Source organism: Nymphalis io, chromosome 7 (genome assembly GCF_905147045.1).
Source record: "Nymphalis io chromosome 7, ilAglIoxx1.1, whole genome shotgun sequence".
NCBI classification, from domain to species: Eukaryota; Metazoa; Arthropoda; class Insecta; order Lepidoptera; family Nymphalidae; genus Nymphalis; species Nymphalis io.
This window is the reverse complement of record NC_065894.1, coordinates 10,529,023-10,593,196: the sequence shown is the minus strand read 5'-3', so window position 1 is coordinate 10,593,196 and position 64,174 is coordinate 10,529,023. Positions and strand designations below refer to the sequence as shown.

General features: G+C 32.0%; 4 protein-coding genes across 7 annotated transcripts; 2 read left to right on the top strand and 2 right to left on the bottom strand.

Moving 5' to 3' along the window:
* Window positions 1-4,799: 4,799 nt before the first annotated feature.
* On the top strand, window positions 4,800-35,970 carry LOC126769520 (uncharacterized). 3 transcript variants are annotated; one of them, XM_050488380.1, is made up of 5 exons: window positions 4,800-4,887; window positions 25,257-25,356; window positions 30,746-30,913; window positions 33,883-34,012; window positions 34,663-35,970. In XM_050488380.1, exons 1-5 carry the CDS (start codon window positions 4,859-4,861, stop codon window positions 34,758-34,760), a joined length of 525 nt encoding a protein of 174 aa, XP_050344337.1. In that variant the 5' UTR covers window positions 4,800-4,858; the 3' UTR covers window positions 34,761-35,970. The 3 variants fall into 3 exon arrangements, with proteins under 3 accessions (XP_050344337.1, XP_050344335.1, XP_050344336.1); XM_050488378.1 differs by lacking the exon at window positions 4,800-4,887 and adding an exon at window positions 10,956-11,179; XM_050488379.1 differs by lacking the exon at window positions 4,800-4,887 and adding an exon at window positions 12,947-13,097.
* A 370-nt stretch (window positions 35,971-36,340) lies between these two features.
* On the bottom strand, window positions 36,341-42,112 carry LOC126769521 (uncharacterized). 2 transcript variants are annotated; one of them, XM_050488382.1, is made up of 5 exons: window positions 41,926-42,112; window positions 40,973-41,067; window positions 38,372-38,545; window positions 37,375-37,525; window positions 36,341-36,525 (listed from the first exon to the last, which is right to left on the bottom strand). In XM_050488382.1, the coding sequence occupies exons 1-5, from the start codon at window positions 41,933-41,935 to the stop codon at window positions 36,401-36,403; spliced, it is 555 nt and encodes a 184-aa protein (XP_050344339.1). In that variant the 5' UTR covers window positions 41,936-42,112; the 3' UTR covers window positions 36,341-36,400. The 2 variants fall into 2 exon arrangements, with proteins under 2 accessions (XP_050344339.1, XP_050344338.1); XM_050488381.1 differs by lacking the exon at window positions 41,926-42,112 and adding an exon at window positions 41,723-41,889.
* A 1,941-nt stretch (window positions 42,113-44,053) lies between these two features.
* On the bottom strand, window positions 44,054-46,618 carry LOC126769768 (tetra-peptide repeat homeobox protein 1-like). Its single transcript, XM_050488686.1, has 2 exons — window positions 46,580-46,618; window positions 44,054-44,776 (listed from the first exon to the last, which is right to left on the bottom strand). Exons 1-2 carry the CDS (start codon window positions 46,616-46,618, stop codon window positions 44,054-44,056), a joined length of 762 nt encoding a protein of 253 aa, XP_050344643.1.
* Window positions 46,619-60,212: 13,594 nt separating this feature from the next.
* On the top strand, window positions 60,213-63,475 carry LOC126769561 (tetra-peptide repeat homeobox protein 1-like). Its single transcript, XM_050488432.1, has 4 exons — window positions 60,213-60,261; window positions 62,308-62,643; window positions 62,723-62,872; window positions 63,248-63,475. The coding sequence occupies exons 1-4, from the start codon at window positions 60,250-60,252 to the stop codon at window positions 63,458-63,460; spliced, it is 711 nt and encodes a 236-aa protein (XP_050344389.1). The 5' UTR covers window positions 60,213-60,249; the 3' UTR covers window positions 63,461-63,475.
* The last annotated feature ends 699 nt before the right edge of the window (window positions 63,476-64,174 follow it).

Sequence of the window (64,174 nt, the reverse complement as noted above, 5' to 3'; positions counted from 1 at the left end):
AAATAAATTGTTATTTGATAAATATAACCAATACGCAAAACGTTAGAACAAGAGTTTTGTTTGCCTGTCGGGGTGCTCAGACATCGAGACAACAGAAAAGGCTGAATTTAATGTGTTTTTTTTTTTAATTATTATTGCTGCAATATCTTGTCCATTGACGTTAGTACAAATATGAATACTGGTTTAAAAGCGGCATCCCGAATCGCAAAAACATTCGATTATTTTGATATTCGAAAATACCTAAGGCAGCATATGATTCAAAAAGGTACTCAGAATGACTCAAGCTCACGCGTAAAATCCACCTTCATTATTAATTGGTTTGTAAACTTTTCTTAAAGACAAATTAAGGGTTGGATATAGGGTCGTTGACTTTGTTCGATTGGGCGTTAACGCTACATAAATGGATGGCTTAGTTCTGAACTAATTGAAGCGCAAGAAAAAATATATAATTAATACATATATCACGTAAAGTTTTAGGACTTAACGCACATTCAAAAAAAATATTTATAATGTCTGTCCCGCCTGTCCCCCTGTATTTGCAGAGAAAAGTGTTGCAGGTGTGCTTAGCGCATCTCAGCGATTAAGCGACCGATGAGAAGCTGGAGGTTGTCATGGTGTTGTATTATTCAATATTCTGACGTGAATAAAAATTGTTATAGGTGCAAAATGCTTTTATAAAAGCTAAAATATTATATTATTAAACATATAGCTCTTGATCTCATTGCTTGAAAATTAAGTTTAATAATTCAAAAAGTTTTCATAAGTGTAATAGTATGATATAAAAACTTTTTTATTCGTATATAAAAATATGTATTAAAATTGTGCCTACGATTAAAAATAGCAATGTGGTACAATTTTAATTTAGCAATTTTATTTCAACATGAAATGCACAAAAAAGTTTTTGCGCATTTCATGTCTAGATTGTAAGAGTCTAGTCTAAGATATCATTAAAATGAAAAACAGATTAGTATTTGACCGAGATCAATGTACAAACAATACAAAGAAGAATTTATTTATAAAAAAAATAATTGAAATGATAATAATAACTTAAAATTGAAACATATATTATTGGTTTAAATAAAATAAATAAAAAAAAAACAAGATTATCTTGACGATACTTGTCTCTTAATATAAAAAAAAACAATCGACGTTTGCCTTAAATGTGACCTGCTGGGTCATTTGTTGTCCGTTTTAGTGCGTAAGTATTACGCGAATGGTCACCAGTTATTTAATATCTAAACAATAAACGATAATGCCTTGTATTGTTCGAAATTAAAGTCATAATGAGCTAGTGTTATTAAAAACACAAAAGTCATAATGAATACTCATTATGACTTTTGTGTTTTTTAATATGTTAACGGTGCGTTCAATGCAAAATCATTTTGACTAGATAGTTTAGTCTGACGTATGAAATATTTGCCTTCTTTGTTACGTAAAAAAATGTTAACGATGAATTTAATTGTTAACGTTATTCGGTAAGAACAAACTCAAAACTCACCGACGACAACGACCGTGAAATTTCAAAAAGTGGTACGTGACATAAATATAACATTTATCGGATATAGACATAAGCATCAAAGTCGCTAGCGTATCATCGTTAGTCGGTTTTTGACATTTCACGAGTGGTATACGAAGTGAGTTCATATAAATTAACACGGCTTTTATCTACCGCAATTTAGCTAATTTTTTATTGCTGTATTTGAAAGTAGTTTCGAAATCACCTTAGATCTCATTTTTGAAGCTTAAATCGAACGGAAGTCATCACTAGCCCTTTTGTCCATCTTCCTTACTATAAACATAAAAAACTGATGGCCTTCTGAGCGATTTCAGCCACGACGCAGGACAAATTATAGTGTTCGAGTTTCCTCTGCGGCTTCGCTCGTGTTACCTGCTCTGTATTGGAGCTACTGCTGAAGCATTTCTCATTTCGTCCATCCTTCTCAGGTCTGTATGTATTCATTTCCTATTAATAAGCGTATTAAATTGTTTTTTATTAGAAAATCGACTACAAAAATTTGCCTTAATAGGCTAAGTAGCGTACATTCAGGTATATATAGATGTTAAAAATATATTTAATGTTCCAATTAAATGATAAAGGTGAACTTGTAGCAATACTGAAATTAAAGCAATAGGTATAATTAAGATTTATAAGCAAAATGTTATTTGAAAAAAACATGTACATGAAAAAAAAATAGTATTTAAAAGCAAATCCTTTTGAAATTGGTTAAAAAGACGGCAAAGCACCTGCAACTCCTGCAACCTCGCCGGTGTCGCAGATATCCATGGGCGGTGGTAGTCACGTCACTTTCAATCAGGTGAGCCTCCTGCCCGTTGCCCCGTCTAACATAAAAAGGTAACCAACGAACGTACTTTTTTAGAATATAAAAATTCAATTTAATCGACAAAACATTCAGAATTTTATAAATCACGTACTAACCAGATATTTTTATTTCGGTCCATTTATAAGTAAATATTTTGATAAGCAATGAAATTATATTAAATATAAATTTATCCTTGACGTGACTTAATTCGTTAAATTTTATTTATATTATTTCTAATAATAATACAAAATTCTATTATTACAATTGATTCACGAAGCCTGCCATAATTTGCATAGCAACGAGTAACTTATTAATAACGAGTTAATTAATGTTTTATTAATTGACTTCGAAATGAGAAGAAGTTGCTACGTTTAGTACATGTCTTTTTATGTACTTTTATGTTCACTAATTAATAATAATTCTATTTTATAATTATTAAAAGAACATCTAGATCGATTTGGACGATTTAAAATTTATTCTATTGAGTTTAGACCCATGTGGTTCCGAATATTATTCTTTGATGTATAATAATAATGCCCTCCAGACTGATTTCGGCCACGGCGGCCAATCTCAAGAGAGATTAGCCAACTACGCAGGAGATATTATAGTGCACAAGTGTGTGCGCAAACACAAGTGCACTCTCTATTCCTTAACACTCATAATCCGATGGGACGGCAATCCGACACGACCGGAAAGAGTTCAGGCGCAGGACCAACGGCTTTCCGAGGCACGCGAGTGTACATACTTCCAACTACTTTCCAACTACTTTTACTGGTGGTAGGGCTTTGTGCAAGCTCGCCTGGGTAGGTACCACCCACTCATCAGATATTCTACCGCAAAACAGCAATACTTGATATTGTTGGGTTCCGGTTTGAAGGGTGAGTGAGCCAGTGTAATTATAGGCACAAGGGACATAAAATCTTAGTTCCCAAGGTTGGTGGCGCATTGGCTATGTAAGCGATGGTTGATATTTCTTACAATGCCAATGTCTAAGGGCGTTTGGTGACCACTTACCATCAGGTGGCCCATATGCTCGTCTGCCTTCCTATTCTATATAAAAAAAAAAACTTTCAGACTCCGGGATACTACTGAGAATTTTCTGACAGAAAAGCCCAATAACTTTTTATTGGCCCGACCTGGGAATTGAACCCAGAACCTCTGGGTCTGCGGCCTTACATCAAGCCACTAGACCAACGAGGCTTTGATGTATAATTTAGTATAGTTTTGCTTATTAGATTGTCATCAATGTATTATAAAAGATTTTGTTTTATTTCATTACTCAACAAACAAAACATTCATACAAAGATCCCATTTCACTTCACTAAAATATAAATTTCCAAACCTTAGCTTACGGTACAAAGAAAACTCACAAAGACAACAAAAAGACTCAGTCGTATTGGCTGTGCGTTGATAATATAATCAGTCACAACAAACGATCAATTGAGTACTCACTTTATTTTATAATAATACAGATTATATACTAAGACTCAAATCATTTATTAGATAGATTAGATGGTATAGATATGAGATGTTTGTATCATTCTTCATCGCAGTTTTAATGTAAAAGGTGACAGATGAAAAAGATTGGCTTAAAAAAAAATATTACATGATTAATATAGATTTATATAAAGGGGATTGTTATAAGGTACACAATTGTTAAGCTAATGTTATGCTATAGTAAGGAAACAAAGCATCTAAACAGTAAACATGGCGGTCTTCTCACGGTTGGCTTGTTGCAAACCGCCTTTTATATCAAGACATACTCTTATTAGGAGCGCATATTTATGAGAGCTCTGATAGTGTGACACCGTAAGAACCGGTGTGACAAATGTCAAATGATTAATGGAAACATTATTTTAGCTATTTTATCTTTTAACCTAATTATAATACTGTTAGGTCTAGGTCAAAGGTCTTAAGATGTAGCTTTTGAGGTCATTTTGGTTTGATTTTGATTGGTGGATGAAAGAGAATATATAATGTATTCTAATGTATCCATTATGTATAAGGTTAAAGTAACACGCTCATTTTTTATGTTTAAGAATTTCTACTCAAACAGTTGTCATGAAATTTTGCAAATAATTACTGTTTTTTTTAATAGCACAGATAAGCGGCTGGACAAATTACTCATCCTTTAAACTGGAACACAATAATACTAAGTATTATATAGCGGTAGATATGTATGGCATGTGAGGAGTGGGTGGTACCTACCTGGGCTTATACAAAGTCCTACCCGTAAATATAGTATAGTGACTAAATCAGTATAATTATCAAAGTGTTTTTAATTCAGCAAAAATACATAATATGTTTAGAAGGAATATACCAGAAACTATTACATAAGAGGTAAAAGAATGCAAATGATATAAAATAAACATTTAATTACTATCGCGCATATCTGTACAATTGTATGTTTATGAAAATTCGATTAAGTAGCGATTACTAAAACGGTTGTAGCAGCTCTATATCAAACTATTATTTCAACCCGTTGTATAGACGCAGGCTCAGTGACCATAAAATCGCGTCGCGGTACGGACGTCAAAATGTCCGCCACAGTGGAGACTAGTTTGAAGTAAGTTGGCGAAAGTTTACGATGTCACTTGACACCTTTCGGTCGCCTTTTTTTTTGATGTTCTTCTCAATCTCGTGTTATTTTAGTGCACTGTCAAGGTTATTCGTGGTTTTTTTATAAGGAATTTTTTTTATGGTGAATTAAATTTTTTATGACTTAATTTTGAATACTGTTGGAAATGGGTCTTATCAGTTATATTATTTGTAAAAAAATATTTTTTATTAGAATATTAGTTTATTTAAATATTGTCTTGTTCAATCATTGTTTTGATCTTTCGTGTGGCATCTTAATAATAATAAAAAAATCTATTATCAAGCTAGTAGAACAACTTTCATCTTTAAGACTTAAAAAGAATAACTTACTAAGCATATTTAATTATATTAATACTAAGCATATTTTTATGCGTTTAGTATGTATTTAAGAAAATATTGAATAGAATGACAATTTCAGTTATGTTCACTTTAAGTGAAATTGAAAATAAAAATACTATTGTTATCACGTATATAATATGTATATATGCAAGTTATTGACTATTTAAATAAATATAATTCGGTATTTTAGATTAGTAAATTATACGCCTCGTGATACGGAAATTAATTTCATGTATCGAATTCATACTTCATGTGATATATTCAAATTTTGTTAGTTTAATATTTTAATCAACATTTCTTTTTATAAAATAAACCTTATCTAATAGTAAAATTAAGAATGTATACAATTAACAGTAAAAAAATAGTTATATTAAAAAACATCAATGATGGTGCAAATTTCGTCTTAACTGTTTTAGCAGTAAGGTATTTGACCTTCAAAACTCGTTTGAAGATGTAGTTTTTTATTCATACGGTGTCTCCTCAGGGTCAAAGAAAGTAAGTAAGAAATCCTAACACCGATTTTTATGTTACCATCGAACAGATATGTGCGTGCCTTCCTTTAGAAACAATTTTTTTTTAATTGTACGTTCAAGAACGAAACGATTACGGTAATATTTGTAATGCTTAATATTTAACTATATAACATCCTCAAATAAAAATGTTTTAGTTCATGTATTGTAATATATTTTATCTAATTAATATTTTATAAAAAATATACGACGATTATATTAACTTTATTCTTTATGTATATAATAGTAGATGTTTACTCCGTTACTATTAGACTTTTCTAGACCTACATGTCACAGTATAATATTTAGCCCAACAGTAGAACACACTTTCACAAGGTGCTTACATCGTATAAATAGCACTATAATAAATACTAAAACGGAAATCGAACTCCACTTTAATACAGAAACGGGTTACTATTACGCTTCATGGCGTTGAAAGACATAAAGCCTCTTGTACTCATATAATCATAATGCTAAATTAAAATATATAAAATTGAATATCAAAATAATTAAAATTATTTGTAATTTCTCGACATTTTCATTCTTTCATTATTGTAAATTGCAGTTAAAACCTTTTTTTAAACGTATTTTTATAATCTGTGAAATTTTCGCGCTAAATTACGCAATTCCGTGTTCACCTGCACATTGAATGTTCTTATTGAAGGCGGAGGTCAAAGGTTTCATTATAAAATGTTTATACGGATCTGTTTATAATCGGCACGATTATTTCCACTATGATGAAATAATAATCAAATGCTTAATAGATACATACTCAACAAATAATGCGATTAATATATTTTTTTACCAATCCTCTTTATACTTTATTCTCTTTATATTATTGGTTTTCTTTTTATAATATAATCGTGATGTTTTATTTTATCAGTTGTTTTTTAATTCTTGATTACGAATAATTCTTGTCTTATTACTTTTAGTCTATCATTATTTCTTTTATATATTTTTTGCTATTTATGTATGTATGCTAATGTATTTTTTCTATTATAAAATTTAAATTTAGCAATATGTATTGTCTTTAGTTACATATTAAACTTTCATTTAGCAATCCTGTGTAAATAAGCATTAACTAATATTGATGCGCTCTTTCCTGAATGTCGGCCACGGCATCCAATTTAAAGAACTAAATATTATAAAGCACAAGTGCACAAGCCCAGGTTCTGGCAGAGAGTGCCTAGGTATAATAAACAGAAAAAGATCAGGTGCCCTTACGTGATTTCCAAGGCACGGTAATGTAACTATATACTAGTAAAATAAATTGCCCCTCTCGAAATTGGACCCTGGACCTTAGAATGTGCAACCTTATTAACTATCCACTAGACTAATGAATTAAGTAAATAAAACATCTAATATTATATACTTAACTCTCATATAAAGTAAAATAAATATATCGTTCCTGAGCTAATGTCATATTGCAATATTTACAGCTTAATCAAACACGATTAAACAAATTATACGTAGTATATAACTCATATAGTTATGTTAAGTATGTATGTATTTTATTAGAAATACTAAAAATGTGTAGGATGTACCAGTGTATGTAGCCTATCTCCAAACGTGAATTGTCATGAGGTCGTGAGTTACGTAATCATTCGTATATTAGTTCCACTGTACCATTTAATTATTAGAGAAGTGTATTGTTATTTAATCAATCCATTCTCTGAGATATTTATGTAAACTCTGATATGTGATATGTGTTTAACTTCAAGTCAGATGTAAGAATTGTGGAAATATAATTGTTTTGTGTAGCGAGTTGAATGTTTTAAGAAAACGAACTAAGGTGAAGTGGGTTTCATATTCAGCAAAATGATTTTAAAAATAAATGTTTTTACTGTGATACTACATATATGTATATAACAGGTGGTAGGGCATAAAGCCCGCCCGGGTAGGGATCACCCACTTATCAGATACTCTTAAGCAGAAATACTCAGTATTGTTGTGTTTCGGTTTGTAGGCAGAGTGAGCTAGCGTAACTACAGGCACAAGGGACATAACATCTTAGTTCCCAAGGCTGGTGGGAAAACATGATTTGTTGTTATGCATTCTAATTCTTTAACATCATAATTAATTGTTTATAATTAATTTTATTATTTTTATACAGAATTTTCTTATTTTGGTATAAGCTTATTATACCTGGCCTCCAAAAAAATCGACCCACCTACATTTTTTGTAAAAAAGCTATCGTATGGTTTTAAACTACCACATATTTATATTTTTAAGATTGATAATGAAAAAATGCAATTGTAGGATTGTACAAAAACAGAAATAGTGCGCAAAAAATAGGTTTTTAGGTAAATATGTGACACAAAATTTTACGCAATTTTATTTTTTTGTGTACAAAACGATTATGCTGTTTGTTTTTAAATTTGGGTGCCTAAATCTTACTTTAATAGGGAGTGTTTCCTCCTCTTGACCTAATCACTGCCTGCATACGCCTATTAAGTGACCTGATTAGCTTTTTAATGTCTTCGTGTGGGGTCCGTTGCCATTCTTCAGTTAGGGCAGCTTCCAGTTGATTCAGGGTTTCTGGAATTTGATTTCGTGCTCGAACCGTACGTTTTAGCTGGTCCCAGAGGTGCTCTATCGGGTTTAAGTCCGGACTATTGGCTGGCCACTGCATAACTGGAATTTCGACTTCCCTGAGATAGTCTTTAACAATTCTAGCGACGTGAGCTCGTGCGTTGTCGTGCATAAGTTGGAAATTATCCCCAATATATCCAGCGTAAGGCATCACATGAGGCTCCAGAATGTCCGTTATGTAAGTTTCAGCATTAACAGCACGATTACGGAAAAAAACCAGCTCTGTGCGTCCCGTCAAAGAAATACCTCCCCAAAACATTGTAGAGCCTCCACCAAATCGGACTGTTTCTCGAATGCAACACTGAGAGTAGCGTTCTCCTGGCCTTCGCATGACGTTAAAACACAAAATTTTACGCAATTCGTCTAGAGCCTACTAGAGACATTCGGCTTTCATCACTGAACAATACTGTCTCCCATTGGTCCAGTGTCCAATCGACGTGCTGCCTAGCAAATTGTAGTCTTGCTTGTCGATGGGATGCTGTGAGTTTTGGTCCTGTTGCTGGCTTGTGAGGGGTTAAGTTTTGCTCTCGAAGTCTTCTTCTTACAGTATTTTCACTCACAGATACTCCACGACTTTCTCGGAGTCTACCTTGAACGTCAACAGCCGAAAGATGTCGGTTTCTTAAAGAGGTCAAACCAATAAAACGGTCATCGGTCGGGTTCGTGACACGCCCCCTGCCAGATCCTGGTCTCCGGCGATACTCCCCAGTCACCAAGTAGCGTTTGTACACTCTTCGCACCGCTGAACGACTTAATTTTAGTGTTCTAGCCACATTTCGCTGACTTAACCCCTCATGAATAAGAGCTACGACTTGAGCAGCTTCTGCTTCAGTAGTATCCATTTTTTATGTTTAAACTTATTAAAATTATTGTTTCAACAAAGTTTCATACACTTAATCAATAATAAACATCGAACCGAGATGACTCCGCGTTAAGAACTGGAAATAAACTAACCATGCACTTTGTGCACAAAGTAATGTTTTCTTATAATACAATAGTATTGATAAGAAAACATTCCATTTTTTTGGCGGCCAGTGTATATAAGCGTATAGAAATATTATGCATGTGGACACAGCTCTTCGAGGATTAAATATGTCAGCCCATGAAGAAATAAAAGTTTTATGTATTAGAGAGAAGCCATCTGCGCAGGGCATATTATAATGCACAAGTGTGTGCGCAAACACTAGTGGACTCTCTATTCCTTCGCGCTAACGTCACGTCCATTATACACATCAATTATTCAACTATCCGACATCAATAATTTGGATTGCTTTACATTAATGTTCCGGTTTAAAAGAAGAGTAAGCAAGAGCTATTAAAGGGACAAGGGATAGTCCATCATATCTCCTGTGGTTGACGCCCTGGTGACTGTACGAGGTTGTTTAAATCTTACAGTCCCTATGTGTAAGGTGACTACCCACTATCGGGAACTTTTAAATCGTGATTTTTTAAAATTGAATTTTTTATTTCTTATTATAAGAGACATAAAATCTTAGATCCGGCAATTCGGCGAATTGCAATAACATTTTTTTTATATTTCTTATTGTCCGGTCTTGCTAACCTGCTATGTAGTTCTAAATTAAAAAAAAGTGATAATAAATTGAAATGGCCGAAATCGCGGAACAAGCTAGTTAAAGGCCAGCGTTGTTACATATAACGTACATCGTATTGTTAAGAGTCGCCGTCATCTCATTATACTATTATACGAATCGTGTTTCGCTTCATTATAGCCTGACGTGCGGAACTAACCGTATAATTCTAATCTCCATACACTATATGTAACTATACATATAACATTACAAATGTTTATTCGCTATATACCGGTTAGATGGTAATGCACACAGATGTACTATCTATATATCTAATTACATAATATATAAAATATATTATCATACAACGTATTATATAAGACAGAATTAATATTATGTTTTAGTCAATACTTCACCCACACGTTACGCATAGAAGCACTTTAATAGAATAACTAATACAAAGATTATTAGTACTAACAAACGTTGCACAGAGGAAGGAAGCATTGTGTAATGCATGATGCTATGTCTTCTTCTTTCGAATGTCAAATTACTGATGACAGAACGAGAGATAATAATGTTACTATATTCCGTCATACAAAGTAAACCATTGTTATTTAAGTAACAGTCTGTGAATGTCCCACTGCTGGGCTAAGGCCTCGTCTCCCTTTTTGAGGAGAAGGAGAAAGAAACTTATTCCACCACGCTGCTCCATTGCGGGTTGGTGGAGTACACATGTGTTAGAATTTCAGTGAAATTAGACACATGCAGGTTTCCTCACGATGTTTTCCTTCACCTTCAAGCACGAGATAAATTATAATCACAAATTAAGCAATTGAAAATTAGTGGTACTAGCCCGGGTTTGAACCCACGATCATCGGTTAAGATTCATGCGTTCTAACCGCTGGGCCATCTCGGCTTTTTGTTGTTGTTATTGTTATTTAAATCAGTATATAATATAATTATCCACACTTGATTCATATTCATGGTCATCATTCCACTCACGACTTTCATTGGAAAATTTTTAGAAAGATAGTTTCCTTACATCTGCTTAGTGATGGAAGCTTGTGTGTGATGTTAACGCGTGTATCCAACATATCGGATATTGAATACTAAGATATGCATTGAATATTGAAAATACATTAATAATATTATTTTAGTATAAAATATAAGTAAAGTATAAAATGCAGGCTTTGAATTTAGCGATGAAATATTTTTGTCTTTCGTGCGACAGTAATGGAGCGCGTCGATATATAACAAAATTACCACCAAATATTAGGAGAAATGGAAATCCGTACGTATTCATTTGTTATTCTTAAAAACACATAGTACTAGATAATATAATAACAGGAAGTATATTTATGTTCATACTTCATATGTATATTTTACTGGTGGTAGAGCTTTGTGCCAGCTCGTCTGGGTAGGTACCAACCACTCATCAGATATTCTACCGTAAAACTGTAGTACTTGGTATTGTTGTGTTCCGGTTTCAAGGGTGAGCGAGCCAGTGTAATTACAGGCACGAGGGACAAAGCATATTAGTTCCCAAGGTTGGTGGCGCATTGGTGATGTAAGCGATGGTTGAAATTTCTTACAATGCCAATGTCTATGGGCGTTGGTGACCACTTCAGGTGGCCCATATCTCGTAAAAACATGCAACACATACGAGCACAAAAAACCTTAAAAGGAAAATGACGAGTCCGTTAACGATCTCCGATGGTATATAGATATAATTTGAATATGGATATATAAGCAACATAATGTTATGAAAGTTGAAAACATTTTACATTTTTTAAATAAATTAATTCATTAAATCATATAACATTTATTTTGCTAGAAGCGTTTGTTTTTAATTTATTTTGCTGTTTCATTCGTATTTAAATTGTTGTTTAAGCAATATTCTATTAAATTATTAGAAAATTGAATTTGAAAACGATTTTTTAAAAATAATAAATTATTTTCTCAAATCTGTTTTTGGCAACTTCGCACTTATTTATATAACTATGTCGCTAGCAGTAACTGAAACTGGAGACTTTAAATAGATTTTATTTCTCGTTTAAAATAGTTTTTAGCGGTAAAATGACTATATATACCGGACAAATCCAGGCTTAACTAAGCCCTGCCACCAGGAAACAAAACAAAGCAAAACACAAAACCATGCTCTTGTGTTATCTTGATAGAGCCCTAACAACGGTCAATATAAGCAAATTAATGTTTAGTTTAACAAACAAAGGAAATGGTTCATTTAAGTGTGTCAAATACAAATTAATATAACGATGTGGGTACAAGTAGGGTTTGCCAGCACAAATATTTTAATTTTATAAAAACCTTACAATTTTAAAAACATAATATAGTAGAAAATAATTGTGAAGAGATTTTTTATGATTGCGTGCAATTTCTTTATACATAAAATTAACTAATAATTCTGTTTTTCTCTCATATTCAAAAAGAAAATCATGCTAGACGAGATGAAGGACCTGGATAAAACCTTTGTTTTCGCATCGCTTGGTGACCCGTATTACATTGAGCTATTAAGGTTAAAAACTCCCGCGATCATTTACATATATTTGTAAACATTGATAGTCTGCGCACGTCTTAACAAAAGACAGTTAATGGGTTTATTTAGAATTCGGTTTGCTTTTCGCTTGCATTTTTGGTAAATAGTATAAACAAGAATATGAAATACACGCTTGTGACGTCAGTATTCGAAATTAAAAGTGGGTGCAACTGCTACATCAAATCCCTTTTTTGGGATAAGTCAATCTTTATGCACGAATAATTTAAAACAGCAAATGTATTTTCTATATATGATTATTTTTCATGTTATGTGTACAATAAAAAAAATACTAACAAACAGACTCGCGGTTACTCAAGTCATATTATACTAAAACCTTCTCGAAACGCGTTGCTAAATCTAAATCTTTTGGTATATTGGTTTTGGAGTGGTTTTAGTTAGACATAACAAACAAAAGTCTCCGCATTATTTGTATATATGTCGCAGAATCGCAGACGCCATAATTCAAGTACAACGCCGTCTATAAGCGGTTCTCGGAAACGTCAAGTAGTAGGCTTGAGTAAAGTCGATACAGGAATTCAGAGTGCCCACTTGACAGTTAATGAATAATGAGTTGTTAATGATTTGACATCGGACACATGAGGTCTGCTGAACGCTCTCGTGCAAGGGACTTGGGAAAGGGACTTCGGGGCGAACGGTAATTAAATTTTAAATTATAAAAGTATTGTGAAATAGTATGATTTTGTAAAAAAAATATATGACGGACAACCAAGGAGACCTCCCCTTGGTTGTCCGTCAATGTGGTCCATTAGTTTTTGTACATAGACGATCCGGTTGGCGTGGTTGGTAAATACTTGCCTTTCATGCCGAAGGTTGTGGGTTCGATTTCCACCCAGGATAGACATTTGTGTGCATGAACATCTGTTTGTCCTGAGCCTGGGTGTAATTATCTATAATAAGTATGTATTTACAAAAGAAAAATAGTATATGTAGTATTATATGTTGTTTGGTTTCCATAGTACAAGCTCTGCTTAGTTTGGGATCAGATGGCCCAGGATATTATTAATATTATTATTACATTTCGAACCAATTATTTCGAACAGGGATTTCACCTATTGGTCCAGTAATGATTAAGTCCAAATGGCCTTAACCTTATGTAACATAATACAATAAGCTTTTTATTCCAGGAAAATATAAGTTTTGAATGTGCCAACACAGGCAAATTGACCCATTTTTTTTTTTCAAAAAAAAAAACGTCTGTTCTAATTTTACAGCAAAAGTAAATTCAATTAAAGTAAAAGTTTTATAGTGATAATATTTAATTAGAATATCAAGTAATGTTTGTACTGATTTTTAATAATAGCATGGATATATAAAAATCAATTCGTTAATTCATTACAAGTATTTATATTAGTAAATATAAGGTTGTCCCAGTTAATGAATAGGGCAGAAAATGACGGTCACGAGAAAGTAGGCGCACTACGCGCGTGTTGAATTTTAAATCAATTATATTTAAGTAAATTAAACGTTTATTGAAATACAATAGTCAATATTAGAATTGATTTTGGCTACATTAAGTTTTTCTCACTAATAAACAGCTTTGTATATATATTGTATATATAAGTAGTTTTCGCCCGTGGCTTCGCCCGCGTGGCAATTTTTAGGTATAAAATAGGTTATGTTCTTGGGATTCAAACTTGTGGTTTCAAAGTAACTCTGTATGTAGGAATTACTTTTGCATTTATGATCTTAGTATAATGTGTTCTTTTATAATTATTATTTCTCATACGAGATTCGGTTTAATACCGATGTATTGTTACTTACTACGTCGTTGTTTAGTAATATTGTAAATGTGAAAGTGACTTTGTTTGTTAAGTCGCTTTCACACTGACGCAGCTGATCATCCTCCACATTGCCATTTGCCACACACAAAAACAGGAAACACATTCTGAAAAAAAATGCACTCAAAAGTTTTTTTTTTATTACTTTACCAAATGACACTTTCTTAATAAAAATACTTGATTGTAAATACAAATAACAAAATCGCTATACGAGTTCCCATATATAGGAGTTTCTTAATTCTTAACTAAATTCCTAAGACAATTCCTCACGGATGCCAGTATTTTAATAACAAATGGAGCAATCTGGAAGTATATAATAATGGTTGAGTTTGAGGTTTTAACTTAAAAAAATTATCGAATTGAGAAGTTCCTTTTTTGCCGTTGACGTGAAATGCTTCCCTTTTTAAGTAACAGTAATATAAATGAAACAATTTAAAATCAACGGACCAACAAACATTATATAAAAATATTTATCTCACTATCTCCCAAAGTGGTTAAGATTCTTAGATTTTTAATGATTACTTCAATAATTCATTGGTTTAATCAAGTACGCATACAATAAAATGAATGCATATGATTTATCTCATATAAAAACGCAATATTTTAAAATGAACTATGCGTTTATCTATCTAAAAGGAAGATACTTTCTAACAAATGAAAATATAATTATTAATGATTCCGGTTTCACTAACGTTATAATTTATCGGCGTCAAACGTCGTTAGTGACATGATTTCGACGCATCCGCTCCCTGATTACGTTCCACGAAAAGTTAAGAATTCCTCCATGAATAACTTAATTGTCCTCTATATAGTTAGTTATTATATTTTTAATACATGGTTATGAGCAGTGACTCATCGAGTAACGGTAATCCGCGTACGCAATCTTCAAACGATTACCGGCATTAAGTTCAAACGTCTATTAAGAGGTTATTTGTTGTCTTCTTAATTAGAATATTCAGCCAGTGATGACGGAAAGAGATAAAAAATTATTTAAGTAAATAGCGTTATGAAAAGTTTAGGGTTTAAGATTAAAGTTAACTAGATTCTGGCGGGGAGCTCGTCCGTTTGTAAGGGGAGAGGTGTTAGGTGCTCTATGTCCTTTTTGGACCTCTTACAAAGTGTTCGCCTAATTTCATAATGAACGGTTGAATAGTTGAGACTTGAAAGCGTAACAAATAAACTATTTCACTGATGCATTTAGAATATAAGTGATACTTACAATATACCTACATTAATTGTTACTTATCTTGAAATAGTTGTAAAAAAGGTAATTTATTTAGCAATTAAGTTAAACAAGGGCACGGAAGCTTAGTCTGATCAGATTTAGTAAAAAATAATAGTAAACTAAACACTTTACTTAACTAAGTAGTTAAGGCCTGTAAATGTAAAACTGGTGGGCTACGGTCTCTCTATATGATAAGGCGTGGAGCTTATTCCACTATGCTGCTTTAATGTGAATTAGTGGATACACCTGTGACAAATTTTCATCCGTCTAATGCGGAATTCTTCACGATACGATACTACCATTCACCGCACGATTTGAATTATAAGCACAAATTAGGCACATTAATATTCAGATGTGTTAGAGAATTCGAACTCAAAACCTTTGGTTAAAGTCTACGTGTTCAAACCTTTTGCCCATCTCCGCTTTTTTAATATTAATCATACTTATTAGTTAAGAAATAAATTGACGCAATTTCCACCAAAGCATCAAGCAAGAGTTATAAGTGGGTTACGTTATGTAAGACATAACCAGTACTTCACTACCGTGAGGTTAGACTTAATTTATATTACTTCCTCGTTGGTTCAGTGGCTACCTTAACACGCTGAAGATTTCAAGGTCCTGGGTACAAATCTGAATCGCGTGATTCGAACCCGAATATTCCGGGAACAACCCGAAAAAAAAACTAATTTCATGTGCCAAATATGTTATGTTATAATTCATCTTCTTACGCTCGGTGGTGAACACCTCTACCAAACCACATTGGTGCAGCGTGGAGGAATAAGCGCCAAATCTTCTCACGAGAAGAGGTTTGGCCATCAGTGGTACATTATTAGGCTTTAATTTTGTATTAACTTTAAGATCGGACATAATATAAATAGTATAATTTTTTTTAATGTAGTTATGCTGTAACAGCACAGATTATTTCGTTAGTGTCACGTAGAATACACACGATGGAGATTGTTCAGTTATCTTTTTCTCCGTATTTTATGATATATACATACATCAAGATATTACAAATAATTATTACGTAATGTTTTATCATTAACACTGTGTGTAGTGTAACGGCTTTACTTATAAAAGTTGTTTAGCTGCTATTGAGTTAATCAAAGATTTTTTTTTATATAAGTGGGGCAAACTAGCACTAGGATTACCTGATGGAAAGTGAGTACCACCGTCCATGGACATTTGCAATAACAGAGGGCTTACAGATGCGTTGCCGGCCTTTCGCTCTTTCTGACATTATTGATTTGAAATTCTAAAGAAGAAGACACGGCATTGTTTAGCAACTTATAACTCACTGACCTTTTTAAATAATATAAGTTTTTTTTATATCTTCAGAAACAAGAAAATCAGACTTGATCAATTTTGATTATTTTTTCCTGTACCTGGATTACAGCTATAGTGGATTGTGGCTCTGTGATCGTGTACCACAATTTGTTTAACAAATAATTTTCATATATAACCCGTATGAATTCGAGGTGCGTAGCTGACTAATATAAATTTCAGTTCGATAATAAAATAAAAAACAAAAAATGTAAATTTTTGACAATTAATAAGAAAGAATAATGCTTTTGTATTGATTTATAATTATTGACATTGACTTAGAAAGATAACCAGACGGAGTTCTCAGTCAAAAGTAACAAGCAAAAGTTAGCAAAAAGCAGTAACACTAGGTATTGCAAAACTAACAATTTTTGTTTAGAAGTATATATAAAATCGCTTCAATCTAGGAGCTTAATGACATACATACGTACAAAAGGATTATATATATTTAAAGATAATATGAGCAAATATAGATGATTTAGAAAAAGCGTATATTTTGTCATTGTTCCACAAAAGAGTTACTAACCCTGTGTAATCGGGTAATAAAGATTACAAGTTTATGCTTGTTGACATTATGTTCCTACATCACAATTTCTGGAAACATTATCACAACATTTAAATACAAACAAAGAAACATTAGTAAACATATATTAACTGTCAGAATTTTAACTTCTTATTATTATAAGTATATATTTTTAATCTGTTCCTTAATCTAATGTGTATTCTTATTGTATACGTGTATTTAAAGATTGACATTGAAAATTAACAACGTAAAATTAATCTTTCTGTTTAACGTTTTGAAATATTTAAGTTGAAGGCTGTTAAATAAGTGCCTTCCGTGTGAAGAAAACGTTTTGTTAAAATTCGATTTCGACAATCCCAAGTGAATTACTAAATAATTTGCTATGAACGACCATAGATAATGTTTTTTAATCTTTTCAATTCTTAAGTTTGTCTATAATGATTTTGTGTTATTTTAAATTTCACAAGTAAGTATATTTATGATAACATTTAATTTTCCTTTAAAATAACGTTGACCAAAACTTTAAAAAAATCCTTTAAACGTTTTTTATAAATTATACTTAGTATAATATAAGTACTTACTGATAAAAATGATTTTTATATTACCTAATAGATACTGACCGCATTTTAATTAGAATTATACGCTTGATTAAAAAAAGTTATTTGTTTTGTTTTTAATAATTTTCTAATATGGACTCTGTGGTATAATATTTTTACTTGTTAATATTCACTTAATAAAAATCGAAAATTTTATTCAAGAAGGCTCTTTATTACAAGGTCGTTGACATTTTATAAGATTATAGTAAATTTAGAACCGGTATGAAACTCTATTACTCTTTCTCAACAATTAAATTACATAAATTCAAATTTGTTTATTAACAATAGAAGCAATAAACTTAATTAAATACAATTTAAGGATGGAATCTTATTTCAAAATACCATATGTCCTTTTGTTTGGTGCTAACAACCGGAAATGAGCGTAAAGACAGTGCAATTTGCTTATTATAGATTATTAAGTAGGTAAAATGGTCACGCAACAACATATTGTGATGGACAACAACTTGATAAGATGTGTTGCAATATTTATTGTATGTCGTTTTTCACAGCACGCACTTCTACTCTATTGTTTTTTTAGTCACACGTATCATTTTATGCAACTATGCAACAGATAAATAAATATACAGCCAGTTTATTTTTTCTTTTTAAGAAGTAATGCTAGTGCTTATGAAACATTTATTAAAAGATTGTATATATTTCTCCTATTTTTTTAAAATTGGTAGACAGACGGGCAAATTACACTGGCTCACCAGTGTAATTAGAGGCACAAGGGACATAACAACTTAATTACCAAGATTGGTGGCGCATTGGCGCAATTGCTTTATATGTTTTAGTATTTATTATATTTATTATGTAATTATATAATTATGTTTGTAAACATTTCTATCAAATAGCAAATCTTATAAACAAATTGATTTAGCATAACATGAGCATACCAAATAACCCGTTTATTTCTCACATAAAAACATAATGTACACAAGATTAAATCTTCATTTTAATTAATTCTAGGATTAAAAAAACGCATAATAATTATTATTATTCATCATTATCAGCATCATCATTTCCTTAATTGTAATTTATTATTATTATACTATAATACTTCGCATCTCACTTTACAAAATCCTAAAAACCGACCTACGGTGATACGATTTACTGATGCGTGTATGTATCATTTCAATATTTAAAATTTTAAAGTATCATATTCAATGTATGTATGTTCACTTTCTGACATTTCACTATCGTGCTCTCAGTTGAGTTTCTAGTTTGTTCTAAGTTACGTTTTTTTTTTATTATTAATTGTAATTCAATTCCTGTTCATGTGCGTCCGCGCCTTGTTTTATCTGTGGTTACTTAAGTGTAAGTGTTGGTTCGGATTTTAAAATTTAAAAATCAAATAACTATAATATCGTACTCATGTACATCAGACCTTATGTTTGTATTTAATTATATTTGATATAATTATATATTCTTATTTCTGCAAAATCTACAGGTTAAAAATGTTTATTATTAACTCCATAACAGTAGAGGTAATTTCGAATTAGATTCGCGTTATATGTTGTTCATACTAATAGGAATGTCGGGTGATGCAACCGTGTTATTGCATTCCGCTATTCGACTCTAATAAAAAGATTTATTACGGAATAAAACCTTAGTAACTTGGCTAACCCAGAAAAGTAAAGACTAATCTTTACTTCAAAGGCACTTGCATTTTCTCATAATTATGTATTTGCCGCCCGGCTTAATGCCTAGGCCTATAAGGCCTATGGGCTCCACCTAGCAAACATAATGTAATTTTATTCTGACTGCTTTGGAATGAGGGTCCTCAAATATCAAAGTCCCTAGAGGCCTTGGATCTCTAAGTCCGAGCTTGTATTTGTAATTCTGTCGTGTAATAGTAGTAAATAACCGTTTCATCAGATTAAAAGTGAGAGAACGAAAAGTTTTTCTTGTTATGATTGTTTGCAATTCGCTAGTCTTGAAATTCGTTGACGGGACTCATTCGTCATCATATAATTTAGTTAATTAAATAAAAAACCAATTAAAAATGCTTATAATGTTGTTGACAACGGTTCGCAATGCTTCATTAGCAATTACACAAAAATTTGTCATCGACACTTCGACGTGTTGACATAAATGCAGTTTTCTTATGTGGAGACACTATTTAAGAGCGCGCCTAAGGCACAAATACAGATATCCGAATTTAATTAATGCGTCCCTTACACGTTCCTTTGTACGCAATCAAGTGCAGTATTGTATTTATAAATTAGAAAATATCCATGCTAAATCAAGAAAAAATAAGCAATTATTCTTTATCTTATTTATTTATTTGCTCTTAAGAGTCTTTTTTAATGGCTGGCAAACTTTTTTTATTAAATTATTATCAGAAACCAGCCTGACAAGCGCGGCCTCGTGTTTCGCCCTACGTGTAAGTCCCCCCTCCGGTATTTTATGGTTACGGAGAACATGATATATTCAAGCTTGCTTCTCAAAATTGGTCTAGTGGTTTAGCCTTAAACGCGTAACGAACAGACAAACTGATAGAGTTACTTTCGAATTTCGAATACAAGCATATAGTTATAGTATTATACATAACCTCAAACAATTATTAAAACCCAGTTAAAAATCCTAACAAAAAAAAAACAACGTTTACTTATAAATTCTGATAATTTTTGCTGTAATAAGTTAAGTCACGCTTTAAATCGTGTAATATCAAGTAAGGCGATAATTGATAAATCTTTAGTGGTTAACAAATCGTTCGTAACTTCCTCACAAAGTTAGTCGGTGGTTATGTCAGTTACGTTAACGAGTTTAGATAATTATTGTCAACATACGTTAGACAATCATGATGTAAATTATATTGAGAGTAGAGATACGCGGTTAGGGAGATCTGAATATTATTTTTTTTAATTCTTTTTTTTACGGGTTTTTATCCTTGTGGCATGTCAAACGCATCGTATCTTGAGCTATCTTACATATCAAATTTTATCTTATAGGTTTTATAATTATGTTACATAATGACAAACAGACATCATACTGCATATTGCTTTGGCCACTGTAAACGTGGGATCTGATAAAGCACTTTGCCTAACTCCGACAATTAATCGACATAGCTGAAATCTATTTATCAATGCTTCCCTAGGGTCTCTACATTTATTACATTCTAATAGAACCTGATATATATCATCTATCTTACAACAAACAATTACATCCGAATAAATAGTACTCTTGATTTTATCACCTGAAATTTATACAAACTCCTTATTAAGAAATGGTAAACAATTGAAAAAAAACAACTAAATACTACTTTCGTAGTCATGTTTTTGTTTAATGCGAACCATAAAATTAAACCATAAAGTTAAAATGTGATATATATTTAATCATATTTATAAATTTCCCTTTAAAATAACACAAATATAATATTTATTTCAAATATTTTATTTATTTATTATGAATAAGATATGAAGTTGTTTATTTAAAATAATATGTTGTTATTTTCACTCGAAACAATAAAGATTTTGTTTACTGTAAGAATTAATTATCTGTGACTAACTGTTTTGACCTTAGGTGCAAAAGCGCGCTTGAATTTGTCATGTTTTTTGATAGCTCATGTTATTCTGTTTTGTTTTATTTCTTTGTCATTTCTTTATTTAGAGTACTTATTAACATAAACTTTGTTATGCGTTTATTGTCTTTCATTATTGTATCATTGCTAAATAGGGCACAATTTACTAATACTTTCAATTAATTATTCAATCCATCATTTTATAACAAGAATATTGGGCTTCTTACTTGGTTACATACCAATTTTTACAATTCTAACGTTCAACGAATTTCCAGACAAACTTTCGTCTCCTATCGGGTTAAATATTAGGGGATGATATTTCAAAATACTCATTGTTTACCAACATTAAAAAATAATACTTTTATGCATGCTAGACCCACCAACACAAGCTAAGCGACAGTTCTAAAATTTTCGTCGATAGAATAGAAATATAAAAAAGTAAAAAAATAATTTTTACCTTATAATTCTCACGTTTTTTGTTATAAGACACAAAGTATGATATCACTATAGGATAATTTTTAAAGCCGCAAAATATTATAAAAATGCAGTTGTCATTATTTGTCTGAGTATCGCTAATATCGAATCGATAGCGGTTTATATTTTATAAGCCCAATTAGTAGTTATTATGTATTCAAATATATTATATGTTAGTATTGTATCTGTAAAATTGAACTTTCGAGATAGCTGTGATCTTTGTATTTAAACTTTTGTTGATTTTATTAAACAAAATATTGAAATGAAATCAAATATTACAACATGTGTAAAATATTTGCACTTAAACATAACTTAAACATGTTATGTTATGTTAATTTTGGGAGACATTGGATTTGTTCTGATAAGATTCAACTAATGGGCCATCTCGGCTTTAAAATTGGCCCGGCAAGTGTTCAAAATACCACACTTGGGCTTTGTGCAAGCCCGTCTGTGTAGGTACCATCTACTCATCAGATATTCTACCACCAAACGGCAATACTTATTAATGTCGTGTTCTGGGTGTGTGAGCCTGTACGGCACAAGGGGAAAAAAAGTTTAACGCGGTAGGATTATAAATAACTTGCACGAAAACAAACCCGTGTTTGTGGTTACGGTCTCCATGTCCCATCGAACCATTTCTATAATTTCTATCGTATTGTTTGATAACGCTATCAGACGGAAGGATACATCCTCATTCCCTTGTTCTTGGAACAGTTACCGATAACCTCGGTCCATATTGAAATTGTGGATGTTAAAATTATCTCATCTTAATACATGTTTTGCTCATTTATACTAATTTATTAACCGACTTCAACAAAACTACTTTTAAAAATATTTATGTTCGTGTATACTTTAAGACTCGACCTTTATTAAGATTCTATAAATAATGTTATTACTAATTTTTGAAATGTGAAATTTTGTATTTGGACTTTTGTATCTTAATTTCACTCGAACGAATTTAAATGAAAATATCGATTTTCATTTAAATTCGTTCAAATATTACCAATTTGTATCACATAACAAATTATATTTATAGTTTACAATATATTTATTTTGACTAATAAATAAGGAGACTTTTTTTATCAACTACTAAACTAACATATATATAATTGATTCTAGAAAATGGAATGCGATTCCGAGAAGGTTATATCAGTAGTTTCGTTTAACGGTTTCATCCGCTTCAAATTTAGACTATTGGCATAACAAGTGTCAATTTCAATTACTTGATTTAATTATAGCGCGACAATGTTATCACCATCAAATTACGTTGAGCGAATTGAGTTTTGAATCTGTGGTAGATTTTTCGACAAGCGATAACCACGCATGGTTAAAAAATTACATAATATATATAGATTAATGATTTCGAATTCTATATACAAAGCTTTATATATAAAAATTTCATTAATACTATAATATTATATTTCGTAAAATATACAATAAATAATTATGAATAACCTTCATTTAATCATTTATATTGATATCGTCCGCAATAAACTGGATTAAATAAAAGTTATATAAAAATATGTGACCATATATATATAGTCACATATTAATGTTGCTGGTTATTAGTTAAACGATGTTGTGTCTTTTTCTTTCGAATTTTTATCCAATAATAACGGAAAGAAAGATCCAATGATAAAAATAAATACCCGCCAAACACCGTTTAAGTAACGCTGATAATTTGAAGCATTGTTTTACTTTTAACAATAAAAAATAATATAAAAAATAGTAAGTCGACAATCAAATATATAAACATAAACAGTATCCTTTAAATTGTTTATCGTATTATTTTTATTTATACATATTGTTATATAATTACGATGATATGGAAAATATAACATTATTTATTGAAATAAAGTTATGTAAATGAAACAGTGCGTGCATTTTTCATTGCGACTTTTTATTTTGTATACACTACTACAAACGCAAAAACTTCTTCAATCTGATTTACCTGGGAGCCAATTCTACTTAACATATTGTCACTTTCTGTCACGCTATCGAATCGAATCGAAATCGTTGTCGTTTAACCGTTTTCCTATTCTAACACAACGATTACTTAGCGGTTCGTTCGAAGTTGGATCGGGAATGTATTTTAACCGCTATAAATTAGTAGAATTTGTCCCCAGTATCACATATGTTTGTCAAGAGTAACTTCAAAGATTCGCTGAAGCGGATAGGATTTCAGCTATTACTTAGGAATGCATGACGCAAGCTGTCAACTCACTTTTACTCGTGTGGTCTATTTATTTATAAGATCATGTTGAACGAGATATCATCGCTAATTCGTATCAATAATTGAGGAGTATGAAATATAGAGATTTTATATAACGCAACGGTACGTATCCGGGAATTTCCCTTCAAATAGAAGAAAATATATGGTGATATTAATGGCAAATTAAAGTTTGTATAGGAGAGCCTTTATATTTGTGATAATGGTCACGAAACTTCACGTTTGATTACATTTAAAAATTTGACGTACAAATTTGAGCGCTAAAAAAAAAGGTAATAACAAAATAGTTTGTATTTAAATTTTCCTTATTTTTGGAGTAATAGTGCAAAAACTCATCCAAAATATTACAAAATATTACCAGGTCCTTTGCCTTACTGGTGGCAAAAGGGCTGGTTCATTTTTCGCCCAGAGAATCAGAATTACGATTCAAAGGGGAAATTATGCTAGCATTTTTGCCACCATTCCACGCGGTTCACGATTTGTACAGTAACTATTTTAAATTTTTATTTGTATTTATTTAAGACTTTAATGTATATAAATGTTGTTAATTATTATTATGTTGCCAGTACAAAAGCTTATTATGACATGTTTCTTACACATAAATTAATAAATTGCTGACCGGGTTAAGCATTACAATTTGCGCGGAAATCACTTTAAAATATTTTAATGGTCCTATGCCAGAAAACGTTCATCTTGTTAAGATTAAAAAGAAACAATGAAAGAAGACATGTCTTTATTATAATATGCATTATAACAGACACTGTCTGAAATTGGTCGCATTACTTATTTCAAAATACGCCGTATAGTTCGCCTTTTAATTAAATAATCGATCGATGACCTTGAACAAATGCTTATCAATAAACGATTTTCATGAAATCGATATGGTTACGCCAATTTCCTCTTACTTTGAGTGCAGTTTATTTAACAAACCAAATATTATACTAGTCGCTATTATATACTCGTTGATTGTCTGATAAGTACATAGTAATAAAAGTATTATATTCACATACACATGGTAACACACACAAACACATGAACATGGTAACACACACAGGATAACAGTTATAAAAATAAATTTAGGACAATAAAAGTAACAAAACCTTTTTTTATTTATTTTCCAGAGACAAGATTTGCTCCTACGTCGAAATTCCTATATTAACAAGATGCTGCTTCTGTCTGCCTTTGAGGAAAGGCCTAATCGCCTTTGCATACATCAATTTGGTAAGAAAATATTTTTCATGTTTATTGTTATTACCTATTATCGTTATATATTTCTATTAAATCTCCACAGACTAAGCGTGTCTTTATGTACGTAATAAAATAAGAGTTTTTCTTTGCTTACATCTATTTAAAAAAAATGTAAAAATACTGACATTGCAAGCATTAACTATTCTACATTAATAATCATTAAACATTATAAATAGTTTAAAAGATTGATGCTAATCGGTATTTAACTTCCTAGCAATAAAAAAGTAAAAATGCAAAGTTCAAGCTTTAAAAATACATATACAGCTATAAGTTGCCATAGATATAATAATTTTGGGCGTCACGGTAGTATGCGCACGCTATCCCGTAACGCCCACCATCCCGTAACGCCCGCCGAAGAGAGGGAGTGCCACTGTTATTTTAGTGGGTATTCCAGCGCACTAGGCGCTCGATGTTTTAGGCACTGGCAAGTCCCTTACACCCTCCCACTTTATGGGGGAAACGTGTAATGCGTTTTTTCAGCGAGATAAAAGGACATGAAAAATAAACTTATTTTAATGGATGATAAAAAGTGTTAAAATAGTTTTAGATGATTTTCATGTCTGGTATATAATAATTCAATTGTAAATAATTGTTATAAATAGTATGTTTTGCGGTTTCTTTCAATAGAGTCAACATTCCGTACTGTGGCGTCACGTTTAGTTGACGTTATAAATATAATTATAATTTGATATGATGATCATATAAAAAAACATGAAAGTGTTACGCAAAGACTTAATTAAAAATCGTTCCACCTCGCGTGATTTTAAATAAACATCATCAGTATGAGAAACTCAGGAGCTCATAACATATTATGTACATTTAATGTTTGATAATTATTTAAAAACCTTTCTTGAAATGCGTGTAATAAATACGTTATTATTCGTCTGACCGCTATCGGTCTTGTGGTTATCCCGAGGTCTTGAGCTTAAGCCTCGGATAGGGCCAGTAAAAAAGTAGGTTTTTTGTAACGAGAAATTCTTAATAGCAGTCCAGGGTCTAAAAATTAACAATGTTTACACTCCCGTGCCTCGGAGAGCACGTAAAGCGATTGGTCCTGCGGCTGGTTATTTTCCGGCAGATTATGAAATGAGGAAATAAAGTTTTCTTAGTGTTGGCTCACCTATGTAAGCGCGTAAAATTGTCCAGTGTATTCCCTCCTGCGTAAACGCAATAACATCCTGTGAATGTCTCACTGCTGGGCTAATGCCTCCTCTCCCTTTTTGAGGAGAAGGTTTGGAGCTTATTCCACCACGCTGCTTCAATGCGAGTTGGTGGAATACACATTTGGCATAATTTTAGTGAAATTCGTCACATGCAGATGTCCTCGCGATGTTTTCTTTCACCATCAAGCACGAGATGAATTATAAACACAAATTAAGCAAATGAAAACTCAGTGGTGCAAACCCGGGTTTGAACCCACGATCATCGGTGAAAATTCACGCGTTCTCACCACCACTGGGCCATCTCGGTACTTTATAAAATAATAACAAATTGTAATACTGGTTTTTGTTTGAATGTACTTCAGACACAAAATTGATAAAATTCTTGCAAATCCTAACATTGACAATGTAAGAAATGATAAAAACAATGACCTGACCACAAGGTGACCCGACTGCATGTAAATAATGAAATAACATAATGAATGCGGACATAACAAATCGCCCAACAATAACATCAACATGATGAGTATATAAAGATAGTCTCTATGAATAAATAAAGCAATTTTTATGTACAAGATTATATAGATGATAAAAATTGTGGCGTTAGTATTCGTTGATGTTTATGTGGGATATATATACACATAAATATTGTACATATAAATAGTGATTATTTCATGTATATAATATTGTAATTGATCGTAAAATGTAACTAAAGACTCTGTTGTCTGGATTTTACTGTCAGTTCTTCCCGAAAGAATCTACATTGGATCCGGTAGTAGCCATCCCTGGTTGACGATTCAAAGTTTGTAAGCTATTTGAGAAAAGTATGTTAAAAAAATTAAATTAACTGTGTTTGACAGCTTTTAATTGACCCAATCCTCCTCACCTTTCGAGGAGGTTTAGAACATGATCCACCACGATGTACCAATGAGGGTTGATGGATTTTTAAGTACGTGACTCTCAAGCTAATCTTTTTTTAATTAGTAACAAATACTGACAATATTGTACAAGGCCTGTTTGATTTTGGAATGTATAATATATCACACAACATTCTCTTCCAGACCTTAGGTTGCAGGAAAGAACTAAATAGATTGTATCTTCACTTTTCATCAGGTACGAAAACAGTCAAGCTTGTGTATTAAAAAAAATATGAATCTAATGTATTACGGGATTTCGAAAATAATAAAATATATATTTATTTAAGTGGTTTGAAAAAACCAAAACTAAGTGGAGTTTTTTAGTGACAAGACGGAAAAATAACCTTGAAAATTTTTTAGTGGTTTTCAACACGCTACTCGTGTGCGTTTCTTGAAAGAAAACTTTTTAAACCATGATTTGTACATAATGACTTTGGCTTCTGCAGCCTTATAATTTGGCCACTTGAACAACGAGAAGGTTGCATATGCAATAAATATTTCTTCATACGAATTCGTTATATTGACACAAACAAATGACAAATTTGACCAATCATCATAAATTGTCAAAATGCTTAACACGATGAAGCTGATGGTGTATTTTATTTTTAACTCATTGTAGTCAAAAAGTCTGTAACAAAATATAAACCTTGTCGATTTAATTGAAAAGTGCAAGGTTATGTTTTTGTGGCGATATTATCTGGATCGCCGGATTTTATAGCGGACAAATTTTATGTACTGTAATCAAATAATTCAATTCACTCAATTTAACATCGAAATCACGACTATGATTTCAAAAACGATGACTAGAATTTCGTACACAATTTACAATAAAATTGTTATGTACATAATGTATCATATTATCAAATTCATATTTAGAACCTGATACGTGAAATTGAAAAACACAAACTGTTTATATGAAATTTGTAATTGTTATTGTAAATTTTTTTAATCACGCAAACATCTTAAAAGCAGAAAACTATATTATGTAGAAATTAAAAAGATCTGTCATATCTCCCTTACCCAAAATACAAATAATGTAAAAATATATTAAATAATATAATATTTTTTTCAAGGCTAATAACTATAATTAATATCATGTTTTCTATAATCTGCATAATATTTTGTAAACGATTAACAAAATTAAATTTATGTAGGTAATGTTACTTGAGTATGTATTTATAACGTTTGCTTGATTTTTTTATTCAAATGTCACATCGCATTTTATGGTAACTTTACATTTAATTTAATCCAGGCGATTCCAAAGTGGTTATAAGACTACTTGAATAAAATATCTTGATTTATATTTGAAGTTAACATGTATAAACTTAAGAGATGTCTTTAATCAAAGAATACTCGACTAAATGACGTATTTAGAATTTAATGACATTACTTATAAGCGTTGTTTAGCGGGTAATTTGTTAAACAATAATGTGTTTACTGGTGGTAGAGCTTTGTGCAAGCTCGTCTGGGTAGGTACCACCCACTCATCAGATATTCTACCGCAAAACAGCAGTACTTGGTATTGTTGTGTTCCGGTTTGAAGGGTGAGTGAGCCAGTATAATTACAGGCACAAGGGACATAAAATCTTAGTTCCCAAGGTTGGTGGCGCATTGGATATGTAAGCGATGGTTGACATTTCTTACAATGCCAATGTCTAAGAGCGTTGGTGACCACTTACCATCAGGTGGCCCATATGCTCGTCCGCCTTCCTATTCTATAAAAAAAAAAAAGTCTTCTTCATTCCCATGTCAAATCAATAATGACAGAAAGAGCGAAATAAGTCTATAACTAAACAGCTCTTAAGCAACGTTTTTAAGTGTCTTTTAATGTTCCCTAGTATCAATTTTATAGTTGGTGTCGTAGTCAATAGATATAACGCAGATTTATGAACGTTTATTACAAGTATGATGCGTATGTATTTAGTATCCGCCTGACGATCTCTATGGAAGTATCGACCTTGGAAATGGAACGGCATTCATTCTTGGCATGGAAATTTGGAACCATGATCTTTACGCACTTGGACAATTTAGTTTAAATAAATAGTGAGTTTTTAAGCAATAAGAATTTCTTTTTTTCACTGTTGTCTACCATTTCAAAGTGGAATATATAAGTAGCTCCATATCAGGGTCATCAAAATTACTCCTAAACTTTATAATAATTTCAATCTTTGCCAGATTGAAGTAGTAAGTTTACGGTACCGTTTTGAAGTAAAGTCACAATAAATAACTAGTAAGCTACGAAATAATTTGGAAAGTTTCAATTTTGTAGTTTATTTCACAAAATATGAATATATTAGGGTATACTGCTTTTATGAATGAAAGTCAAACATTAATTTGCGAACAATGGGACTGATTAATTGGGCCTGACCCGATTTTGCTGGTGGTGAGAGCTTTGTGCAAGCTCGTCTGGGTAGGTACCACCCACTCATCAGATATTCTACCGTAAAACAGCAGTACTTGTTATTGTTGTGTTCCGGTTTGAAGGGACAGGCACAAGGGACATAAAATCTTAGTTCCCAAGTTTGGTGGCGCATTGGCTATGTAAGCGATGGTTGACATTTCTTACAATGCCAATGTCTAAGGGCGTTTGGTGACCAATTAACATCAGGTGGCCCTTTTGCTCGTCCGCCTTCCTATACTATAAAAAAAAAAAACAAACATTTCGGGACAATCCCGATTGACCGCGACTATTTGACTTTACTGGTGGCTTTGTGCAAGCTCGTCTGGGTATGTACCACCCACTCATCAGATATTCTATCGCAAAACAGCAGTACTTGGTATTGTTTAAAGGGTTATTGAACCAGTGTAATTATAGGCACAAGGGCCATAATATCTTTGTTCCCCAGGTTGGTGGCGCATTGGCGATGTATGCGATGATTAACATTTCTTACAATGTTAATGTCCATGGGCGTTGGTGACCCCTTACGCTCAGGTGGCCCATATGCTCATCCGCATACCTATTTTATATAAAAAAATATATCTGAATCTACGGAAGCTGACACACGAAGCTATCAAGTCATACAGAAGTTTCCTCATAGCTGTTATGTTACAAAATGTTAATGTATTTTTTTATCACTTTGAACTAAAATTATCTAGCCAGCATATATGTAATATTACATTATATGCAAAAACAATGAACATTATAAATAAGAAAAAAAACAATTACATTATTTTTTTTTACCATTCATACCACTGTATTTAACGTCCTTCATTCAAGTTACATATATAATTTGGAGAAATTCAATGCTAAAAATCATAATCATTACTTTTTTTTTTAAATTCCAGATGCTTACATTAGCCGTGACCTCACTGCTGTCGATATACATCTCGGCTGTCCGAAACACGCATATTGAAATCCAAGATGGGTCAGAGTACCCGCGCCTGATTGCCGACACCACCGCGTTAGTCCTAGAGGTCGCAATGACCGTGGTCTTCATAGTTGCTTTGCATATGGTGAGATATTTTTTATCTTAAGACATATAATAGAACATATCTTATGTATATTTAAGTGAAATTTGAATACAATTTTTGATTTTTATTCAATACAATATCTGATATAACAAACTACAACAATATTTTTGAGATAATTGGTTATATTTGTACTGAGTTTTTCGTACCAAAACCACCAAATTAATTCAAAATTGATTTGATCTTAATTAAAAGTCACTTCACTTTTATCGCTCATATTTCTTGTAAAATACACTGGCCGCCAAAAAAATCGACCCACTCGTATTTTTTTGTTATCTTAACTATGCGACGACCTAGGTGGATTGTTTTACTTATGGGACATACATTTAACATTTTATTACCCACTTGATATTGATTTGGAGGAGTTGTAAGTGTTATTGAGGATTTTGGAATATTTTTAAAGTATTGATAAGAAAACGTTACTTTGTGCACAAAGTGCATGGTTAGTTTATTTCCAGTTCTTAACGCGGAGTCATCTCGGTTCGATGTTTATTATTGATTAAGTGTATGAAACTTTGTTGAAACAATAATTTTAATAAGTTTAAACATAAAAAATGGATACTACTGAAGCAGAAGCTGCTCAAGTCGTAGCTCTTATTCATGAGGGGTTAAGTCAGCGAAATGTGGCTAGAACACTAAAATTAAGTCGTTCAGCGGTGCGAAGAGTGTACAAACGCTACTTGGAGACTGGGGAGTATCGCCGGAGACCAGGATCTGGCAGGGGGCGTGTCACGAACCCGACCGATGACCATTTTATTGGTTTGACGTCTTTAAGAAACCGACATCTTTCGGCTGTTGACGTTCAAGGTATACTCCGAGAAAGTCATGGAGTGTCTGTGAGTGAAAATACTGTAAGAAGAAGACTTCGAGAGCAAAACTTAACCCCTCACAAGCCAGCAACAGGACCAAAACTCACAGCATCCCATCGACAAGCAAGACTACAATTTGCTAGGCAGCACGTCGATTGGACACTGGACCAATGGGAGACAGTATTGTTCAGTGATGAAAGCCGAATGTCTCTAGTAGGCTCTGATGGACGACGTAACGTCATGCGAAGGCCAGGAGAACGCTACTCTCAGTGTTGCATTCGAGAAACAGTCCGATTTGGTGGAGGCTCTACAATGTTTTGGGGAGGTATTTCTTTGACGGGTCGCACAGAGCTGGTTTTTTTCCGTAATCGTGCTGTTAATGCTGAAACTTACATAACGGACATTCTGGAGCCTCATGTGATGCCTTACGCTGGATATATTGGGGATAATTTCCAACTTATGCACGACAACGCACGACCTCACGTCGCTAGAATTGTTAAAGACTATCTCAGGGAAGTCGAAATTCCAGTTATGCAGTGGCCAGCCAATAGTCCGGACTTAAACCCGATAGAGCACTTCTGGGACCAGCTAAAACGTACGGTTCGAGCACGAAATCCAACATTTACAGAAACCCTGAATCAACTGCAAGCTGTCCTAACTGAAGAATGGCAACGGACCCCACAGGAAGACATTAAAAAGCTAATCAGGTCACTTAATAGGCGTATGCAGGCAGTGATTAGGTCAAGAGGAGGAAACACTCCCTATTAAAATAAGATTTAGGCACCCAAATTTAAAAACAAACGGCATAATCGTTTTGTACACAAAAAAATAAAATTGCGTAAAATTTTGTGTTTTCGTGTTTTGTCACATATTTACCTAAAAACCAATTTTTTGCGCACTATTTCTGTTTTTGTACAATCCTACAATTGCATTTTTTCATTATCAATCTTAAAAATATAAATATGTGGTAGTTTAAAACCATACGATAACTTTTTTACAAAAAATGTAGGTGGGTCGATTTTTGGAGGCCAGTGTATTATAGACTAGCTGCTCCGCGCGGTTGCAACTGTGTTCAACGTTATTGCTTCTATCAGTCTATCTTAACTGATGATTTGTATAACACAGTTTAACTTTTATCTATGGCTCAGCCATTTTGAATATGAATTCTTACCTCACGTACGTTTCTAATAAAGAAGAAAATGTCCTTAGCTATTTCACGATTTGTAACCATTACTAACATTTAAATGAATACACACACTCTAAATTTGACGTAATGAAAAATCGATACTAAGGAGCGCTTTCAAAAATGTGGCAGTATCTTTCTATGTTAAACTTCGTTTCTATTGATAGTATATAATAAATAATATATAATAAAAATACCGTTTCTTGTTCATTCACTCTCGTATGATTTACTATGCTTTCCTTCCATAAACATTAAATTCGAAGTACTTAGAATCTGTAATTTTCACAGACAATCAAAAACTCATTATATAAATATCTTATAAAAATAAGCAGTACGTGAACAGGCAACTATTGCTTTTAATGTTAATAATAATAATATAATAAACAAACATATTTAAATTGTTAAAACCTCCGTATAGAAATAAAGTTCTTTTATAACAATTAACCTACATCATTGTCTAGATATTGTTTGCATACTAAATCGATTCTTTATAATATCCTATAAATTTGAAGAGATTGTTTCTTTCTTTGAAATAAATATTTTGGCATTGATTAGCCGATTTATTGATACCAATACACTAGATCTAGAACATCATGCAACAAACGGGAGTGGAGGAGCGACCATACACGAAGTAGTTTTTAATTAACAGAATTTTACTAGAATTCCGACATAATACAGCCTCATATTGAGCGAAAGTTCTTCTCTTACTTTGACAAGGAGTGGAACTTATTCCACAACGCAGCTTCGATGCGGTACAAGTGGCAGATTTTCTTCATCACACATACGTTTCCTCACGATGTTTTCCTTTAACACCAAGCATGATATGAATCATAGAGAAGGGATGGTAAGACTTGCGTACTGTCCATCTTGACTCTGATATGCATAAGGCGATCATAAAACCCATCATATATTGCTCGATTATCATGAAGTGTCTATAATAATTAGTCAATTTTCATTTACAGAAACACTCGCTACTAATGAAGATCTACTTGTACTTCGAGATTGTTTTTTCATTGATTGGCTTCGTGTACAGCCTCGCTTTCCTCACTCGAGAGACGGCCAGTGAATTATTCTTGATATTATTTCAACTGAGTAAGTAAAATACTGTTTAAATAAAGAACACGGACAGATTGCATAACGACCTTTAAAAATTAATGAATGTCTTTTTTATCATCATGCCATCTTCTTAATAAACAATAAAAATATATAACATAATAAATAGCATGAAGAAATATAATGCGAATAATATAGTGCAAGTGATAAATTCTATATTTATTTTGTCAGAACATTCAATAGAATTAACAACGGCATGTCAAAATAAAAGTTAATTACAGGTATAGGCAGAAAAAGTTACAGTCACTTCTAAGCTAAGTTAAAATAAAAAATAAAAAAGTTTGAAAGATATAGTCATGATATGAAACCTATTTCATTTAATTATGTAGAATCTTTACCTTTAAACCTACTAAATTGTCTATGGTCGCATCACAATACCCTTGTTTGGATCAGTCCGCCACAAGGCTATGTTTGGGTAAGGTCTATGTCATTCATTTCAGTGCCTATTAACACGTTAATAATGTATATTAAAATAAAAACAGACAAATAGTAACAAAAATACAATTAGATTATGTTACGATATCTTAGATGCCTTGAAAACTTTTGCTCTTTTTCAATTACTTAGTTATGTTTATTAATGAGGACTCCAGACTATGAATCCTTTTAGATAAGCCTATTCTATATTTCAGTGGTGCAGATCTATCTCGTGATACTCATCTGGAGTACTATTGTGAAAATGCAACGCGATGGAGTTGTGAAGTACACGCGGGAGCATGACACCGTCTAGAACATGTTGGTTTTGAACATATTCTTATATAGATCATAAGTATAAAAAAATTTGAACAGATGGATTTTATATGTATCTGTAATATGTTTAGAATATTGATTTTAATGTTTAAAACTTTTATTTTTATATCTGTTACTTTATTAGATGGTAACTTAAACTTAAGCCCTTAAAATAGTTAAACAAAGCAGTATCTTCTTCTTTGTAATGGCAAATCAATAATGACAGAAAGAGCGAAAACAGCGTTTAACTAAACAGCCGCTGCGCAATGTTTAAAAGTAACGCCGTTAATACGTAAGATTTGTCATTAATTTATTAAAATTAAATTTATTGTTTATTTTTATGTTTGAAAAAAAGTATGTTTATGTATGTTTCAAAAAAGAGCTTCTTCATATAAAGTTCTATCGATATGGAATTTTACAAATACAAAATTTACGTAACTTACTTTTGTAACTGAACGATGAAATTATTATGAAAAAAATTTTTGGAATAGTAAGTATTTCATACAAAAATATAACTAAAATAATTCTATATAAATCCGAATTATTAAAATATTAAAGGGAGTCCTTTAATGCGTGTAAATATTGTGCCTTATTATATTAATAATTTTGATAGTAACTTTATATAGTTAATAAGTTACTTCAATTTATAGCTATAAAGAAATCCAAATTGTAGTGCTTTATTTTTATAGTATTTTTGATAGAATTATCTCTGAAATTTGAAGTTAGTGTAATTCTGCCACAAGTATATCCAACCCACAGTAACACAGCATCGTGAGTAACCGCCAAAACTATGAATATGATATCCTTTGCTCAGCTAATTGCTTCTCACCGTTATAATAAAAAATATTTCATTCTTTGATGTAATCCACATCACCATAATACGCAAATGAACGTATAAAATTTTGAATTGAATTATGCAAATATTCATAAGGCTTTTTTAAATGATGTTGAATGAATGTTCTTAGTAAATATCATCCCTAAAAAAATAATGAGTTACAAATTTAATTTTCGAGTAATTTTATAAAAATTGCATTGTTTTTATTTTAGTTACCTCACAAGATTTATTTTAATATTGTATATTAATGATTACGAAATAAAAAAATTACTTTTTAAAAGATATATTTTGTAAATATACGTTATTGTTTTATATTCTAGAGACTATTTAATGTTATGCAGTATACACCAAATAAATATATTTTTAAATAATTAAACTTGTATTCTTAATAATTTATTTATATTTTAAACAAGACTTCATTTACTAAACCTGTATGTAACAATAAATAGGAAATTTGCAATTCCTTATTTCATACACGTATAACAATACACACACATATATATAAAATAAAGACGTTGTAATGGGTGGTTAATATTTATTACAGCGCCAATGTCTATGGGTGGTGGTGACCACTTACCATCAGATGACCCATTTACAAGTCCTTTTCCTACCTGCCTATTTTACAAAATAATAATAATAATAACAATAATTATACAATGATATATGCATAGCTTCTTATTTGGTGCAAAATTTAACTATTGATTGAAACTTGTAAATATAAAGATGGCTCGATAAAAGAAAATATGTAAGTTTCATCATAAAAAATTAGTTTATTTACAATAAATTTTATGAAATTGTAAAAGGAATCACGCCGTGCTGTACCAGTTTTCGTTGTTCACTAAATCTCTTAGATATTTGGTTTCTTCTGTGGTCCGTTCCTCCAGCTGTCTGTAGAAGCTCGCCACGATCATTAACATGTAGAAACGAATCACTGGAAAATAAAAAAAAACGTATTTGTATAGTAGGTCAATTATTGTTATTTTATTATTATACCGCCAAGCAGTAAGACTTATTCTTGTTGTATTCCAGTGTGAAGGGTTAGAGACTGCACATGCACAAGGGACATACCATCTGTGTTTTCAAGGTTGGCATTAATGATGCAAGAGATTTTTAAAATGTCTTGTATTGCCAAAATCTATGGGCGGTGGTCACAATTTACCAACAGGTGGCACAATTGCCAGTCTGTATACTTATTTAAATTTAAAAATATTTACAAAATTTTATTTTTGGTAATAATATTTACAAAATTTTAATTTCCATTAAAAACAAACAAAAAATAATCAAAAAGGTTTGATAGGTAGATGGGGTCCTAGGTACGTAATCTCAATCATTTATTTCAAGAAACTTTACTCAAAATGATTGTTAGCCTCGAACACATACATGCCCATACCCTCTATATATAAATATATTGAGATTAGAGGTAAATAAAAGCTTATTAATAAACGTATATCATACTAAATAAATAGACAATAGGTAAAGTGCAACAGTGCACTTTTTAAAAATCTATAATAAAATTATACTAATCTTTAAAAAAATATTCTTAGTACAATATAAATAGGTTATTTTATTAATATTAAGGATATATAATATATTATACACATTATATACACTTTTTGATAAATAACCATTTGCGCCTGATGTAAAATAAAAAGCAAATATGCTCATTTCAAAGTTATTGATATAATAATTTTTTTTTTCGTAAAAACTTCGAAAAAAAAATTGTTTATTTTTATATATTGTCAGTAAACACATAACTAGGTAATATAAAAATAAAACTTACTTAATCCTAAAAATTCGATGACGTATATCACGAGTGAATTATCCCCATATTTGATCAAAGTCAAAGTGGTCCAAAACACAAACGCCAAAACCGACACCATCACTTGAAGAGAAGTCCAGATCACCCATGGCTTCATGAGACTCGCTTTCTCCTGGTCATATCAGAAACATACGAAAACTCTTTATAATACTATAGGAAGGACTATAGCAAAAATGACCGGACAGAGTACAGCTGCAGGATCAACTCGGATGAAAACACGGTCAACATTTAAAAACCGGGTGATCTTGATAATTAAATACAGCGACCCCGGTTAGTGAATCTGCAGCCTTTCATAGTTTGCTGCTAGAAAAATTAATAATATATGCATGCAATGATGTCACATTCGAGCAAAAACTATCGCCAAGACAAATAGACATTTAACAAATTTATCAATCTAAATCACAGACAAATACTAGAATGTATAATTACGCTTGAAGTAACTAATAACAGCCTGTGAATGTCCCACTGCTGGGTTAAGGCCTCTTCTCCTTTTTTGAATTTCAGTTAAATTGGACACATGCAGGTTTCCTCACGATGTTTTCCTTCACCGTAAAGCACGAGATGACTTATAAACACAAAATAGCACATGAAAATTTTTGAGTAGTGCTTGCCCGGGTTTGAGCCCACGATCATCAGTTAAGATTCACGCTTCCTAACTACTAGGCCATCTCGGCTCTAGGCTACGCTTGAAGTATTATGATAAAAATGTTTCTACCGATCTGTGCTCAACTTCGTTGCTGTGAAATAAAATTGAAAAAACCACGCGGACGAAGCCGCGAGTGGAAACTAGTATTGGTATATTTAACAATTTAATTAAACATAAAATAAGATCGCTAACTGAGATGGTGCAAAGCAACGATAACATTTCGCATTACGCCTAATTTGACTTGTATGAAGTTCTAACACATTTATAACTACATATCGCTTTTGCCCAGCTGTGGGACATTTTCATACTTACCTTTAAAACACCAACAAGCATCAATGTGCTAAGGAACAGTGTAACAGTGTGCGCAATGGTCACAACGATGACAAAGCCCGTGGACATCACGCTTTCTATATCGTCTGAGGTCCAGTCTTGCGGCAGCACGTTCAATGCCGCGAGGCATTGTGCTATGGCGAATATTGAATACAGCTGAAATGTAAAATTTAATATTATAGTATATATTTTTATTTATTTATAATAGGTAGGCAAATTGGCAAATGAGTCCTATTGGTCAGTCGCCGCCACCGCTCATAGATGTTGGCACTGTAAGACATATTAACCATCACTTAAATTGTCAATGCACAAGCAACCTCGAGAAGTAAGATGTTATGCCCATTGTGGCTGTAGTTACACTGGCTCACTCGCCCTTCAAAACACAACAATAATATTTCTGATTGGCATAAGAATATGTGAACGGTTGGTACCTACTCAGACGAGCTTGTACGAAGACTTTCCACCAAGTAATTTATAATGTATATAATATAGGTAAATTCTTGTAGTGACTACCAAGCACCACCAACTGCAATTTGCTTCTATTATATCGATTAACAATAAAATTTAAATGAAGACGAATGTCGGCCAGTCAGATATATTATAGTGTACAATTATATCCACAAATGCATACTCTATTCCGTTGTAAATAAACAAAGTACTAAACACTATCGTGCCTTGTAGTAAGGCTTTGTGCTGTCGCATGTGGATGGGTACAACCTATCCAATATTCTGCCACTAAACAGCAATACTCTCTATTTGTACTATATTAATTCGATTGGTGAGTGAGCCAGTTTAAGTAAGTTATGGCCCGAGAGACATAACTCAGATCCCTTGGTTGGCGTTGACGGTGTAAGAAATAGTTTATATATAACGGTTCTTAGTGCCCCATGCCTATGGGCGAGGGTGACAACTTACCAAATAGATACATTTGCTCATCTGTCTTTCTAAAATAAATTATGATTCAACTAATAAATTATAGAGGCTCATCAGTTATTGTTGCCATTACGTTCAGTTTTGTATTGCCATATACCTATACAATACAATATAAGGATATAATGACGTTCATCACATGATAATAACTGGAAGGGCAAGACATATACAAAATATATACGTCACCATAAAAACAACTTAAAACTAATCTTTTCGAAAGTATACTATATAGTTAGGTGATACCTCGACCCATACAATAGCGTTGATAAAAAAAAAGAAGCGCGCTAATTCAAAACCGCCATTTTGTTGCTGAACAAAAACCTAAAGTAATTAATTCATTATTGACCCGACTTGTGATTTGTTGAATGTTTTCAAATGTGCTATTTGTATTTTTAAGAATAATTGAGTGAGTAATTTACGTCAATTTATATGTATAATTACGTCGATTTGATGTTCTATTTAAAAAAAGACCATATCGAGGTTTTTATAAAATCAGTTTTCACTTCTGTTGTTGCGTCTAGAAGCATGGGAAAATAAAGACCCTACTTATCCCAAACCCCGCTCGATAAGGTAAAACCGCGGACAAACGTGACTCTTGTGAAAAAAAGCAACAAATTATGTATTAATATGATATATAAAAGAATCTTATAATATTAAAAGAGCACTTATCGTATATATACAAAAGGTATCAATATTTTTTGTCGATACGAAAAGGTTTCGCTTTTCAAGTTTATGTATATATGCTGAAGAAACGCAATTTATTTCAAAAAATATATATAACTTATAATAAGAACTGAGCAAAACGTTCGATCGCTCAAATACATATTGTAATAATACTAGATAAGTATATAAAGCAGAAGTACAAGTAAAGTTTGTTACAAGAGCGATTTGAAAACATGTTTTTTTAGCTAGCCCATTTATTTTGAAATATTATAGACTATATAGGATCACGATAAGATCCCTTAAGGGTGGAGCAGTAGTGCCTAACGCAGTGACACCTAGAACGGCTAGATTTATTCATTCATAAATCGCATGCTCTAACTATTGTGAAACCAGTATTTCAAAGACCTGTCGATACAAATTAAAGCATTTGCAATATAAGACAAATGTTGATGATAGAAAGTGACAAATAATAGTTATACGATTATTTGTAAGGACCTATGCATATATAATTAAGTGATTTCATTAAACATACAAACAAACAGCTACGAACTAAGTGATAAAGTGCGAAGCTACTTTTCAATATTAGATAGTTATGTTGAAATTAGGTTAATATGTTAGGTAGGTATATATTTAGGTTATTTCGCTGTATAGTTTATAGTGTTAGAAAAGGGTTTTTTTATAGTATAGGAAGGCGGACGTGTATATGGGCCACCTGATGGTAAGTGGTCACCAACGCCCATAGGCATTGGCATTGTAAGAAATGTTAACCATCGCTTACATCACCAATGCGCCACCAACCTTGGGAACTAAGATGTTATGTCCCTTGTGCCTGTAATTACACTGGCTCACTCACCCTTCAAACCGGAACACAACAATACTAAGTACTGCTGTTTTGCAGTAGAATATCTGATGAGTGGGTAGTACCTACCCAGACGAGCTTGCACAAACCTCTACACCAGTAGAAATTAATATTTAAAAATCGCTACTTACAATTAGAATGAGAGCAGATAATATGCTGCCAAATTTCAGAGACAGACACGCAAAACTTGTCTGCCTCGGGATGTTTTCTAACGAAAACGGAAACCCTGAAAATAAAATTTACAAATATTTTAATATCTGTAGTACATACATCTAATTAAACTGAAAGAGATGGTGCTACTATTTGTCTTATTTTAATTAAAACATGTTTTGAATAAATAAATGATACATATTATTGTATCAAAGTTTAACAAATAACATTACGCATAATAAATGATTTATAAAAATATCGCTTATCACTATTTTAGGATATTTTTTTTTTAGTTTAAAGTCAACACTAGAGTTTTTTGCAAATTATTTACCAGAATTATGACAAATCACATAATTTAACATAGAATATATTTTTATCTTCGCATATGTGGCCAAATGATATTTAGCTTAAAGAAACAATTATTATCTTTGATAAAGTAGCACAGAGATATCAACTGATCTTTATAAACTAATATTATGTGACCTGAACTGATATTTCAATTAAAACATCATATTAAAGATAAATATTAAAAAAAATGAGATATATAAAATTAAATAAATAATAAAATCAATAACAACTACTATTCTTTAAAATGTTCATAATATTAAATTTAAATTTTATAATAGAGAGATGATATATATTATTATTTATAAACAAATAGAAAATAACATAATTTTAAAGCTTATAATGAATACATTTTTATTTTCGTTATATTTTTGGATTATACGAACGCTTCGAAAATATTTGGATTGGATCCATGCATGATGTCATAAACTTCTTATTATTGCAAGCGCAATATCACTTGTGGATCAAATTTTACTATCTACAATTAAGATAAAACATTATCATGAATAAATAATGAATACGATACACTTAATGAACGCAATAAACACTTTCTACAATCACATAGATTTTATTAAACGAGACTACTCACTTGATTTCATTTTTTCACGTTCACAACACGTATACGTCCCGTAATTAGTCTTGGCACTTTCCCAAGGTAATTTTCAACTGTTACTGGTTCAAACGATATCCCAGCCCGCGCAAACAATGCACACTGATAAGTTATCAAAACAAATTCTAATCATATATGCGATAATGCGTATTATCGTAGACGGAACCGAATTCTTAGACTAATACATATATAAATAATTAAATGTTTATTTAATTTTATTTATTTATCAGATCAATTAGCTATCTGACTTTAAATGAATAGTAAATAAGCGTTACTAGCGAGTTTCACAAATAACTAATTCGTTTAAGATAATCGGTCTGAAGCGAAATGATTCCTCGTCGATTTCTACAAATATATAAACTCTAAGTATAAATAAATACTCCATATATATAATACTAATCATGTCTAGCTATGATTTATTTTATTTATTACTAATACTAATGAAGTCTTCTGAATCTATATTAAATATGGGTGCACCACAAGTGTTTTTTTATATTATTTTGAATATATATTGTTATAAAAATTATCTCGACGAGCCGAGATGGACCAATGGTTAGAACGCCTGAATCTTAACCGATGATCGTGGGTTCAAACCCGGGCAAGTATCACTGAATTTTCTTGTGTTTAATTTGTGTTATAATTCATCTGGTACTTGACTGTGAAGGAAAACATCGTGAGTAAACCTGCATGTGTCTAATTTCACTGAAATTCTGACACATGTGTATTCCACCAACTCGCATTGGAGCATAAGCTCCAAAACTTTTTCCTCAAAAAAGGAGAGGAGGCCTTAGCCCAGCAGTTCACAGGCTGTTACTGTATAAATTATCTAGCTATGTTTGAAGTATTTGTGGTGTTAGATAGTTTGCTATGGATATTTTATGGATGCTTTATGCTTAAAGTTATCAGAAAAAGTACTGACAACATCACAACAACACAGGTTATATCAGATTATATATGACAAAGTAAATAACGTACTATTGACTATGATTGATGCAAAACTAGCTGTAATTAATATTTTTTTCTCGATCGCTTTAAAAACAAAAACATGCGCATCACCAATGTATCATAACTTTGTGCAAGCTCGTCTGGGTAGGTACCACCCACTCATCAGATATTCTACCGCAAAACAGCAATACTTGATATTGTTGTGTTCCGGTTTGAAGGGTGAGTGAGCCAGTGTAATTACAGGCACAAGGGACATAAAATCTTAGTTCCCAAGGTTGGTGGCGCATTGGATATGTAAGCGATGGTTGACATTTCTTACAATGCCAATGTCTAAGAGCGTTGGTGACCACTTACCATCAGGTGGCCCATATGCTCGTCCGCCTACTTATGTATTTATTTATTTATTTATGTATTTAATCGATACACCACAGTATTTGAAATATGGCACTTAAAACAAGAATACGATAAAATGACAGATACAATTTCAAACACTTAATAGGTATATACAGCATTAATAGTTACGTTAGCCTCCAATAACAATTTTTTTAACAATACTCTATTTAATAAACACTACAGACTGCAATATAACACGCTTATTAATTATTTGACATACCTACTTTTTCTATAAAAAAAAAAAAACAATATTTTCCGTTTTAAATTGATCCATAATACAAAGAGCTGTATGCTACCAATGTTAAAATAATAAATGAAATACGTATAGGTGGGTAAAATTATATAATTATTTTTATGTACATAATAATCTATATTTTATTTAATACATAAATTAATATTAACATATTACTAATAAAGCGTTGATTTGTAAACAATATGAGAAAAAAATATATTTATGTCAGTATAGTAAGTAAATAAAGACATTTTTTGAGCATTCGAATTTTGAATTTGTTTTGAATATTTTGATAGTTAAAATTAATTAATAAATGTCTTCATCATTTTTAAATTTCCAACAGCTTTCAAGTGATTGCAGTCTCATTCGTTTACTTAAAAAATACATAATAGATAATATAATGGACTTTGGACTAGACATAAAAATAAGGGACCTTCGACCAGACATACCCCATAGGACTACAAAATAAACATTCAAGAACATACATGAGGCCTAATATATAGTATTTGGCAAATACTTTGAATACATTATTCATTATCAATGTCCATGGCCATAAACACCATGGCCATAAACACCATGGCCTCCTGATAAATGACCACCGCCATAACCAGATGAAAGAACAGATCCAGAAGAAATATATGGATGAGCTATTGAAACTGGTGAAACGATTTTTGAAGCTACAGGCACACCTATGGACCCATATCCACCACTATAAACGCTGGACCCATATCCACCACTATAAACGCTGGACCCAATTCCACTGATTGACGAGCCAGAACCGATACCACCAATTGATGCACCGGAACCAATAGCGCCGTATCCACCAACTGCTTGAACGGCAACCGGTACTGGAATCGGCTGTGGCACTCTGACTGGAATTGCAGCTGGTACACTGACCACGTAAGGTTGAGGCACTGGAATACCAACTCCCTGTGTAACAGTGACAGGAACGGGCTGGGACACTGGCAATGGTACTGGACGGTTGATCGGTACTGCTACCGGTCTAGGAATTATTTGTGCCACCGGTTGAGGTACAGCCACTGGGACGGGTCGTGGATTGTCGACTGGTACTCCAACTGGGACACTTACTGGTACAGGTCTAGGAACACTGACTGGGAACGGATGGGGAATTGGGATCGGGACCCTATTGTGGTACTCGGAGTAAGTGTGCCGTGTTGGAATGGAGTAGGATGCAGAGGCTTCCCTTTTCTTGTTCTCTGTTTTGGCTTGTGCCAGCACGAAGCTCAAACATATAAGTATCTGAAAATAAAAGAAAATGAAGTACTTTAAAATAATACAAAAGCTAATAATATAAAAAAAAAACACAATATAAAATAACATTATTCATGTCGAATAGCCATAAATTGCTTTTTTTTAAAAAAAATTACACTAGTTTTTATTAAAAAATAAAAAGGTTAATAAATAACAAATAGTTTTTATATTTGATTATATAATTATTTTGACGATATTTCATCATATAATAAATATGAAACTTACAATAAAACGCGACATTTTACAATATATATTGAAGTCCGATGTAATTGAAGCTTCGACAGTAAGTGACGTGACGCTTAAACGTAATGGTATTTATAAGACATGTGTGCGACGGTCGGAGGCTAGTTCAGGAACTCTATTAAGATTCACTTAGACCCTACTGATCAAAGAAAGCAGGAAAATCAGATATCTATATTAGCTGATACGACTAAAAGAGACATAAAACATTGTAAAATATATTTACCTGCAAAATCATTTATTTTGTTTATATATTGCGTTTACCACTATTTGTATTGTTTTTGGTCTAGTGACTAGACTCCTCCTGAGTCTGATCCTGGGTAGACCAGCTTATTAGGTATATTGCATGAGGTAGGTATTTTGCATGAAATTGTCAGTAGCGTGAATATAGTGCATCTGTGTTGGTGCTCAAATATGTGCACTATAATAATTCTTGTACAAATGATCAGATCAGGACATTTTATGCCATGTAAAGCTTAAACACTACAAAGAAACACAAGTGAAATTACAATAAAAAAGGAGGACTTATGACTATAAAAATAACGTAATTAAATTAAACTGCATGCAAATCAGTAAATACGACAAAATAAAACTTATTCATATCAAAAACATGTCAAAAACGTTATACGTATAAATGTTACATTCAAATACAAATTGAGAAAATCACAATCTTTCTAGATCTTTAGATCAATATACGTAAAAACATTAAAATGAATTATTTAAGAATAAATTTTTCCTTGGAGGTGCTTACAGCTCGATATAATCGTGTACCGTTTATAAACTTATGCTCGTATCAAAGTGCACTTACAAAGGCAAAACAGGTCTAGATCCAGACCAGACGTAAGCGTAATACCTCGTAATCGGTGTTATGTAACATTCTATTATTAAGTTGTTTTCGGTCTATCTAGATCTTTAAAGATACCCGCAGTGCTATCCTGTACGAACTCATTTCATTACTCACCCTTGCAATTTTGACAACCGACTTATACTGATGTACTATTTTGATGCGTATATCCTTCAAACGCTATAATTATTACGGTCATTCTCGCATATCACGTTCTAATATTTCATGACCGTATCGCGGTTTTGAGTTTGTTCTTACAGAATAGCACAAAGATATAAAATAGTACAAACATGGAACTTTTCAGCTTAAATTTATTTTATAGCTTAAATTTATCATAGTACGTTGGTTTATTTGATATAAAATGGCGTAAATCTCTTAAAACTTAATTTTTCTTATTTGGGATCGAATCTATTGTTTCATATTTTATGCACCAAGTTTTATATAGATTTTTACAGAAACACAAATATTTATTATATTTATTTTTATCGAAAGCCAATATTGCACACCATATTAACATAGTCTTATAGGTAACTTATATATAAAAAGAAAAAATGAAAACATATTGTATGCCCTACTTTGACTTACTACCAATACCATTTTGTTTGCGTTTTGTGTTGACTGGCGTATTGAAATTTTGTATATAAGTTCTTACATTGTTCTCATAGAAGCGACATTTTATGTCTTGTTTCGTAATACATATTACTTACCGTATTCAGATTTGACTGACCTGTGATGTGTATCTTCATTACCTTTTATGGCACATGGACATAATAAACAAATATTATAATATATAGTCAATAATAATGAATGATTTTGTTACTAGTCTAAACAACAATCTCAAGCAGATTTACAAACAGACTCAGGTCTAAGTTATTCAAAAGGGTACTTAAAATTTAAAACTTTCCTCTGAACGTAACACATTTGAACAGTTGCCAAACGAAGGATTCCCTAAAAGGCGGGCGGTGATATTTCAATTCATCCGTAGCATGATTGATGCCGGTATTTCAAATATCTCTCAATGACTTTCGTAGTACGAGGCTTCATCGTGCAATATGTAAACTTATCTAGTATGTTAAAAGTGTGTATTGTTTGTTCGAGCATTTCTATAAATAACTTAAACGAAACCTGAGCAACTAATATTACTACTACAAGAACATTACTGACATTTTTTTTAGTTTAACTGTCTAATATATTGGCTTATAATTTAAGTAAATTAAGTAATAGCCCTAAAATGATTTTAATCCTGAATAACTCATCGACAAAGGCCACACCTTAGCAAAAAAAGAATATTCAGCCCCGCTACTTAAGAGCGGATATGCATGTGACAGAATTTCAACTGACATTCAGGTTTTATCACGAAGCGCGAATTATTATCACAAATACACCCTAGTGGTACTTGCCCGATTTAAACCCAAGATCTTCTGTCTCGACGTATTTTACTATACTGGGCCATCCCAAGTCAGAAATTTACATATTTCATACCAATATCAAAAATGTTCGCAAACAAAATTATATTTCATTACCACAGTCAGAACTTAGACTATCAAGAAAGCTCTCATAAATATGCATCGAGCCAGCGTCCACACGAATGCCTTACATTTGCGTAAACTCTGTCGAAATTAAATGCACCGTGAATCAAAGCCATTTCAGGTGGACAAGTCAATTGTATTGTAATAACCCTTAAAATTAGGAATACGCTTCGTAAATACACTTGTGAATTAAAAATAATGTTATAATGCAAATAATCCTTATAACTAAATATGACTGCCTCGTTGGTCCAGTGGCTAGATATAAGGTACTGTTGGTAGAGCTAATCAGATATTCTACCGCAAAACAGCAGTACTTGGTATTGTTGTGTTCCGGTTTGAAGGGTGAGTGAGCCAGTGTTGTCCGGTCGTGTCGGAATAAATTAGTAAGTACAATGAAGGCGAAAATTTACAAGGGACATAACATCTTAGTTCCCAAGGTTGGTGGCGGATTGGTGATGTAAGCGATGGTTAACATTTCTTACAATGCCAATGTCTCTGGGCGTTGGTGACCACATACCATCAGGTGGCCCATATGCTCATCCGCCTTCCTATTTTATAAAAAAAAGGCCGCTGACCCGGTGGTCCTGGCTTCAATTCCCAGGTCGGGCTAATAAAAAGTTATTGGGTTTTTCTGTAAGAAAAGTTTCAGTAGCAGCCGGGGTCTGGAAGTTGGAAGTGTGTACACTCCCGTGCCTCGGAAAGCACGTAAAGACGTTGGTCTTGCGCCTGAACTCTTTCCGGTCGTGTCGGATTACCGTCCAATCGGATTATGAGAGCTAGGGAATAAAAAGTGCACCTGTGTTTGCACCCACACTTGTGCAATATAATATCTCCTGCGCAGTTGGCTAATCTCTCTTGAGATTGGCCGCCGTAGCCAAAATCGGTCTGGTGTCTAATCCTCATAAATCTGTGATAAAAATATGCTTTATTTAAATTCATTCTTGCTTTTAAGTCTTAATTTTACAATTTCGTTGTAATTATATACAGATAAATCAGCTTGGAGACGTTTTAGCTACCAAGATTAGTGGCTTGGTGGCTTTTGTTTATCATCTTTTAATTAGTAAGTACAACGAAGGCGAAAATTTACCTACGTCGCAAAAAAATCTTACAATTAATATGAATGCTTTAATAAAAATAATGACATAACTGTAAAGGACTAGAGAACAGTTTATCTACAGGCTATTGAACAGAAAAATAAATTTCAGGGTATTTTAATTATAATATTATACAAAAACATAAATAATTTGTCGTATGAAAACGAGGATAAGTTGAAGAAATAATAATTAAAAATTACGTGGAATATGTACAATATTAAGTGCATATAAAAATAACAAAATAAAAGTGTTTATTTATTTTTCTTCTGATGGTGTACTACTACAGACGCAGAAATGTTTCCAAACTGCATACAGCCAAATGGCTGTACATGAAGCTATCATCGCTTTAGAATGCAGTTTCTTCTGAGAAGAACTGTGTGCCTAAATTATTACTAGACAATACCAATTTCATTTAAACACTCACCTGAGATCCTTTAAATTAAAATATATTTTTTACTTTTCCACTAATATGAAATATAATTACTTTTTTTAAATAAATTAATTACTTTTTTAAATTGTTTACGTTACACTATATGCTAAACAAAATACATTTAAAATGATATGTTGTAATATGTATAGTTTTGCTTTAAAAATCAGTCGCGTATTTGCGCGCCTCTTTGAATTTCTATTATTTAACAAAACGAGATCACTCGGTCGACTACCTACTTTTTTTTTAAATGACATCAACAGGCAATGTCAAACGATAGATGCGTAAATTATTTAATGTTGCAAAAATATTTACAGAATAAAAAAACGACAATACCAATTTAAAAAACGGCAACATTGACCGACATTTATATTATAAGCCGACAGTGTTTACATACCCGTTGATATGTATGATACATAAAACACATGTTTACAACTTTATAAGAACTAATTGTCGTGATCCGCTTATAGAAATTCGACAGTGATTCATTGTTATAAAAAATAAAATATTTTTTTGATTAGAAAAAAAAATAAGGCCCAGCTGGTTGAAAATTTATCATTGTTACAATATTAATAAAAAAACAAGAAATGTCAAAACATCCTTTATAATTTTTTTAATTTGACAAGTTGTTGTCATTGGCAACTAAGTATACATGTTTAAACACCAGAAAAGAAAAAAAAGAAAAAAATCTTTAACTGTTTTATTTTAATATTATAATATATTAGTAAAACATATTATGTATATATTTTAACTTTCTGCACTTCATCTCTCTATAAACTAACTACGCCAAACCTCACACTCCTCGGTGCGGGCCATAACACAAGAGGTACAAAGTTTTCTCTTCACTTATTAATATATGGAGATTCTCTATGACGTTAATATTCAAATTATACCATGTAAATAAGCTACAAAACTTTATAACACGATTTTAACCTGCACTTTCACAAATATTTATTTTAATCTTAATGCATAAATATTTGTATGATAAGGATTATATACTTTAAATGACAAAAAACTTATTCAGATTAAAAATTAAATGATTGAAATAATATTTAATAATAAATGTCCTTCATCAACCATCACAATCGAATCGTCATTTAAAAAAAACACACGCACCTCAAAGTTTTGTAACCCGCAGGAAACAATCTTACAACTTCTAAAGTGAATTACTTATGTAACTTAACTTAAAATGTAACCTAATTTATAATGTAATGGAATTACATGGAAGCGACTTCTAGGAATCACAAGCTTGTAGAAAAAAGCGAACGGGAAATCTTTTAACCTTATTAGCGAACAGACAGACCGACATTCCAGCTACGTAACCTGCAGTTAGCCGCCGGAAAAGGTTGGGTTTTGTTAAGTGACGCCACTGACATTTTAATGTGTACTAATTGAATCTGCTGCACTTGGATTTAGGATAGTATATATTAGTAACCACCTTCAAAAAAACCTTCAAAATCTGACATTAAAATTATAAAAATGTAAATAAAGACTAAACGGTATCTTGGAATAATTCTTATAATAATTCATCATTTTGATTTTTTTTTTCATTTGCATAGCGTACAAATATGTGATATCCCGTTTCGAATATAATTGGTATGTAATACTTAATTATTTTTGCTATTAGTTGTTTTAAAACTATTATTAGAAATAGTTCCTTACATATTATTAACTAAATTAATTAATAATTAATTTAAATATCCTTGAAATTATATACATTTTAGTTTAGTCAGTATGATTTTTATTATGAGCGATTTTCCATAAATTGTATATTGAATAATATATGTATTATTATACATTAATATTTTAGCATTGTTGCTAATTCTCTTGTCTAAATTATCTGTCTTTCTCATACGTAGGCGAAAAAGGATAGCGATATTAAATCAATATAATCCAGGTGATGCCATTTTATTATTAGTTTCACATGTAATAAAAAAAATCACGTATAAATTAGTTCAATTTACTCGACAGAACAATCGAATAACCTTTAATGCCAGGCCATTAAGAGGTCAAAACCAGAACTTCAGGATCTGAGGCCTTATAAACTAGGCAACAGACTAACGAAGCGGCAAAGTTACAGATCAGTGTCAATAAAAACCTCAACATAATGTGAACATAATGGTGTACGACGCGGTTTACATACAAAGCACGTGACGTAACAGATAGCGGACTCACGGTTGTTTCGACATTTCATTGAAAACTTTGAATGAACTTGGATAGAACTATTACGTCTATTATTTATACAATCTTATTATTATTTATCTTATTATTATTTATAAGCCGAGATGGCCTAGTGGTTAGAACGCGTGAATCTTAACCGATGATCGTGGGTTCAAACCCGGGAAAGCACCACTGAATTTTCATGTGCTTAATTTGTGATTAAAATTCATCTGGTGCTTGACGGTGAAGGAAAACATCGTGAGGAAACCTGCATGTGTCTAATTTCATTGAAATTATGCCACATGTGTATTCTACCAACCCGCATTGGAGCAGCGTGGTGGAATAAGCTCTAAACCTTCTCCTCAAAAAAAGGGAGAGGAGGCCTTAGCCCAGCAGTGGGACATCAACAGGCTGTTACTGTTACTTACTGTTATTTATACAATCTATATCTACTCTTCTTAATTCTTACTAATATTTTAGGGGTACCATATGAGAGGCTATATATCTGACTAAAAGTTAAATGTTCAATCAATGTTCATCAATTATTCAACTTTCAAATATTCAAATACATATATGATTAGAGAAATATATATACATATATACAGATCGATTCGAAAAATTAATAACAGAAATTTTCTCTCAAATACTTCTTCCCAGTTGTCCAAGTAAACTTAAAAGGAAAGCTTCTTGTAATAATGAAATTATTTATGTTACTAATTAAAATATGAAATATTAGCTTGAACCGTATTTGTTCTAAAATCATATGTATTCTACTATCAGTTGTGGAAAGGGATTTGTGCAAACCTGGATAAATGCCACCAAATCACCAGTTATCCTACCGCCAAACATTTACACTATTTTACTGTGTTCTCTAGTTGAAAATAGAGCATAGCAATAGAGCAAGACAACAAGGCCTACTAGTCCATTGACCATATTCTAATAGCACATCCAATATCTGTGAGCAGAAGTTATCAATCTATGTTGCGTTAAGAGGAGTCCTCCTTCGTTGCAAAAAGTATTTGGTCACATTTTGCAAGTATAATCATACGAACAACCATACTACCTATTCGAAGAATTCATATTACCGAAGTTATGTCTTTTGTCTTTCAACGAAATAAAGAATAGTTAAATTCCTTTGTTCGCGCAATAATTAGACAATAGAAATCCCATATTAACATTGAATGTGTCCACATATACTGTGTCAATTAATTAACAAAGCTGTGACATGTCGCAATTCCATTATTCCTTTTGCGTATACTTTTTCGTTCAATTTAGTGTATTGGTTTATGGATGTATGATATATCTTTGTAGGTATATCATACAACACATTAGAATACTTGTCTTATAAAACATGTCAGCTTTATGAAATACTAATTGATAACTATTATTGGCGAAATCGAGTAATCGATTATTTATATGGTTAGATGATAGTTAAGTTCTCAAAATGTATCAAACTGATAGCAAACCGTAGTCTTCGAAACCCGTATTGCATATCAAGCAATTAAATATAATTATTATTTCTTAAAATAAGGACAATAAACAAACATTTTCCTATTTTAATTTAATTAAGCATGTTATATAATTGTAAAGACAATATAATACGATCAAATTTCAATTTGGAATACGACAGATTAAAAATTTATCATAACAAACATTTATGAAGAAAGCAGCACTAGAATTAAACAATTATTTACTTGTAACCTTGATTGCACTTTCTAACTCCAATTTTATTAACGTCTAGATAAGCTGTATATTCGTTGCGTAATAATATTAGTAATGTAATGAGTCATAGACATGTTCTGGGAATATATTAGACTAGGACACTGTGCTAGAACCATCCGAATGTAACAATATTAAAGTAATTCTAAATTTAAATTTAAAATGAACTTAACCATTGTTGTATAACCAGTTTTATTATTGGTCCGAATAATCTAAGTTACCATGATTGGTGACGCATTGTTGTGTATGATTTTTTACAGTACTAATGTAATGGATGGATGGATGATTAAGGGACACCTGTGTCCTCTTTTAAAAGGCCGTTAGAAGAACAGCCTTGATAACTTCGCGCGGCATGCTTCCTTGCGAGCGGCACAGAAGGCAGTACAAAATTTCTTCCTCCTAATCCACGCTGACACGAGGAAAGTAAGGCACCAGAAGTTTTTGTGATTAATTTTAAGGACAGGCATAATGACTAGTGGATGAGAATCTCACATAGCCTTGTACCCTCCGATTCGTATTTGATTTTCATTAAAAATAAAATAGTGATAGAAATGTTCATAAAATTATAGCGAACATGTCTATCAATAATCGACAGTTGACAATAAAGCTTACGTCGCAAGATTACGTGTTTCGTTATGTGAATTCACAAAAAAAAACAAGTAACCTGGATTGGAATGGATAAAACATTATCTAAGCTATATTTACCTAAAACCGGCTAAACCTCAGACCTTATCCGATATGTTACGGTATAGTGTTACGTCATTAATTCTATAAAAACTATATTCACATTAATGACGGTAGTAACTAATTGCTGTAAAATAAAATTGACCATATGAGGTACTTAATAAGGGCTAAAATGTTTCAATCATCGATGTTGATTTAAATTCGTGAAATCGTTGAAACATTTGTAATGAATCATATATGATTATTTTGATACATTTAAATAAACATTAAATTTATTTCCCTTAGTTGTACGGTATGCCCAATGACAACAATTGTGTTTTTTTTTATTACTATTTTTTCATTCATTTTAATGGAACAGTCGAATGTATATGATCGTACCAAATTATGACAAACAAAATATATTTTTAATTTTATACATTCATTTATAAATTTTATTATTATATATTTTTTCTTAGAATAGGAAGGCGGACGAGCATATGAGTCACCTGATGGTAAGTGGTCAAAAACGGCCATATACATCAGCATTGTAAGAAATGTTAACCATCGCTTACATTGCCAATGCGCAACCAACCTTGGGAAATAAGATGTTATGTCCCGTGTACCTGTAGTTACACTGGCTCACTCACCCTTCAAACCGGAACACAACGATAATAAGTACTGCTGTTTTGCGATGCAATATCTTATGAGATTATATACCCAGACAAGCTTGCATAAAGCCTTCGTGTTAGTCAAATAAAACACAATGTCTGATCTGAACGATGTACAACCTCTTATATATATAACAATAAATAAATAAAAAAAGGTACAAATTTTCTAAATCTGCTCATAAATAACAAAGTTCTGAAGTAACATAATATATAAAAAAATACAACCGAATTGAGTACCTCCTCCTCGTTTTGAAAAGCTGGGATCTATTTTAATCCGTTTATATTTATATATAAAAGAGCCGTAGCCCAGTGGTTAGAAGACGTGAATCTTAAATTCTTAACCGAAGATTCCGAGTTCAAACCCAGACAAGCAGTACTGAATTTCCATGTGCTGAACTTTCTTATAATTCATCTCGTGCTCGGCTACGACCGAAAATCTATGTTTTAAAAACTTACTGAGCTGAGGAAAGCTGCATGTGTCGAATTTTGATGTTGGCCCAGTAGTGGGACTGTTACTTTTTAATTATATATAGTGTTTATGAAAGCTTGGCCCATTTTTAGTATATGTAATCTGGCCTATGAAATGTAAATGATATTATATATTTTCGTAAGGTTTCAATAACTATAATATTATGAAAATCCCATATTAATATGATAATTGAAAACTTCATACACCTTTGATGCTGACTGTACATTATACATGCTTATTTGTATATGTATATTTGTTTGTTGTTTATATATAATACATGGTATTAAATGTTTCTTAGGCAATTCACCTGTCAAATTAGACCGCTTTAGATAATTTGCAAGGTCCTAATAATAGTCTTAGCATACATTGCTTTTAACACGCGCTACCGAAATTGTCCTTGAACAAGAATGAATGTGGAAAGTGGATCCATCGAAGTCTATATGCCATGACATTGTGATAAACCTAAAATGAACCTTATTACATTCACTTTAACGAACTAAGCTCTATGAATATATATTTGTCATTACATCGTTTTCCATTTAAGTGGTAATCTAGATCAGTTCTGTGGGAAACAGTGTTCCTTTCAAACGGTGTTATTTATGAATCCAATCGCCGTAAATAAGTCAATATGCAAATTAGTTAGCGAATTGTAACTAAATAAGACTTGGTTTCATCACACTGGCCGTACTAATTATTCACTTGCAATACCGTTTTACATATGCTTATTGTTTATATTCACTACCTGAAGTTCAATACAACCCTTATGACATTTAAAGTTATATATGTATATAGCTCGCAAGTATCCCAATACTCCTCCTGTCAATGGGAAGGTTTGGAGCCTACACCACCACATTCCTTCACGATGTTTTTATTCAAGCAATATATGATCATCATAATTATATAATTAAGAAGTATAAGCACAAATAAATTCCATGAAGATTAAATTGTCAAACAATTGTCCGAAATTCAAATCACTATTGAGTAAAATTTTCAATTCATTAAGCCATCTCGGCCATTTGCAAAATAAAGAGCCTTGCTGAGCTCAGTCCTCCTTTTCTTCTTTAGGAGAAGGTATGAAACCTAATTCACCATTTATAAAATATGCTACAATTATCACTAATTAAAAACAAACTTTTTATTATTTGAATATTCATACACACATAGATAAAAATACATATTTAACTCGATAGAAAATATCTTAATACATTATTCTGATTGGCGGCGCTATTACAGACTAAGTATCAAATTTAGCAATGATATTTAGTTTTCGTATTATCCTGCAATAGTTCGACTTGTTTAATAACAATATACGTATAATAAAGGTAACTGGGCTGTGGGCAGTATCTCCAATCTAAGACCATTTCGTGATGCAAGGGTTTGACGGAGCGCACGCTATCACACAGTGCACTCTATTACAAATGCGACTTTTTCACGTGTTCTTTATTCAAAATTCTTACTTTATTAATATATATACTCTGTCAAATTTAATTACTCAAACTAAAGAAAACAATACTTTTAAATATGTTAATTTTTTATGTAAAAAATATTTTTTATTGCTTATTTCATTAAATCTTTGTTTTTTTTTTATATAAACATCTATTGCAATTTAATTTAGTCTAATGTCTTAATTAATAACGTAAGATATCTGATTACTGTATGGTTTTTAGCGCTGATTCTTTATGTTTTAATATTAATTTTAGGAAGGTAGGATACTTACTATCTGATAGTAAGTATTCACCTTCGCACATGGAAACTGGAACGATATGAAGTAAAAACTCCTTAAACTGACAATGCGCCGCCAACAACTCGACCGAAAACGTGATGTCGGAATACAAAAATTCAAATGATTGCTTTGAAGCCGTAAAATTCAAGTAGAATTCATTGGCAATTTCCAGTAAATATTTTTTGCAGAAACGGCTATGGATTATCAAATAAATAATAAATATTATGTATACATTTAAAAATAACAAACTTATATTCCTAATTACAAGTATTATTTTCTCAGTAGCGGCCCGGAATCTAAAACCGTAACAGCCCGCGAATGTCCCACTGCTGGGCTAAAGGCGTCTCCTCTTTTTGAGGAAAAGGTTTGGAGCTTATTCTCACCACGCTGCTCCAATGCGGGTTGGTGGAATACACATGTGGCAGATTTTCAGTGAAATTAGATACATGCAGGTTTCCTCACAAAATTTTCCTTCACCGTCAAACACGAGATGAATTATAACACAAATTAAACACATGAAATTTCAGTGATGCTTGCCCGGGTTTGAACCCACGGTCATCGGTTAAGATTCACGCGTTCTTACCACTGGGCCATCTCGGCTCTTTTTTACTGAATCTGAAAGCTGGAAATTAATATGCTCCCGTACCTCGGAAGGCACGTAAAGCTTTTGGTCCTGCGCCTGAACTATTCCGGATCGTATTATGAGAGCGAGGAAACAGAGAGTGCATCTGTGTTTGCGCACACACTTGTGCTCTATAATATGTTCTGCACAGTTGGCTAATCTCTCTTGAAATCGGTCAGGAGGACATCATCATCATTTATTATCTTATATATTGATATAGATATAATAAATATTTTAAGATTGCACAGTTATTTAATACTCAAGTTATAATAGGGTCGCTAATACAGTTCGCTTCGTACATTGCATAATTCTATCATTTTGTCTTCACATAATAATACAAGGTAATAATATTTAATTGAACCAGGTTTTAGTTGACAAATGATAAGAGATCGGGTTCCGTGCGTTCTCAACCAATATCAATATTATAAACATCAATATGAAACACTATTTTTACGGTTTACGAGCAATAATTGTCAATTTGTGTGTAAGTAATAAAAAATAAGAAGTTTAAAATACGAATTCGTTATTTTCAGTATTAAAGTAGATAGATACTTTAATACTGAAAAAAGCGTAGATATAACGGATAAAATTATCAATTAATTAGAAATTTTATTAAACAATTTTTCATAAAATAATTATCTGTATCGTTAATAATAAATAATTATTGTACGGTTTGTATCTGTTACTATGAGCAATGATTGCCTATTCCAATCGAAGGAGTACATAAACAAACCTTAATTTACATATTCCTTGCGATTTGCTAATAACTCCACTCCACACCGCAAACAGTTCTTGATTAATATATCTTTTTGTATATTACAACACTCTTCCACTTAACTACTCATACCATAGATAAAAACTTAATTTTACTTCCAAAATTACAGTTACAACAAAAACGCCATTTTTACACGAGTCCATGACTTGATTATTCAAGATACCAACTATGATATTACGTCAATTTAATGTCAAATTTGTCTATGTCTTTATTCCTCCTGTAATTGGAATATTTTATATATTTGTATATATTTTTATACAGTAAGAGGTCTATTATAAAAATATTTCTGTAATTTCATTATCTGTACAAGACAAATAAAAAATTAATGTACATTATATTGGAACAGAAGTGAATCATTTAACAGCTTGTATTAAATCTGAAGTCGTTTTAAAAGCAATTAAACATCCCTACGCAGTACCGAAATTGAATTTTTTTTTTAAATGTTTTTCAAAAAATAAACCAAGCGTTTTGTTTATGAAAAGCACAAGGATTACTGTTCAATTGTATCAATTGTGGTACATAAATTATATAATTCAACATTAATACTTAAGCTTTTTAAAAATATAAATATATACTACATTTTTGGGAAAGTGATTTGAAAAGCTTTTTTATGTTTGAGAAACTCTGGTGCGATAAAAGTGTTATACTCTGAGTGAAGTCACTCGAATATTAATTATCTTTAAAAATCTTAATATATATATATATATATATACGTATAAGAGAATAACAGGACCAATTAGTAAGTTTGTGTTAGTTACTCAATATACAGGATGAACTACTTGGTTAGGTAGCGACTTTTATTAGATCGGGCGTGTTCATGTTGAAACAGCGATTCTCAAACATTGGATGCATCCCGAGTAAAATTTTTAACTTTTTACAATGTGTTTATAAAATAATGTATGTGTGCCCAAGTGTGTATGAACGGTGTTTTTCGGATTGCACATCTTAAGGTCACGAGACGTTGAATCAGTACAAAAGTGACCAATGCGTAATCATTCAATTGCATAAAAAATCGGAATACGTTTATACGAATTGTGAGACAGCTTAATTATTTCTTTGAAATAAATTATATTAATTGGAGATTATTTTTTTAATATGATAATAACCCAAATAGAAATAAATTGTAACTGAGCTCATCTCTATTAACATTAAAGTCAGTGTACAAAGCTATATAAATATTTTACCGATAATCCTTTGTTTCCAAGTAAAGCACAAGATAATTATGACCCATGGGTCCCCAATACAAAAGGTTGAGCAACACTGCATTAGAAGGTCCAAAGCCAATTCACAAGTAGGCTACATTACAGTCCTTTATCGTAGACAGGAAACGATTGTAATAAGCTTAAGTATTTTACCTAAAACTGCTGTGGGGATAATACAAAATTCGATATTCGATAAAAAGACCTGCAGTCCCATTCTTTAACAACCAACTTCATTACTAAACCAAGAAATGTTGACAACGAACCTATGGTGATACACTATTTTGATGCGTGTATTTTTGAAATGTTATAATTATTATGGTCAATTTCGCATATCACTTACTGACATATTATGACCTTTTTCTGCTGTGAGTATCGAGTTTATTCGTACAGACTTCTCTGCTTTTATTTTTTTATTATTTACCCTTTCTATTATCACGTTAATGCCTATTTATGCAATAAGAAAAATATATGTACATATAATACGACACAAAATATATTGTGAATATGTTTTTAAAAACAAATGTATATTTTTGTTTAGCATTACATAGCATTAAATAAAAATATAAAAAAATTAAAAAGTTTATTCCGTTTTTTTTTTCTTTTTTTATGGCAACGTACACAAGACTAATCACGCGCATCGTTCGATTTTCGACAAAAAAAAAAACCTTTGTATAATTATCATTGAGGAACATTCAATTATCAATCATCATCTAAAAGTAAAGTGACATTTAATAGGAAATTTTTGATATAGTATAATGCAACAAGAAGTAAGCTCCAAAAATTTTCTCATAAAAGGAGAGGAGGCCTTAACCCAGCAGTGGGATATTTATAGGTAGTTAGTGTTTTGTTACTTTTTAATATTAATATCCTTATAAAATTTAAGATTAATATAAATAAAATTATGTACAATATACCGGCTACCAACATCCATACTAGATTTTTAGTGACGTCATGTACACGTAAACATTGCGGGCACTTTAAAATTCGACTAATATAAACACAATAACAAAAAACGCCAGTGTTAATACAATTTGTGATACATAGGAATAAACATGATGAATTCTCGATTTAATAACTATCGCATAACAATGACCCTAATTGTCAATTTGACAAGTTAAATAAAAAAAAAAAAAACAAAAGGTTTTTTTTTTAAATAACCCAAATAGTAATAAACACGGTAACCCGAGTGTCATACAAAGTTCGTATTGGCAATCATCGCCCTAACTCCTATGAGTGGGGTCTTACTGCCCTTATATAAGTAGTGGATGCCGCACACCATGCACCAGTGCCTGCCAGTAAACCAGTGCAGTGTTGTGTTACAGTACAATGAAGGCTTTTGTAAGTGAACTTTGTTTATTTACACAAATTTGATAAAAATAATATCTTACGTCAGATAAACATTGGGAAGAATGCGTAAATATTTTCTCATATTTTATCTGTGATCTTGTCCCAGCTTCTTTATAAAATAACGTTACGTTATTAAACGTACAATAAAATATTTTAAATATATACTTTTTAATATTTAAATTAAATAATTTATATCAAAGTGTTTCTATAAAACTCCTCTCAGCAATTATTGTATCATAGACAACTTATACTGCTCCGATACTTTTTAGTCTATTTCAACAAGAATTAAAAAAAAAAACGAAAATCATAAATCAATATATTATTTCGACACTTGCACAATACTTCATATTTGATTATATTATAGTATTATATATGAAATAATAATAAGTTTAATAATTGTAATTAAAATCTCATTCTAAGATTCGGCATTTTATATTTATACCTTAAACAAATTCTGGGAAAGTAACTTTAAAAAGTATTTCATTTACTTATTAGCTTTAAGCAATCATATTCTCGAAGCATCGGCTTATAGATTTTATCCCTTATTTGTTATTACTCTAGCATTCTTAAAAATATGTTTTGTTCAAAATACACTTTCAGTATGTAACTGCCTTGTTGAAATAATATTAGTTAACTTAAAAGGCTGCACATCCCGAGAACGTTGAGTTGTTCCATCAAGAAGTTCTCTATATTAGCCTGGAGTTTGGAAGTTAGCAGTGTTACACTCCAGTGCCTCGGACAATACTTAAGCCGTTGCTCTTGCATCAATCTCTTTCCAATCATACATAGCAAACCCATGGTGTTATTATGAAGATGAGCCGCGTTCGTTATAATATTTGTGTCGTAATGTATCCTATTCAAGGCCTAATTTGCCACTGTGGTCGACATTCGGTCAGTGCTCTTTCATTCTTTCTATTTGCGCCATACCTATTTTCTAATCACGCCATAATATATATATAAAAAAAAAGTTATTTTGAAAATTAATTTATCATGAGTATATTTGTGAGACGCCTCAGCGTACAGAGCGTGTGGATCAAGAGTAAAAGTTAAACGGGGCAAGCATTATTAAATTTTCATACGCTTAATTTGTAGTTATAAATAAATTCATGTAGTCATAAATAATCTCTGCGGAGAAGAAAAAACATCGCATGTATCGGATATAATTCTGCTAGGTATATAGGTACGTATTACCACAAATAAGAGTCATTGTATTGGTTCAAGCTCCTAACAGTCAGTTATCATCACTACATCATAAGATTTAACCATAATTTTCAAAAGCTGTAAATTAATTTATAATATATATGTTATATCATTTCGATTTTTTATAACTATAGATAATTATATAATTATAATGATAGTTATAAGCCCAACAACACTATTACTGATTAATCGGAAGAACGGAACTTCATGATTAATTCATTACGAATGAAAGCGAAAACATAAAAAACAATAACATACATTCTCATTATAGATTCATAAAGTGCCATAATTCGCGCCATAATCTATTTGTAATGCGCGCCACGGCTGAATTTCGTTACCAAGCACAGTGTACATGACAATGGAGTGATGAAGTCATTACACGTAACTGGTAAAAGTGATTCCGATTGTTCGATTTATAATTAAATTCACTTGAATCGATAACGAAATTTCGGCAAAGGCGAACAACTATAGTGCCCAGTGCTGTAAATGGGCAAAATGTCAACGCTTCGATATTAATAATTAATTTAACTGAATACCCACCTATAATATACGTGTCAAAATCCCAAGAGAATTATCGCACTATTAGAAAGGCTATCACCCTCCTGAGACGTAAGTGGATAAAATATGAAAGTACCTTCAAAACCTTGCTATTCGTTTCTAAAGCAGCGCAATTATATTCAAAATACTACTTTAAAATTATAATAAATACTGCTTTATAAAAATGTTTATTTGCAATGAATTCTGAATTACGGATATTATAAGATTATCCGTAGTTTCAATATAATAATTTTAACTTTGTTCGTGCTATAATTGTTTATTTTGTTTTTGTAATTTCAGTTCGCAATCCTTTTATTGACTGCTTCGGTTCTTGCTGAACCGAGCAAAGTCGTTCAAAAGCGTAGCGGTCTGGTGGGCCACTATGGCGGGTCTCTGCTCTCGCACGGCTACGGTCTCGGAGGCGGCTATGGATATGGCGGTGGCTACGGTGGTTACAGCGGTGCTTTGGCCGCTGGCTACGGAGGCCTCGGTTCAGGCATTGGATCAGGCTTAGCGCTTTCCTCTGGCACTGTTGTTGGAGCTGACGTACACACGACTGTTACGAAACACATTGGTGTACCCGTACCAGCTCCTTACCCAGTTGCCGTTGACAGGCCTGTTCCCTACCCTGTTAAGGTCTGTTTCATACTTTCTGCTTTAGCACTATAATAGAATCTATGATACAATTATTTAACCTACATTATTAATGTTACAGGTGGCAGTCCCCGTGCCGGTAGACCGACCATACGCCGTGCCAGTCCCCAGACCGTACGCTGTCGCAGTAGAGAAGCCGGTCGCTGTGCCAGTTGACAGACCAGTACCTGTTGCAGTACCACACGCAGTACCAGTGCCCATTATTAAACAGGTTTGTTTTATGTAATTTCAAAACAAAATGGGTTGAAACTATTCACTGCGCATTGCAATTTTGAGATAATAACCACTAGTAAGCCCAATGTTGCCGATTTTTCAAATAATTTTGACAGGCAGACCTTTGTGCAAATCTATCCAGGTCCATCTTTGGATATCGGTTTAAAGGATAAGTAAGCCACTATGTTTTACTTGAACAAGTGATTTACATCTTAGATCTACGGATGTGTGATAGTACGATGAGCGGTTTACACAGTGTAAACCACTCTATAGTGTCTTTGGGTTAAGTTGACAACTTGCCTTTCTAAAATAAATAAATCAAGATTAACATTTTTTATACATGATTGCATCAAAATCTACATTCAATTTTCAGGTCGGAGTTCCCGTGCCTCAGCCCTACCCAGTTACCGTGACCAGGCCAGTAGCTGTACCAATCCCACAACCCGTGGGCGTACCTGTTATTAAAACCATCATCGGTGGCGGTTTATCTTCTGGGATTGGTTCTGGATACCTAGGCGGTGGGATCCACGATGGTTACCACGGCCACGGTTACCACGGCCACGGTTACCACTCCAAAATCTGGTAAAAGCTTGAATTAAACAATCGGTTATAATAGAAAGTAGAAAAGAAATAGAATTGACTGATGAAATTTAATATCTTGTCATCAAGTTGAAGGTTTTAAATAAAAATAACGATGAAAAATCATTCAAATATCTTTGGAAGGCGGTCAGAAAATAAAATGGATAGGAGTTTTTCTAATAACCGATTGTCAATGAATATATATAATGGCATTTTTCATAAGGCTTTATACAGTCACGTTTGGTATCTTGTGATTTAGAATAAATTAAGTTTAAGTGACGAATGTACTGATTGATGTCCTGTATTTGGAGCTGAGTCGAGTTGAATGGGAAGTGCAATTGCCATTTGAGGCTTTTATAATATAAAATATTAATTGAAGAACTGAAAAAAAGTGTAACAGAAACAATAAGGTCCTTAAAACATGCGTCAAAAGACCGATATTTTGGAAACGCCAAGAAAAAACTGTCCAGGTTATTTAAATTTGGCATAAAAATAATATATATATTACACGCTACAAGGCGATGATTAATATTCTAATTGAAATATTTTTTTATGTTTTTCGTATTGTCGATGGTTTATCTTGATCTCCTGAAATTGTACGGAGACGAGGCTTCAAATGTATGTACCTGGGATTTGTTTTACTTTTGTATATAGGTATTTCTTAATTAGCCGATAAGTTTCATTGAATCGAGTTTATTTCGTCCGCAGTCGACTAAACACT

What these genes read in the sequence shown, in the direction of transcription:
- LOC126769520 (XM_050488378.1), top strand. Translation starts at nt 11,070, where the DNA reads ATGCAGGCTTTGAATTTAGCGATGAAATATTTTTGTCTTTCGTGCGAC. An exon ending in CCTTTGCATACATCAATTTG is followed by an intron (nt 25,357 to 30,745) that starts GTAAGAAAATAT and finishes TTTAAATTCCAG; the next exon opens with ATGCTTACATTAGCCGTGAC. An exon ending in TCATAGTTGCTTTGCATATG is followed by an intron (nt 30,914 to 33,882) that starts GTGAGATATTTT and finishes TTTCATTTACAG; the next exon opens with AAACACTCGCTACTAATGAA.
- LOC126769521 (XM_050488381.1), bottom strand. Translation starts at nt 41,762, where the DNA reads ATGACATCATGCATGGATCCAATCCAAATATTTTCGAAGC. An exon ending in AATCCAAATATTTTCGAAGC is followed by an intron (nt 41,068 to 41,722) that starts GTTCGTATAATC and finishes TTTTATTTTCAG; the next exon opens with GGTTTCCGTTTTCGTTAGAA. An exon ending in CATCGAATTTTTAGGATTAA is followed by an intron (nt 36,526 to 37,374) that starts GTAAGTTTTATT and finishes TTTATTTTCCAG; the next exon opens with TGATTCGTTTCTACATGTTA.
- LOC126769768 (XM_050488686.1), bottom strand. Translation starts at nt 46,618, where the DNA reads ATGAAGATACACATCACAGGTCAGTCAAATCTGAATACG. An exon ending in GTCAGTCAAATCTGAATACG is followed by an intron (nt 44,777 to 46,579) that starts GTAAGTAATATG and finishes TTTTATTTTCAG; the next exon opens with ATACTTATATGTTTGAGCTT.
- LOC126769561 (XM_050488432.1), top strand. An exon ending in CTGTTCCCTACCCTGTTAAG is followed by an intron (nt 62,644 to 62,722) that starts GTCTGTTTCATA and finishes TTAATGTTACAG; the next exon opens with GTGGCAGTCCCCGTGCCGGT. An exon ending in CAGTGCCCATTATTAAACAG is followed by an intron (nt 62,873 to 63,247) that starts GTTTGTTTTATG and finishes TTCAATTTTCAG; the next exon opens with GTCGGAGTTCCCGTGCCTCA.